The sequence below is a fragment of the Aquarana catesbeiana genome, linkage group LG01 (genome assembly GCF_042186555.1).
Source record: "Aquarana catesbeiana isolate 2022-GZ linkage group LG01, ASM4218655v1, whole genome shotgun sequence".
In the NCBI taxonomy this organism is placed as follows: Eukaryota; Metazoa; Chordata; class Amphibia; order Anura; family Ranidae; genus Aquarana; species Aquarana catesbeiana.
The window spans coordinates 132,300,717-132,372,805 of NC_133324.1; the positions used below are offsets into that span (position 1 = coordinate 132,300,717).

Consider the following 72,089-nt stretch of genomic DNA (forward strand, 5'->3'; position numbering starts at 1 on the left):
ACAGAGTGCAATTTCAAGGGTGCTCTATGCAGAGTTCAGGGGTGCGCTACATACAGAGAGCAGAGTTTAGGGGTGCACTAGGTATGGTTCAGCTCTCTTTCACAGGCTGTCCACGTCTCACTTCCACACCTCCTCCGCTCTGACCTCTGCACTACTCTCTTCATTCCCTGCACACATCTCCCTCCACAGCCCTCATCTCTCCCCAAGCACCCCAAAAACTTCCTCACATCTCACCTGCGCAGCTCTTGTACCTCCCTCCAACTCTTTCATTTTCAGGGAGATCATTGGTCGGCATTTGTGTACCTGGGCACAGATGGAGATTACAGTGCAGCTTACAACATGGGGCCCATCCCACACTGCACCTGCATCTGCATCTCCCTTGTCCCCGCCATGAGTGCAGGGCAGGCAGGGATCTGTGAGAACCACAGAGCGGAAAGCTGTCCTTGTAAACACAGAAGGCTTCTGTGTTTACAAGTGACAGTGGTCAGCGGGTAGTGGAGGGCAAGAGGTAAAAATGGTGGACCCTGGACTTAATCCAATGCTGGCCTTGTAACATTTTTTTTTCTTGGGAGACAGCCTTCGGCACATGTGTTAGTTTTGGAGCCATGAAGCACATGAGTCCTGGTACTACCACACGTTATTCTTATCACATACTTTTTATGTTCAGACGTTTTACAGCAATACAAATGGATGTGTCATGGAACCCTTATGCCGCGTACAGACGATTGGACATTCCAACAACAAAATCCTGGATTTATTTCCAACGGATGTTGGCTCAAACTTGTCTTGCATACACACAGTCACACAAATGTTGTCGGAAATTCCGATCGCCAAGAACGCGGTGACGTACAACACATACGATGAGCCGAGCAGAATGAAGTTCAATAGCCAGTGCGGCTCTTCTGCTTGATTCCGAGCATGCGTGGAATTTTATGCATCGGAATTGTGTACACATGATCAGAATTTATAACAACGGATTTTGTTGTCGGAAAATTTGAGATCCAACTCTCAAATTTTTGTTGTCGGAGATTCCGACAACAAATGTCCAATGAAGCCTACACAGGGTCGAAATTTCAGACAACTCCCATCGAACATATGTTGTCGGAAATTCCGACCGTGTGTATGCGGCATTAGAATACCTACTTGACCCAAAAAAATAAAGCCATATACCTGCTTACATAGTGCTTTTGGTAAAAATGAGACAATTCTACACTTTCTAATAGATATCATTAGACTAAATGTTGTACGTTTATCTCTGAACTGTATTTACTCCTTAATAGGTGTTTTTATCCTTTGTGTTTACTAAACCTCTACAATCTACCATTTAGTTGCTTTAAGGTCTTGAAAACCATTTGACATGTGAAAAAAAGGAAACTGTTATTTAATAGGGATAAAAAGAACAGAAAATACGGCTGTCACAAAATGCAACCAATGTTGTTATCAAAGTTGGATATACAGCAGCCAACAAAGCCCTTCCCTTTATCTGATCAGATATCATTCCAGCTCTGTGCAATTACAGCTTTGGAACTTTATTGTCCTGACTGTAATGGTAAAATGAGATAAAAATAATGAACACTGCTGGGAATAACTATGATGACGATAAGCCTGATGTCTGCATTGATCAGGGGCGCATCTGTATAAAACAGTGAAAATAATTGCCACCATCAGTAGAGGCTTAATGGAAGTTTAGGGCTCTTTGGGAAAAGACAGAGAGGAGCATTGTAGCTAGGATGCTGTAGCTGAGGTAACATTGGTGCAATACATTACAGAGAATAATGAACGATTAAAAGGGAATGAGTAACAGTAAAAGAGAAGGTGTTATAAGTCTGGCAGTGCTGGGTTCAATTACATTTAGAGTGCATCGTTGGCGTATAGAGTCTAGAGCAGCCTCTCTAAAACTTTTAGCTTGGAGGAACCCTAGAAATAATTTTGAGGTAACCTTTGCTAAAAATTATATCTACATTTCATGATATAATAGCACAATCAGTAAATGGTTAAAAGTATTTAAATTTTTTTTTCAGTTCATTAAAAAAATGCTACTAAAATACCGCATGTGCTATTTTATGAAGCAATGCAGAATTTTAGTATTGAAAGCTTGCAGTAATTTAACACCGGCATCCTTAACCAATAACTTTCCTTAACAACCGATGAGTCATCAGCTGTCAGCAGGGTTCCCTTCGAGTCTGGTATGGATTTTAAGGGGAGCCCCACGCCAAAATAAAAAAAAAATAGTGTGCCCCCCCAAAATTCATACCAGACTCATTTCCGAGCATGCATTCTGGCAGGTCAGGAAAGAGGGGGGGGGGGGAATGAGAGAGCACACCATACCAGGCCACATGCATTCAACATGGGGGGTGCTTTGAGGCAGGGGGGAACCCTCCCCCCTGTAACGAAGGTTAGAAATACTGCATTCTTTTTTTTCATTTTATGTTGTTTCATAAAATTGACAATCTCTAACCGAGATGCAGTGTGTAACTAAGTCAACTTATCTGCATAATTTGGTTTGTGCGTTCATGAGTTCCTAAAGGGGTAGAACAGGAGGCTGCCCTCAGTAAGAAGCTCATAAAATACTGTATCCTGCTTGAGGATATTGGCAGACTTCTCCGGAATCGGGAGGTGTGTGGCTGAATTCAAAGTATCATAGAAGGAGGCAGACTGTTCAGAGCTTATTTCAGTGATGGACAGAGGAGCTCATGATGGCAAGTCTCCTTAGGAGATTAGAAAATGCATGGAACTGCTGAGACAGACTTTGCTGAGGCCAGGACACACAGCCCTCCGTGGACCCGCAATGGGCTTGTGAAAGACATCTACCATCTGGACCTCCTTTTCCCCGATCCCTTGCTGTGCCTATTGCTGCCTGTTTCTCATTGTGCCTGGATTGTGGTTCTGGACTCTGCTGTACCAGCTTGTGGCCTGCTGCTCACTGTGCCTGGATCGTTGCCCTGTGACTGTGGACTAATTTCCTGCTGTACCTGATTGCTGCCCTGTGTGCTGGCCTGTGCCCTGGATGTGCCATACCCTGCTGCCCGGAATCCCTGCCCTATGTGCTAAGGACTTTAACCCCTGTTGTGCCAAACTCTGCTCTGTGACTGGACCCGCCAGGTGGTAAGACTGCTGGACAGAGGAGCCACTAAGGCCTACCGAATGATGGATTCCCTAAAGAAACGGGGTCCTATCGGGCCCAGTTCTGGACCACACTCCACCTCCCAGAGACTTTTTTCAAAATGTTCACACACAAACTGTCCTTAGCGTGTCCCTACCCCTTTAGGGACACATGAACTCACAAACCAAATTATGCAGATAAGTTGACTTTGTTAGATAAGGGAGAAAGCAACCTCCCCTGAGGACATTATTAAAGGGATTCTGAAGGAACAGTTCCTTTTCAAGTGTCCCCCCAAACTCCAACACTTGGTGCGGGAACGGAAACCCACCACCCTAGAGGAAGTAGCGGCCTTAGCGGATGAGACCCTCATGATTAATCCTCAATGGAAGAAGCCATCCGCCGTTTCACCCCAATTTGCCAGGATTCCAAGCCCCGCATCTGTGCCCTCTATGCCTCTCTGCTGCTGGATGAGTCCCCAGGCAGTGCCCCCCCCGGCCAATGTTCTCCCACTGTGCTGTTTTGGCTGTGAACAAACCAGTCACCATCAGGCCAGCAGCCTCGCTAAGAAAAATACACTAGGACCTGGCTTTTCCAAGCTGGTACACTATGTGGACATGTACCAAGCTTCTGAGGAAATGCCACTCCAACCCTTGCCGTTTGGGTCACCTTTAGACCGCTCATGCTACAGAAGTGGATAATCTGAGCATCCCCAGGCTAGATGCCCAAGGAACTTCCACCCTCCCCAGACCCAAACCACTTGCCCTAATCCCAGTGTAGCGCTGGAGCCAGGAGGAGAGAGCCTTTAACCATCTGAAAGTGAATGGATGCCTCCAACAACAACCAGGGCCCCTCTAGGAGTCCACAGAGTTCAGCCACTTACCCCAAGCTACCCCGAGATCAGGCAGCAGCATTTACAGGAGGTCTGCATAGATGGAAGAACGCGCTATGGTTGTCCTGGATTATTATTTTGGGGAGAAACTTTGTTCTGTTGGACTACCTGCTGACATTCTGCTAGGGAATAACCTAGGAGAATGCAATTGTCAGTTTCCAGGGAGTGTAACCCAGAGACACTCTCTGGGACCAGAGAAAAAAGCTGGGACAGAATTGATGCAAGACACACATTCATCAAGTTTTTTCCCAGTTTACTATGTACGGGCTCATGTCACCCCTGCAAAAAGCCAAAAGTTTCAGGGAGCCTCCCATGGTTCTCAAAGCAGGTGGAGACATACAAGAAGGGCACACCAGCCCAAATGTTATAGCTGCAGAGAGAGGGGGCACATACGGTCCATCTCCAGCGAGGGGTGGCATAAGTTTGCCGCCCCCCAAAAATATTTTTTCTAGGGTGTAGTGAAGTGATTTGGTTATGAAGTCTCACTTCCCTTGCTTATTTAAGGTTGAATTCCAGGCTTTAAGTAACTAAGCTTAAAACCGCTCCCAACCCCCTCCTAACTAGGGATGAGCCGAACAGTTCGGTTTGCAGCAGAACATGCGTACAGGCAAAAAATTTGTGCGAACACTGTTAAAGTGTATGGGACGCGAATGTGAAAAATCAAAAGTGCTAATTTTAAAGGCTTATAGGCAAGTTATTGCCATAAAAAGTGTTTGGGGACCTGGGTCCTGCCCTAGGACATGTATCAATGCAAAAAAAAGTTTTAAAAACGTCAGTTTTTTTCAGGAGCAGTGATTTTAACCACTTGCCGCCCACCATATAGCAAAATGACATCGGCAAAGTGGTTGTGTTATCCTGACCGGACGTCATGACGTGGTCAGGATAACAAGCCGCTGCGCGCCCCGGGGGCACGCATCGCAGCGATTGTTGTTGCAGCATGTCAGTCTGACACACCGCAACTTCGATCTAGGACTCCAATCATGACTGATCACGTTGTAAACAGGAAGAGCCGTTTATCTGCTTTTCCTCACACGCGTCTGACAGACGCGAGCAGAGGAGAACCGATCGGCTGCTCCTCTGGGGGGGGGGGGTCTGTGCGCAGTCCCCCTTGGATGCCCACTCAAGACCACCAGGGATGCCACCAGGACCACCAGGGATGGCCACCACTGATGACCACCAGGTATGGCATCCCTGGTGGCCTAGGTGGCAATGTGTGCCCATACATGATGCCAATGTGTGCCCACACATGATGCCAATCAGTGCCCACCAGCAATACCTGCCAGTGCCTCCTAATTAGTGATGCCAAACAGTGCCATCTATCAGTGTCAATCAGTGCCACTCACCAGTGTCCATCCATGCCCATCAGTGCCCACCTATCAGTGCCCATCAGTGCCACTTATCAATGCCCATCAGTGCCACCCTTAAGTACCCATCAGTGCAGCCTTTCAGTGCCCATCTGTGCCACCTATGAGTGCCCATCAGTGCTGCATATCAGTGCCACCTATCAGTGCCCATCAGTGCCGCCTATCAGTGCCCATCAGTGCCGCATATCAGTGCCACCACATCAGTGCCACCTCATTGGTGCCACATCATCCGTGCTCATCAGTGCCACCTTTCAGTGCCTGGCAGTGCAGCCTCATCAGTGCCCATCAGTGAAGGAGAAAATTTACTTATTTACAACATTTTATAACAGAAACAAAGAAAAACTGTTTTTTCTTCAAAATTTTCGGTCTTTTTTTATTTGTTTAGCAAAAAATAAAAATCGCAGAGGTGATCAAATACCACCAAAAGAAAGCTCTATTTGTGGGAACAAAATGATAAAAATGTTGTTTGGGTACAGCGTAGCATGACCGTGCAGTTGTCATTTAAACAGTGGTAGCTGAAAGATGAAAATTGGCTTGGGCAGGAAGGGGGGGAAATTGCCCGGTATTGAAGTATTTAATAATGCTTAAAGTGAAACAATAAAAATTAAATATTCCTTTAAATGTGATGCGTGGGGGGTCTCCATAGTCTTCCTGTAAATTAATGCATGTTTATAACAGTACCACAGCAAAATGATTAAAGGAAAAAATGTCATTTAAAATTGCTCGCGGCTGTAATGTATAGTCGGATCTCTGCAATATAGATAAAAATCATTGAAAAAAACGGCGTGGATGCCCCCCCCCCAAATCCATACCAGGCCCTTAAGGTCTGGTATGGATTTTAAGAGGAACCCCGCACCAAAAAAATGGCGTGGGGGTCCCCCGGGCACTATATACTCTGAACAGCAGTATATATACTGTACGGACTGCACTATATACTCTGCAGAAAAATTGGGCCTTAGGCGATGGTGGTGCCAGAACACTGTAACCCCCTCACAGTTACTCTTGTTGAGTGCAGGAACGGGCCCTGCTAAACTATTATTTCAAAAATTGTAATTACATGCCCTTGTTAAACAGGGACAGAAAAATTTGGCCTTGGGTGGTGGTGGTGGTGGTGGTGCCACAACACTGTACCCCTCATAGATACTCTTGTTGGGCGCAGGAATGGGCCCTGCTGTGAAATATAATATCAAAAATTGTAATTGCATGCCCCTGTTAAACAGGGGCTGAAAAATTGGGCTTGTGGTTGTTGGTGGTGCCACAACACTGTAACCCCTCACAGTTACTCTTGTTGGGCGCAGGAACGGAGTCTGCTGTTATATATAAAAAAATTGTAATTACCGTATTTATCTGCGTATAACATGCACCTTCATTTTAAGAGATAAATTTCAAGAAAAAAACGTACATTTTAAATAAAGAAGCAAAATAAGGGTCACAGCCCATCAATGCAACCACACCAGTGCCATCTGCAGCCACTAAATTGCCCAACAATGCAGCCTGCTCAGTGCTCATCTGCAGCCACTAAGCTGCCCAACATTGCAGCCTGCTCAGTGCCCTTCAATGCACCCTGCTCAGTGCCCATCTGCAGCCTCTAAATTGCACATCAATGCACCCTGCTCAGTGCCCATCTGCAGCCACTAAATTGTCCAACAATGCTGCCTGCTCAGTGCCCTTCTGCAGCCTCTACATTGCACATCAATGCACCCTGCCTAGTGCCCATCTGCAGCCTTTAAATTGCACATCAATGCACCCTGCTCAGTGCCCATCTGCAGCCTTTAAATTGAACATCAATGCACCCTGCTCAGTGCCCATCTGCAGCCACTAAATTGCCCAACAATGCAGCCTGTTCAGTGCCCATCTGCAGCCTGGACTTTCCCATCATTGCATAAATACGGTACATGCCCCTGTTAAACAGGGGCAGAAAAAATGGGTCTTGGGTGGTGGTGGTGCCCTAAACCAAAAATATTGTTGGAAGCTAGCATCATCAAGATTCAGGAGAAATAGGATAGGCAGTATAGGCAGTCTTCAAGGGATCCCAGATCCATAGTAAATTCAATCAGTTACATCAGCATCAGGTGCTTGATAGCTGCTGATCCAGGACTGATTCCAGTGGATGCTCTGTTGGAAAGGTCTCCGAGTCTGCTCTTTCCCCTATATATTCCTGTACCATGTAATGCAGACTCTGGAGATGGTTGCTTCAGCCGATCAGACCTTGGCGCTGAGGACTGAAAAATTGCTTAAAGGCATTGGTCAGCCAGCCACCTTCTCCACCGCTCTTTCTCTGACTGAACAAAGCCTCTGCAACATGTTGTCCAGCACCAGGAAATTGTAACCTCCCAGGGTCTGGAAATGCATTACACAAACCTTTCTTCAAGGCCTCCTGTAGATGTTTCATCCTCTGCTCCCTCTGCGAAGGCAGGATAAGTTCTGCAACTTTACCCTTGTAACGTGGATCAAGAGGGTTGCCAGCCAATAAAGATGCCAGGAATCCTAGGGTGCTTTAGCAGGCTTTGCAGAATCGGGGTGGGGGGGGGGGTCATGCAGCGTAAGTTTGCAGAGGCATTAGATTCTGAGTCCTCTGGGTCACTAAGGATCACATTGTCCGTAACTACCTCCTTCCAGCTATGTACAACTCCTTGAGTTTCTGGGGACTGAAAACCATCCCTTGAAGGCCGCTGCTGAGTGTTATCCTCTATATCCATGCTGACAGAATCCTCCTCCTCCTCTTCTTCCTGTGAGTTTGGCGGGCCCACAGGAATGCTATCTGGATAAAGGGGGCCTTGATAGGAAAGGAAGTCCTCCTCTTCCTCCCGCTGGTCTGCCTCAAGTGCCCTGTCCATGATTCCACAAAGTGTGTGCTCCAGCAAGAAGACTAGAGGGACAGTGTCACTGATGCATGCATTGTCGCCGCTCACCATCCTTGTGGCCTCCTCAAATGGTGAGAGGACAGTACATGCATCCTTGATCAGTACAGGGCCGGACTGGCCTACCGGGATACCGGGAAATCCCCCGGTGGGCCGGCTGTCTGGCTGCCCCTGGTGCCGCTGTGAGGGCAGCGGCGCCTGAAAGAAACATGGCTGCGGGGCCGCCAGGCTGACATGCAACTGCGCATGCGCTAGCGCTATTCTCGGAAGTGTGTACGGGCTTTCCCGAGCTAGCCGTGCTCGGGAAAGTCCGTACACACTCGGCAATTCTCGGAAATGCGGGCGCATGCGCAGTGACACGGTGGCGCCGAGCGGCGCCATTTTTAAAAGTGCCGCAGCGGCAGTGAGTACTCGTCTGGTGGCCTCTTCCTCCTACTCCCCCTGCAGCCTCTTCCTCCTACTCCCCCTGCAGCCTCTGACCTCCTGCCCCCACTGCAGCCTCTGACCTCCTGCCCCCACTGCAGCCTCTGACCTCCTGCCCCCCCTGCAGCCTCTGACCTCCTGCCCCCCCTGCAGCCTCTGACCTCCTGCCCCCACTGCAGCCTCTGACCTCCTGCCCCCCCTGCAGCCTCTGACCTCCTGCCCCCACTGCAGCCTCTGACCTCCTGCCCCCCTGCAGCCTCTGACCTCCTGCCCCCCCTGCAGCCTCTGACCTCCTGCCCCCCCCTGCAGCCTCTGACCTCCTGCCCCCCCTGCAGCCTCTGACCTCCTGCCCCCCCTGCAGCCTCTGACCTCCTGCCCCGAATGCAGCCTCTGACCTCCTGCCCCCCCTGCAGCCTCTGACCTCCTGCCCCCCCTGCAGCCTCTGACCTCCTGCCCCCACTGCAGCCTCTGACCTCCTGCCCCCCCCTGCAGCCTCTGACCTCCTGCCCCCCCTGCAGCCTCTGACCTCCTGCCCCCCCCTGCAGCCTCTGACCTCCTGTCCCCCCCTGCAGCCTCTGACCTCCTGCCCCCCCTGCAGCCTCTGACCTCCTGCCCCCGCTGCAGCCTCTGACCTCCTGTCCCCCCCTGCAGCCTCTGACCTCCTGTCCCCCCCGCAGCCTCTGACCTCCTGTCATACCCCCCTGCAGCCTCTGACCTCCTGTCACCCCCCTGCAGCCTCTGACCTCCTGTCACCCCCCTGCAGCCTCTGACCTCCTGCCCCCCCTGCAGCCTCTGACCTCCTGTCCCCCCCTGCAGCCTCTGACCTCCTGTCCCCCCCCTGCAGCCTCTGACCTCCTGTCATACCCCCCTGCAGCCTCTGACCTCCTGTCATACGGTATGACAGGAGGTCAGAGGCTGCAGGGGGGTATGACAGGAGGTCAGAGGCTGCAGGGGGGTATGACTCATACCCCCCTGCAGCCTCTGACCTCCTGTCATACCCCCCTGCAGCCTCTGACCTCCTGTCATACCCCCCTGCAGCCTCTGACCTCCTGTCACCCCCCTGCAGCCTCTGACCTCCTGTCACCCCCCTGCAGCCTCTGACCTCCTGTCACCCCCCTGCAGCCTCTGACCTCCTATCCCCCCCCCTGCAGCCTCTGACCTCCTGTCATCCCCCCTCCGCAGCCTCTGACCTCCCCTGTACCATCGGCAGCCTCTGACCTCCCCTGTACCATCGGCAACCTCTGACCTCCCCTGTACCATCGGCAGCCTCTGACCTCCCCTGTACCATCGTCAGCCTCTGACCTCCCCTGTACCATCGGCAGCCTCTGACCTCCCCTGTACCATCGGCAGCCTCTGACCTCCCCTGTACCATCGGCAGCCTCTGACCTCCCCTGTACCATCGGCAGCCTCTGACCTCCCCTGTACCATCGGCAGCCTCTGACCTCCCCTGTACCATCGGCAGCCTCTGACCTCCCCTGCAACATCGGCAGCCTCTGACCTCCCCTGTACCATCCGCAGCCTCTGACCTCCCCTGTACCATCCGCAGCCTCTGACCTCCCCTGTACCATCCGCAGCCTCTGACCTCCCCTGTACCATCCGCAGCCTCTGACCTCCCCTGTACCATCCGCAGCCTCTGACCTCCCCTGTACCATCCGCAGCCTCTGACCTCCCCTGTACCATCCGCAGCCTCTGACCATCTCCTGTACCATCCGCAGCCTCTGACCTCCCCTGTACCATCCGCAGCCTCTGACCTCTCCTGTACCATCCGCAGCCTCTGACCTCCCCTGTACCATCCGCAGCCTCTGACCTCTCCTGTACCATCCGCAGCCTCTGACCATCTCTTGTCTTTTATCACGTCTGAAGTCTGGAGTGGAGTCAAGAGTGGGATTGCCTCAGGGATGGGGGTCATGGGAGAAGTCAGACATGTATGGACTGTGGAGAGGAAACTACAGGATAAAACCAGAGCCACTGAGCTGGAGCCGACTGACTGAGCCCTGCAAGGTGCACCTGAGAGGAGGTCAGTGACAGCGCCGCCAGGCCTACCTGAGGGGGGGGGGGGTCAATACAATATTGTAAGGGGGCACTGATATAAAGGTTTACCCCTTATATCAGTAAACCCCTTACCTTAGTGTTTTCTTTCTGCGGAAGGTACTCTCTGGTCACCAGAGTCCTCCCCACATCCCCAGAGTTCCCCTTTACATCATAGTCTTACAGTGCAAGGGGGAACTCTGATGTAAAGAGGAATGCAGTGGACTCTGATATAAGTGGGGTCTCTGGTCACCAGTGCCCCCCTTTTATATCAGAGTTCCCGCTTAGATCATGATCTGCAATGTTCCCCTTTATGTCAGAGTTCCCTTGCACTGTAAAGGGGAATCCTCCTGATATATGGGGGAACTCTGTGTTGGGTTATATTAATCTGACTTTCATGTAAATGGAGAAATATGTTTTTTGACTTTTGTTTAACTTAACACATTGCTAATAGCAGTTATAGCTTAAATATTGACATTTGCACTGAAAACTGCCATTTACGGCACCTTTTTTTTGCAGTGTCAATAAAAAATGTGCCAGTAAATGGCATGATTTTTGCCTTGAAAAAAATTGCTGCTGTTTGTAAAAGCCATGTCTCTCTTATCTATATATAATACACTCTTCAAATGTGCTTTTAAAATGTATGGTTTTCCCTTTTGTGAACAAGAAAATAAAGACGTTATGCGGTTGGGCTGGTATAAAAATACTATGGGGCTGGTATGAAATTATTTCCAGGGCTGGTTTTTATTCCCAGTCCGGCCCTGGATCAGTAGCCACTGGTGTGGCGAAAAGAAGCCAAGCTCCCCTGACCCTATCCTGGTGCCATACTCGCCCAGGTACTCATTGATGACCCTCTGCTGTGTGTGCAGCCTCTGCAGCATTGCCAACGTTGAGTTCCACCTGGTGGGCATGTCACAAATGAGGCGGTTGGTGGGCAGGTTGCATTCCTTTTGATTGTCAGCCAGCCGAGCACTGGCATCGTATGACCAGCGGAAATGACCAAAGACTTTTCTGGCCTGCCTCAGGAGATCTTGTAAGCCTGGGTACCTGGTCAAGAACCTCTACACCACCAAATTCAGGAAGTGTGCCAAACATGGAACATGGGTCAAGTATCCCTGTCAGAGGGTGGAGAGAAGGTTGGTGCTATTGTTGCATACAACCATTGCTGGCTGAAGCTGGCGTGGCGTCAACCACCTCTGAGCCTGCCCCTGCAGAGCTGACAGAATCTCTGTCCCAGTGTGGCTCCTGTCCCCTAGGCAGACCAATTCAAGCACAGCATGGCATCTTTTAGCCTGACTGCTTGCATAGCCCCTTGAACACTTATGGAGCACTGCTGGTTCATTGGACAAATCTGCATAAGAGGCCATAGAGGAAGAAGAAGAGGAGGGGTGGAGGAGAGAGCTGTGGCAGAACCACCATTAGCTTTTTGGAGGCGTGGTGGCGGAACAAGCTCCAACAACACTGAACCCTGTCCTGCATCCTTCCCAGCTGCCAGCAGAGTTACCCAGTGCGCCATGAAGGAAAGGTAACGTTCCTGCCTGCTGGACCATGAGTCAGTGGTAATATGAACCTTACTGCTGACCGCCCTGTCCAACGAGGCCAAAACAGTGCCTTCCACATGCCGGTAGAGACCCGGAATGGCCTTCCGTGAAAAGAAATGGCGTTATGGAACCTGCCACTGTGGTACAGCACATTCTACAAATTCATGCCAAGCTAGCATTTAGACGCTGAGCATGTGGGTGGCTGGGACCAAATTTCTTCTTACGGTTCAGCAACTGGGGTAGGGAAATTTTCATGCTAAAATCATTTGGTGGTGTACTGCTATCAGATTGGCTGCAAGTACTTGGGACACCTATTGCTATACATTAATTCCTGCCAGTTTTTGGGAGGACTGGAGGTATAGTAGGTTTGAAGATCCCAGATGAGGAGCAAAGAGAAGTCTGCCTTTTTCTATGATGTGGGTCTTTCAAGTGCTGTTGCCAATGGGCTGTATGGCAGGTCGTCATATGTCTGGTCAAGCATGTGGTGCTCAAGTGGCTGCTGTTCTGGCCACGCTTGATCCGCTTCATACATAGGTTGCAAACAGCAACAGTGCGATCCGCTGCACACATGTCGAAAAAGGCCCACTCCAAGGAACTTTTAAAAGTCAGCGGGTAGTCAGCAGCTGCACCTTTGGAGCTCTGCGGTGTGATGCAATAGGGTGGCTGCCCTTAAGCTGCCCCCTAGAGGACATCCTGCCTCGTTGGAGTTGTGCCTCCTCCTCCTCACTTTCCTCCTCTCTTCTCTCAGGCACCCAAGTACAGTAAGTGACCTCATCATCCCCTCCCTCCTCGTCACTGGAGCAAACTTGGCAGTATGCTGCAGCTGGGGAACATGACTGCCAGTTTCTTATCCTTCTGTGGCACCCCCTCTCTCTACGCTCACGTTACTTCCTTCAACCTGTGAACCAACATCGGAGCCTTCAAATTGCTGCACATCCTCCAGCAGCTTGTATCTGACACTGTGGTCGAATAATTCTGGGGACTCCTCCGTGCATGATGGTCTACGGAAGGAGTGACTGTGGACAAGGAGCCTGTGGAATAAGCTACATTGGAAGGCAAACTACTCTGAGCCTGGATGACGGGGGATGAGGAGGATGAGGATGGCTTCGTTATCCACTCCACCAACTCTTCTGCATGTTGTGGCTCAATAACATGGTCAGCAGCAGAAAAAAAGGACAAGCGTGCCCCACGGCCACCTGCAGAGGATGCACCATGTCCACGACCACCACTGTTGACTGTAGACACAGAGGCTGCTTGCCCTCTTTCTTTTAGTGGCCCGTGAACATCTTCTTCTCCTTGGTGGCCTTTCGGACATGATGTATTTTTTGTTTTGCAACACCACACTACACTGTATTATATACTATGTACACCACCTGAAGTGTATTAGAAACTATACACCACCGAATGCACTGTATATATAGGCTACACTGAATGCAGAGTATATACAGTCTGGTCCATAAATATTGGGACATCGACACAATTCTAATCTTTTTGGCTCTATACACCACCACAATGGATTTGAAATGAAACTAACAAGATGTGCTTTAACTGCAGACTTTCAGCTTTAATTTGAGGGTATTTATATCCAAATCAGGTGAACGGTGTAGGAATTACAACAGTTTGTATATGTGCCTCCCACTTTTTAAGGGACCAAAAGTAATGGGACAATTGGCTGCTCAGCTGTTCCATGGCCAGGTGTGTGTTATTCCCTCATTATCCCATTTACAAGGAGCAGATAAAAGGTCCAGAGTTAATTTCAAGTGTGCTATTTGCATTTGGAATCTGTTGCTGTCAACTCTCAATACGAGATCCAAAGAGCTGTCACTATCAGTGAAGCAAGCCATCATAAGCCTGAAAAAACAAAACAAATCCATCAGAGAGATAGCAAAAACATTAGGTGTGGCCAAATCAACTGTTTGGAACATCCTTAAAAAGAAACAACGCACTGGTGAGCTCAGCAACACCAAAAGACCTGGAAGACCATGGAAAACAACTGTGGTGGATGACCAAAGAATTCTTTCCCTGATGAAGAAAACACCCTTCACAACAGTTGGCCAGATCAAGAACACTCTCCAGGAGGTAGGTGTATGTGTGTCAAAGTCAACAATCAAGATTAGACTTCACCAGAGTGAATACAGAGGGTTCACCACAAGATGTAAACCATTGGTGAGCCTCAAAAACAGGAAGCTAGATTAGAGTTTGCCAAACAACATCTAAAAAAGCCTTCACAGTTCTGGAACAACATCCTATGGACAAATGAGACCAAGATCAACCTGTACCAGAGTGATGGGAAACGGAGAGTATGGAGAAGGAAAAGGAACTGCTCATGATCCAAAGCATACCACCTCATCAGTGAAGCATGGTGGTGGTAGTGTCATGGCGTGGGCATGTATGGCTGCCAATGGAACTGGTTCTCTTGTATTTGTTGATGATGTGACTGCTGACAAAAGCAGCAGGGTGAATTCTGAAGTGTTTCGGGCAATATTATCTGCTCCTATTCAGCAAAATGTTTCAGAACTCATTGGATGGCGCTTCACAGTGCAGATGGACAATGACCCAAAGCATACTGCGAAAGCAACCAAAGAGTTTTTTAAGGGAAAGACGTGGAATGTTATGCAATGGCCAAGTCAATCACCTGACCTGAATCCGATTGAGCATGCATTTCACTTGCTGAAGACAAAACTGAAGGGAAAATGCCTCAAGAACGAGCAGGAACTGAAGACAATTGCAGTAGAGGCCTGGCAGAGCATCACCAGGGATGAAACCCAGCATCTGGGTCTATGTGTTCCAGACTTCAGGCTGTAATTGATTGCAGGATTTGCAACCAAGTATTAAAAAGTGAAAGTTTGATGGATGATTGTTAATCCGTCCCATTACTTTTGGTCCTTTAAAAAGTGGGAGGCACATATACAAACTGTTGAAATTCCTACACCGTTCACCTGATTTGGATGTAAATACCCTCAAATTAAAACTGAAAGTCTGCAGTTAAAGCACATCTTGTTCGTTTCATTTCAAATCCATTGTGGTGGTATATATATATATACAGTATCAGGAGTAGTGCAAGGTCTCTAACATCCACCAGCTCCATGATGTCATCATGGAGGAGGGGAAGAGGACTCCAGTGGCAACCTGTGAAGCTCTGGTGAACTCCATGCCCAAGACGGTTAAGGCAGTGCTGGAAAATAATGGTGGACACACAAAATATTGACACTTTGGGCCCAATTTGGGCATTTTCACTTAGGGGTGCACTCACTTTTGTTGCCAGTGGTTTAGAAATGAATGGCTGTGTGTTGAGGTATTTTGAGGGGACAGCAAATTTACACTGTTATACTAGCTGTACACTCACTACTTTACATTGTAGCAAAGTGTCATTTCTTCAGTGATGTCACATGAAAAGATATAATAAAATATTTACAAAAACGTGAAGGGTGTACTCACTTTTGTGAAATACTTTTGTGAGATACTATACCAAAAATGTTGAAGAAAGTTTTGTGATAAAATTTTGTAAAGCAGTCATTTTTCTCTTTCACTGATGTGCGCTGATAAGACTGCACTGATGGGCACTGATGAGAAGGCACTGAATGACGACACTGATAAGTGGCACAGAAGGGCACTGATAGGCATCATTGATGGGCACAGATAATGGGCACTACAGGCAGCACTGATGGGCACTGACAGGCAGCACTAATGGGCACTGATTGGCAGCAATGATGGGCACTGTTGGGGCTGCACTGATAATCAGGACACTTATGATCAGCGTGTCAATGTGAGGAGAGGATTGCCGATAACTGGCAAATCCTGTTTACACTGTGATCAGCTGTGATTGGACATAGCTGGTCACATGGTAAAGATCACTGCTGATGTGCAGCGCAGGGGGCACACGGGATGCACGATTATGGGGGGACATCAATCATATGATGCCCCCCTGGCAATGTGCGACCACGCTGTAGCCATCATTTGGCTATAGCGTAGTCTTGAAGAGGTTAAAGTAACTAAAATAAAAGCGCCATAAAAGGGTCCCCTGCAAAGAAGATAGCAAATCACCACATAAATACCTTATAATCTAGCACTTGGAGAAGAGTCTGGCCTATACTGTAGGTCCTCTTGCTTGCCCTTCATCAAAACAGGACACAGCCGGCAGATTGAACAAACGAGCTCATTGGGGGACCAGGAAATCATCATTGCCAGTTGCACATTTTTTATGTCCCTATCTTGTTTGCATTTCTATGGGAAAGCCATACCATGAGCGACCATTTGAGGCCCCCCATAAGTACGGATTTCCCATACTAGCACATTGAAGAATCCTGGAGGGTGGCTGTAGGTAGGTATAACACTTTATGGGCAGCATTTAGGAGGTGGGGAGAAAGGAAAAAAAGAAAAATACAAGTTGTCCTTCTTTTCACATGTTTTGCGCTATTGCATTTTTTTCTTTTGTTGTAAAAAAATCTGTTGTTTACCAAGTTCAATATCCCAATCTGAAATGTACATACACCACAATGAATGTATCAGAAGAGTGAATTGTACCTTATCGGAGAAAACCCATAAGGTTTTGGAAATCCTTTGTCATGCATTAAATATTTATCTGTAAACAAAGTTCATAACCCACTATGCTGTGGTTGTGTGCACAGACCATCCAGGAACTAAAGTGGTTGTAAAGTCAGAAGGTTTTTTATCTGAATGCATTCTATGCAGCCCCTCTCAGCCCTCCTAATATTTACCTGAGCCCATCTCGATCCAGTCATGTTGCAGGAGAGTCTTGGCTGCCCGGGACTCTCCTTCCTCATTGGCTGAGACAGCAGCGTGGCGCCATTGGCTCCCCCTGCTGTCAATCAAAGTCAGTGAGCCAAGAAGAAGAGAGAGGGGGCAGGGCTGAAGCACGACTCTGTGTGTGAATGGACACACAGAGCAGCGGCTCAGCTCAGATGCCCCCACAACTTGTTACTTGCTGTGGGAGGGAGGGGCCAGGAGAGCCAGCAAGGGACCTGAGAAGTGGACGATCTGGGCTGCTCTGTGCAAAACGATTACACATAGCAGGTAAGTATAACATGTATACTATCTTTAAAAGAAAAAAACTGAGACTTTAGTATCACTTTAACACTTGTCGACCAGCCGCCGCAGTTATACTGCGGCAGATTGGCTCGGCTGCGCGAATCGCTGTAGGTGTACGTCGGCTTGTACACAGTGAATTGTGGGTGCGCGCGATTGGCCAGCGGGGGGAGACAATCAGCAGTTTTGGTGGACTCGATGTCGCCCGCCATCGTTCTATGCAGAGACAGAACGGGGATCTGCCAAGGTAAATAAAGCAGATCTCTGTTCTGTCAGGGGATGACACAGATATCCTGTCTTTCTGCTATGTAGGAAGACAGATCTGTGTGTTGTCCCAGGCAGCCCATCCCCCAAACAGTTAGTAAACACACCCAGGGAACACATTTAACCCCTTGATCGCCCCTGATGTTAACCCCTTCCCTGCCAGCGCCATTAGTACAATTTCAGTGTATATTTTTAGCACTGATCACTGTAATAATGTCACTGGTTCCCAAAAAAGTGTCAAAAATGTCAGTTAGGTGTCTGATCTGTCTTCCGCAATGTCGCAGTCCTGCTAAAAATCACAGATCACCACCATTACTAGTAAAAAAAAAATAATAACAATAAAAATGCCATAAATCTATCCCCTATTTTGTAGACGCTATAACTTTTGTGCAAACGAATCAATATACGCTTATTGCGATTTTTTTTTTTTATAGCAAAAATATGTAGCAGAATACATATTAAATTTATGAAGAATTGGATTTTTATTTTTATTTTTTTTATTGGGTATGTTTTATAGCAGAAAGTAAAAAATATTGTTTTTTTTTCTTCAGAATTGTCAGTCTTTTTTTGTTTATAGAGAAAAAAATTTAAAAACCGCAGAGGTGATTAAATACCACCAAAAGAAAGCTATTTCTATTTGTGAGGAAAAAAAGGATATCAATTTTATTTGGTTACAGCGTCGCACGACTGCACAATTGTCAGTGTAAGTAACGCAGTGCCGAATCGCAAATAACGACTTGGTCTGGAAGTGGGTAAATCCTTCCGGGGCTGAAGTGGTTAAACATAGCTGAGCTCCACCCTTATATAACCAAATGTTTTAAAAATATTTATATAATTAAAACATCAGTTATAAAACATCAATTTAAAAACATATACATTTTAAAAAATAAAATGCAACTCCCACAAAGCTATTATATGGTAGTCTCCCCTTAAACCATCTTCTGTTTTAAGAATGTATCTTGTAGTGATAAAGGATGGCCCCCACTGGCCTATGTTTACCTGCTGTCCTAGTTTGGTTTCTTCAAGGCCTGCTTATGTGTTTCATACCTGGCACCAATGAGTGCCAAATAACTTCAAATAACTATGTAACCTAGAAAAACTTTAGATTGCATCTGTCCAGTGCTTCTGAATACAGTTAGCCATAGGGCATACATGAATGATTTGCATGGCTTTACCCACTGTCATTGTTCTTTGGATTTGTATTGGAAATGATAACATGTAAATACCTTCTGTATGGCACAATTTTCTTTGCATATTTTTGACTGATTTTTTTATGTTTTGCTTGGAGCTTTCCTTTGAAATGACTAATTCAAAAACATGTTTTATATAATTTAAAAAAAAATGTGTTTGCATAATATAATTGACCTAAGTAAGTTATATTGATCAAATTAGCTGCTAATAGGCAATTATTCCGATTACTGCTGCCCAGTGGTTCTTATTCAATGTTAAAGCTGAAGTTTAGTTAAAAATTAATTTTGCTTCAATAGCTGCAGTCACAGCACTTATCTTTAATTAAGTATGTCCCATGTCTGTCAGGCAGCTGCATCCTGGATCTTCTACGTAGTGGTGGCAGGTCCCCTTCCTACTGCTGATCTTTCAGCTCTGAGGAAGGTAAATCAGAAATCCTGCCCAAAAATATTTTAAAAAATGTCTCCTCCTACCTCCTACTATCTATTCTGCCTAACCTGTTTAAAAAAGATTGGTAAACATACCTTTTTTGAGTCCACTGTGGTCTGGTCACGTGACCCCCTGTGTCGGTGAGCAGCCACTTTATGGGAAAGGAGGCAGCGCTTAACAATGGCTGGGAAATATAGGAGTGGTGACATCACCCATAGGCTCCAATGTTGCAGCCATTGTCAAAGCTCCCTCCTCTCCCCTGAAGCTGCCACTGACTGACACAGGGGAGCCGGAGCTGCCGGTCACGTGACCAGACCAGTGCAGATGGAAAATGGGTAAATGTACACATCCCTTTTTTACACAGGTTAGGCAGGTTAGTGTTAGGCAGGAATTCCACTTTAATAGCTTACACTGTTCTATGAGCAGCAGCAAAACATATCTGATAGGGAGCCATCTTTTCCTCCTTCCTTACTTAAAGTGTTACTAAACCCAGGACCCTGCATTCATTATATATGATCTCCCACAATACACAGAACATGGAAATGCAATAATTTTAGTAACTATAAACTGCTAAATACCCTTTCTCATCAGCAGTCATGTGACTTCTATCAGTGTCCAGCCGTGCACAGGTTAAAGATTGTAGGAGAGGTTTTCATTCTCCCCTAATTGTCCTATGAAACTGCAGGACCCCTGACCCTCTGTCTGGACAGTGCTGATTGACCCTGTGCTGATCACATGCACCCTCTTAAGAAAAAAGAAATTCTCTAGCAATACACACCAAACTGAGTATGTGCAGATTGTCCCCATGGCTCTGTTCTATCAGGAGATATATTGGGGACTTTGGAAGAAGGGGGTGAACAGAGAAGACAGGATCAAACAGCCTTTTTACATAATGCAGAGGATTAACCCCTTAGGTTCCACAGTGAGTATAACATAAGTGCATCCGGAAAGTATTCACAGCGCTTCACTTTTTCCACATTTTGTTGTTACAGCCTTATTCCAAAATTGATTAAATTCATTATTTACCTCAAAATTCTACAAACAATACCCCATAATGACAATGTGAAATTAAACTAAAAAAATCACATGTACATAAGTATTCACAGCATTTGACATTACACTCAAAATTGAGCTCAGGTGCATCTTGTTTCCACTGATCATCCATTAAATGTTTCTACAACTTGATTGGAGTCCATCTGTAGTAAATTCAGTTGATTGGACATGATTTGGAAAGGCACACACCTGTCTATATAAAGGTCCCGCAGTTAACAATACACATTTTTCTACATACGTTTTACATGTATATCTGCTGTCTTCAGCTTGCTATATTCTTATAGAAAGTGCACATCGTGTTAGAGATATTTTCTTCTTGTTCAGCACTGGGAGTGAAGTCTTGGCATACACTGTGTGACAGCTGATTGGAGGAAAGGCGCACACACCCCCCACTTTACATAGGCAAAGGAAGGAGGGAATGTGCAGAGCTGTGCTGTGACTAGACCAACTCTCTGCTAATCTATTTATAGCACCCACCCTGGCACACATTTTAGGCTGGTTTTATCTCAGTTGTCAGAGAACTTGTCAGAAGTTATCATGCTGATAACAGAAGAAGGAAGCAGCAGAAAGACACAGAACTTAGTTTCTGGGGCGAGAGATAAAGTAAACACTACAGATACAGGAGATGTGCTTTGGTCAAATTTCATGAATCAGGTTTACATCCACTTTAAGTCCCTCAGAGCAGAAAGAGGACCTGTCATCACTGCACAGAAAATTTCTACAGGATCCAGCTAACGTGGGACATACATCATTGTACGGTAGGTAAGTTATATGACTGCAGTTTTATTTTTTTACTAAACTTCAGCTTTTATGGTGCATTCAATTTTCTTTTCTTAGTATTTGCTGTCAGTGGGCTGATGAAACTCAGTATCCAATCAGATTCTGCCTTTGGGAATGAAAATAGACAGTCTAACTATTATAGAAGAATTTAATTTTACTACAATGTTCTGTCCCACAGGGGACAAAATATATGTACTACTTTGTACACTCGTCTCACATGCTGTGGAAGGCTAGCTCTTTGGTCAGAAAGGACACCCCCTCCCCCACCCCCACATACATTTGACAATGCACCCAGCAAGTAGACAGCTACATTGATAGTTTGTGCTTAACTCTGACTTCAAGCACTTTCTCAAGACAAGCGCCGGCAAGAGGAATGCAGAGAGGGCATGTCAGCCTCTTGCCCCTCTGCATTCCATTTGCTGATGCTTGTCTTGGAACAGTGCTGGAAGTCGGACATTAGCGGCAACTATCAATGCAGCCGTCTCCTTGGTAGGTGCATTAAGGGATGCCAGTATGGAAAGGGGGAGTGGCATCTTGTCCGACCTTCCAAAATAGCCTTCCAGATGTAGGAAGATGCGATAAATATCTGTATTGTGTTCCTTGGAAAGAGAACACTGTATAAAAAAAAAAAAAAAGACAGACTTCTTCTTTAACAGACATGAGACAATTCTATTACCGTATTTATCGGCGTATTACACGCACAGGCGTATAACACGCACATTCATTTTAGGAGGGAAGTTTCAGGAAAAAACTTAAATTTTAAATAAGGAATGCCCATCTGCAGCCTCATCAGTCCACATCAATGCAGCAGCCTCACCATTGCCATCAATGCAGCCTAATTGATGCCCATCTGCAGCCTAGAGGGGACAGGGAGGGGGGCGGGACGAGCGCCCACAGATTACATACAGTGACAATCTCCTATGATAGACAGAACAGACAGAACAGTGGTCCAATGGCGTCCCAGGAGACGGGACTGCCAAGTAAACAGGAGATTCTCACTGTATTTAATCTGATGGCGCTCATCCCGACCCCTCCCTGTCCCCTCCGAGGCAGCTAAAATTTAACTATTGGCGTATAACACGCACGCACTATTTGCACCCAATTTTCATGGTGAAAAAGTGAGTGTTATATGCCAATAAATACAGTAATTAAATCAACCCTGATACTAGATTAAAAAGTAAAATAAAAAGGCTTCCCTGCAAAAAAGTAGAGTCCACACTTACCTGTCCCACCTCCTTTACTCACATGAAGAGCTACCATGGATTAGGAATCTTCACTATCTGACATACATCCAGGTGTGTTGGTTGATGATTTCCTGCTATACTCTGTGGTTTTATCCGATGGCCCCAAGTGACTAAGAAACACAATACTGTCATATAGGGTGGTGGATGAAACCACAGAGCACAGTGGGGGGAGAAGGTGCACTCATTTGACTCCCCTGGAAGTGTGTTAGATATTTAAGATTCTTCAGCCACTATAACTCTTTGAGAGAAAATATTAATGGCACTAGTAGCTGGAACAGTAAGTAATAATTTTTTTTTTCCAGGGAGACCATTTTTTTAAACTTTTTATAATTTAGTGACAGAGTCATTTTACATAAGTTTATTGACATAATAAATGATTATTTGATTTCAGCAATTATCATATTATCTTGTGATGTTTACATCTGTTTGTAAATTTCTAACAAAAATTTTCAAAGATCTGAGCGCCATCTTGCATTAGAATCAAGAAGCAGGGAGTAGTCTATTAAAATAACATAGAAAATGTCATAGCTGATTTTAACTCCTGCTTGTTGAGCAGTTAAAAAAAACAGTAAATTGTTGCAAATGAATAATTATGATTCTGTTTATTTGAAAATAATGCTTTGGAATTAGGGAAAAAAATGCAAGATCAATCAATTGGAGAGCAGACCTCTTCTACGCTATTTCCCTGCTGTCTTTCCAGTTGTCTGTCCAGCTGTATGTACTCAAATGTCACCCGGTTAATATATTGGCCACTTGAAACCATTCGTAGCACGCTGTTGTCACATCCAATCTTCATTTGGGCTATGAACAAAAGCACATCTTAGTAAATCAACAATAGACATAAAAATGTAAAACCATAGAACACATGTCAAACATGCCAAGGTTTCAATGATTTGCAGACACACTGATTGTGTTATAGACTTACTTAGGCTAAATATGTTTATCAAGTCCAACCAACGTTGCTGGGGTCCTCTGTGCATCTTATTAAAAAAGAAATTTGGGAATCCAAAAAAAAGAAAACAATCTTACTCACCTAGTTGGCTGCAGCACCAATCCCAGCTGCAGCTGTCCCCAGCCACCTCTACACCGAGAACCGATTGATCAAAGATCATTGATCGCTCAGTTATCGGTATGCAGTCTGAAGAGAGCTGGTGACTGACACTGGAGCACTGGGCGGTGCATGGGGCAGGAGTAGCTGGCTCAGTCTCCCAGTGGCTTGTTAAGAAGCTGAGCTAGTCAAGGCAGCTGGATAGATCCCAACTATAAAGTCAGAATCAATCCAGAGCCTGGACCAGTGGAGTGACTTCGGCCGACAGCATGCTTTAGTCCGCTGTCGGCTGAAAATGGGTCATAGGAGTGCAGAGCTATGTGCACTCCTGTGACACATAGAAGAAGTTTAGCCAAAAGAGCTTTGGCAATACTTCTCTTTTTTACAGTTCTGCAATATAATTTTTGTGAGCTGGTATTCAAAACTGAATAATTAATGCTTTGTATGTGGGGTGAGATTATGTCTCTTTTTTTTTAGTTTATACGTATTTTAATACAGGAAAGCATCTTGCTCATGCTAGAAGCTGCAGGTTAACATTGCATCCTGTTATTGTGACGAATTTTATTTATTTCCCCAAGAGAACAAGTGCATGTTGTACTTTGTCCTGTTCTGATTCTATGCCCCATTATTTCCTAAACATACCTCTTCTTAACCGCTTGCCTCCCAAGCCAATTCTGACACTTCTCTCCTACGTGTAGAAAACATCATTTTTTTTGGTAGAACTAGAGCTTAGGGAATAAAACTTTTTATGTCACACTGTGTTTGCGCAGCAACATTTCAAACACGTTTTTCTTTTCTTTTTTTTTTTTTGAACAAAAAAAAAACACTTTCGTGAATTAAAGCGGAACTTCAGTAATTTTTTTCATCCTTCCATCTAATAAATCCTCTGCCCTTGTTGTTTAAACTTTGGATAGTAAAACATTTTTTTTCTGCCAGTAAATACCTTATACAGCCCACTTCCTGTTTCTTGTCTGATAAAAAGCCTAGGCTTATGACATCATGCACAGCTCTCTCTCACTCTTGTGAGAGTTTGCCAGGAAGGGAGGGGGGATGAGTCATAAGAGGGCCAATGAGAGCTGGAGGTGTGCCTCTGTGTGTCTGTGTAAATCCAGGAAGTGAACAGGGAGTCGTTTCAGCTGCCCACAGTTCCACTGAGTCTGGCTGGATGCAGCCAGACTCAGTGGAGGAAGATTTCTGCAGCATATTTGGCAAGTACAGAATCACAGTATATATAAAATAATATGTAAAGTGGTTGGAGGGAAGCTCCAGAATGGCAAAGATGTTTTTATTACAAATTATGTGAGTAGACTTCAGTTCCTCTTTAAATATATAACAATACACAATATTTACCCCAGTTTTTTTGTATAATGTCAAAGATGATGTTACGCCGAGTAAATAGATGCCTAACATGTCATGCTTTAAAATTGCGCACACTCGTGGAATGGCACCAAAGTTCGGTACCTAAAAATCTCCATAGACTACACTTTAAAAATGTTTACAGGTTACCAGTTTAGAGCTAGAGGAGATCTGGTGCTAGAACTATTGCTCTCACTCTAACGTTTGCGGCGATACCTCACAGGTGTGGTTTGAATGTCATTTACATATGCGGGAGCGACCTACGTATGCGTTCACTTCTGTTTGCGATCACGCGGGGATGGGGGCGCTTTCATTTTTTTTTTATTGTTTATTTTATTTTAATTGCATTTATTTATTTATTTATTTATTTTACACTTTCCCTTTATTTTTTTGTTTTGATCACTTTTATTTATATTATAAAGAATGCAAACATCCATTATAATAGGAATAGGGCATGCCAGGTCCTCTTTATTGGGATATCTGGAGTCTATAAGTCCCCAGATCTCTCCTCTATGCTGGAAAGCCTGAGATTAAAAAAAAAAAAAAAAATCTCAGGCTTTCCAACAAAAAAAATCAGTGTTTACATCTGACGGCTCCGGAACGTTGCTTCTGGCCTCCGAGGTTCATAGAGATGGCCAGGGACCAGCTGCAGGCATCATTCAGATATCGCCATTTCAAGTTCCCGGCGTCAAATGACGGCTACCAGGGGGATGTGGTTAAAGCTGGCTATAGTTCCGCCCTATTGTGAAGCCCAAATTATTGGCATTCCTGTGGGGGTAGGTACACCCAGCACAGAGCCTCTGTTCCCTCTCTAAGCTGCGTTATCTGTCACTATTATGAATAACCAGCCCTAATTGTTCAATAGTAATAGTAAAAGATTACTCAGAGCTGCAGCTCTATGTTATGTATCTGCCAGTGCCCTGTGTGTGTACAAGCAACCACAGACAGATCACTCAGAACTGCAGCACTAAGTGATCTATTAATATTATGAATGAACAGGCAGTGCTGAATGCTCATTCATAATAGTGACAGATCACTCAGCGCTGAAGGACTATGTGTTTATCTGCCAGCTGCTTGCAAACAGACACAGCCCTGCCCATTGGATAATACAGCACCGTAGCACTGTGTAAAATAATAGTGAAAGATCACTTAGCACTGTGGGTTGTTAGATTCATTGGCTGGGCCACATTAGCCACATTAGAAATCTGTGAAGCACTATGTCAAATGCTGTAGCAAAATCCAAATACACTATACATGTAGCCACTAAGTTGGCTAACTTTGGGCTTACTTCCTTTAAAGGAGAATACATTTGTCAGACAAAATTTGTCTCTTGTGTAGCACTAACTCACAGTGGAGCTGCTGGTTTAAGCGGGTCTGTTACCTTCACTTTGCTTCCCTCTGTTTCACCAGCACCGGGTCTAGGGGTTCCGTTGAGTTTACTTCTGGACGGCACACGCACCAACACTGAAATATGTTTTCAATGCTTTATTGAACAGACAAACTTTAGGAAGTAGCAGGAAAGAGGCGTAAAAGGAAACTTTCAGGAGAAACTCAAATATCTTCTTGCAAAAATCTTAGCGACAAATGTCCCGGTAGAATTCAGATAATTATGTGGAATGTGTTCCCCTCATGGGACACACTCTTTGCTCGTCTGGATAGGCCTCTCCCACCGGTCTAGCAGCCAGTACTCAGTACGAATCAAAAGTCTCTGCCACAGACTTATTTGGGGGAATAAATCCATACGATCCTCTGCCACAGGATGTATCAGATTTTCTGCAGTGAAAGTCAGTCACAGTGCCTGAACCTTTAAGCTGAACTGGCAACACTATGCTGTATAATTACTTCTTTTGGATACGTCCTCCAACTGAGTCACCAGGCCCCTCTATAGACCAGCATGCTGCGTGATCTCTCCAAGACGGGTCCTCCCCCTGGGATCTTCTTGGTTGTCCAACTTCGTCACACAGGACCGACAGCTCAGGACTATTCCTTGGCCGCGGTGGTAGGCTCCAGACAAGCCTCTGGACCCACCCCTGCGCCGCAGCATCGTGGGCCTCCCGATCGGAGGACCACGAGGTAGCTCCTTAATGCATACCTCTCGGCCAGGAGGGCCAGCAGGTGGCTGTAAAACGACCCTAGAACATGGCGTCTGTCCCATAAATACCCTCTTCCCAGAATGCAACTCGGAGGACCACCTACACCAAGCTTGTCTCGGAGACAGAGGAGCATCTATACACTTCGACACGTTGCCTTTCCAACACTGACCAGTGGCAACAGCGACACCCACCGGTCAGCACGGAAGCACACACAACGTCAGCCAAGCTGGAACAGAGGCAAACTTTTAACCTTCCTAACACACAATTTACTAAATTTACCTAATCTGCGGTAGATTGTAAATCTACCAGCGCTACACTTGTTTTACCAGTGTATTGTTAGGGTTCTGTAATGAGGTAAGAGAAGATTTTTTTTCTTTAGCAGTCTCTAGGAGGTAGCATAAACTAATTTCTTCCCTTTGCTGTCTCTTATTTTCTCTGCTTTCTGATAAGGATATTTATATGCCCCAGTTGAAGACCTTTAGTGTTGAAATGTGTCGGGCTAGCATTTACTGCACCCCACATTGCTTTTTATACACCTTTTACATTTTGTGATCACTTTTATACCTTGTCATTTTTGACATATTTCAATAAACCTATCAGTTTGACCTGCACTATTTGGAGCCCTCCTTCTTTTTCCATATGTTTTGTCCATTGGAGTCTACAAGGAGTTGTCCTGAGGCACATCTAGCTTGATTATACAGTGTTTGTGGAGTTCGCTGCCGGGAAACAGGGGACCCTGCACCTGATCCATCCTACCACCTTCCGTATACAACACAGGATTCAGATCCTTTAGGATCACAAACTCTTCTGACTTTGTTAGAGTGTTAACAGCTTTTTGCACATTTTCATTTAGATTTCAGTGCGGTGTTTCCCCCCGCTTTACAAGGATATTCATAGCAGAGAATGATAGTAAATTATAAGGTTAACTCTAGAGATGAGCAAATCTGCCTGGGTACAATTTGCGGTGGGTTTGTCGAATCCTGTGTGAAATCCACACAACCCAAACTTAGTTTCAAACTCAAATGAAGTCTATAGGTGGAAAATCTAAATTCTGGCCAGTTTCAAGGCAAATTAGCAAGCTATTGTCTAAAGGGCATTGGGGAGCTGAGCATTGCCATGGAGGACATTTAACAAAGCAAAGCAAATTCTATTTACAGTGCCTTGCAAAAGTATTCACCCCCCTTGGCTTTTTACCTATTTTGTTACATTACAGCCTTCAGTTCAATGTTTTTTTTAATCTGAATTATATGTGATGGATCAGAACACAATAGTCTAAGTTGGTGAAGTAAAATTAGAAAAATATATACATAAAACTATTTTTCAGAAACAAAACTTATAATTGGCATGTGCGTATGTATTCACCCCCTTTGTTATGAAGCCCATAAAAAGCTCCGGTGCAACCAATTACCTTCAGAAGTCACATAATTAGTGAAATGATGTCCACCTGTGTGCAATCTAAGTGTCACATGATCTGTCATTACATATACACACCTTTTGAAAAGGCCCCAGAGGCTGCAACACCTAAGCAAGAGGCACCACTAACCAAACACTGCCACGAAGACCAAGGAACTCTCCAAACAAGTAAGGGACAATGTTGTTGAGAAGTACAAGTCAGGGTTAGGTTATAAAAAAATATCCAAATCTTTGATGATCCCTAGAGCGCCATCAAATCTATCATAACCAAATGGAAAGAATATAACACAACAGCAAACCTGCCAAGAGATGGCCGCACACCAAAACCGGGCAAGGAGCACATTAATCAGAGAGGTAACATAGAGACCTAAGGTAACCCTGGAGGAGCTGCAGAGTTCCACAGCAGAGACTGGAGTATCTGTACAAAGGATGACAATAAGCCGTACGCTCCATAGAGTTGGGCTTTATTGCAGAGTGGCCAGAAGAAAGCCATTACTTTCAGCAAAAAACAAAATGGCACTTTTTGAGTTTGTGGAAAGGCATGTGGGAGACTCCCAAAATGTATAGAGGAAGGTGCTCTGGTCTGATGAAACTAAAATTGAACTTTTTGGCCATCAAAGAATACGCTATGTCTGGCGCAAACCCAACATATCAACAAGAACACCATCCCCACAGTGAAACATGGTGGTGGCAGCATCATGCTGTGGGGATGTTTTTCAGCAGTCGGGACTGGGAAACTGGTATGGGTTGAGGGAAAGACGGATGATGCTAAATACAGGGATATTCATGAGTAAAATGGAGGACGGAGGTTCACCTTCCAGCAGGACAATGACCCCAAACACACTGCTAAAGCAACACTTGAGTGGTTTAAGGGGAAACATGTAAATATGTTGGAATGGCCTAGTCAAATCCCAGACCTCAATCCAATAGAAAATCTGTGGTTAGACTTAGATTGCTGTTCACAAGCGCAAACTATCCAACTTGAAGGAGCTGGAGCAGTTTTGCAAGGAGGAATGGGCAAAAATCCCAGTGGTAAGATGTGGTAAGCTCATAGAGACTTATCCAAAGTGACTTGGAGTTGCGATAGCCGCGAAAGGTGGCTCTACAAAGTATTGACTTTAGGGGGGTGAATAGTTATGCACATTGACTTTTTCTGTTATTTTGTCCTATTTGTTGTTTGCTTCACAATAAAAAAAAATCTTCAAAGTTTTGGGCATGCTCTGTAAATTAAATGATGCAAATCCTCAAACAATCCATGTTAATTCCAGGTTGTGAGGCAACAAAACACTAAAAATGCCAAGGGGGGGGGGGGGGGGTGAATACGTTTGCAAGGCACTGTAAATACTGTACAGTGAGGGTTAATACAACTTTGAGGATGCCACAAGGAAAACATCAATCATATAAATTACATGTTTGTAGATGCCTTTAAGCTGTGATGTTACAGAACAGTATGATTTTTACAGAAAGCATCAGCAACGCCGTCTTCTGGCAGCACATATTTTGGATGTATAGTTGATTTTTTAACGTCCACATTTAGCTTGGATTAAATACAGCAGCAGCACCCCAATTAAAGGGACCAGCTGCGGGCATCATTCAGATATCACCACTTGAACTTCCCGACGTCAAATGACAGTGACCTGTTTACTGGCTGAACAGTATAGAAGCAGCTTGGTTAGGTAGTAATAAAACAGGGAGAGATGAGGCAGGTTTTATCTTGAAATGAACATTAGCGTTTATTATCTGTAAGACAATAGCCACAAATATTTTTGAATGCCGGAGCAAAGGATGCAAACTTCAAGGTTCAATGCAGGATTTACCCGGCAGAAAACATTAGACATTTGGCAGCTGAGTTCCAACATTGTGTGGCACCTCTACAGTGCCAGAGAAACAGAAGAGGCCAGGAGGGGTGGCAGGAGCTGGTAATGGTAGCAGGAATAATTTTCATCATGGGGGAGGGTGGAAGAGAACACATTAGCAGCAGTTGCAGAAACCAGCTGCTCTGCGTCTTATAGGAAGAAGAAGAAGGCTTTGTCATTCTCTAATCTATCTCGTGCACATGCGTTTCATGTGCATGCACGTTTTCAAGGGGTCGGCCTAAGGCTGATCCCTTGAGAACGTGCATGACGCATCGGGAGGGGCCTACACACTGACCTCACCGCTGTCGTGTCATTATTCTGGGAGTAGCGGCCATCTTTTTCTCCCTGCTGAATACTACTCTGAATGGGATGTCACCCGGTTCTAGGATATTAACACAAAGCCCGTAGCAATTTGATATCTGGTGAGTGCATAGAATGGTGAAGTGAAACCAGAAGTAAGCAGCACTGAGCAATACTTGGATTTTCAAGGTTAGGATTATATGCTGTTTCACATTTTCTTTCTGGTGAGTGTTTTGGCACACCACACTGTCACGATTGATCTTTTGGAACCTATTAAGGACCTTCTACCTAATAGGATTGATTGCACATGGGACTATAATTATTTAATATATGGACATTCACTATATTTTATGTAGCACTGCATATTTTTGTTATTTTGGTAATTACCCATAAAAAAACGTTGCCACTTTAGTCCTTCTATTTTCTACTTTGCAACTGACCACCTCTATGACAAAATCACCCCCCTGTCCTGCCCTGACCTGGCCACTTCTGCCTACAACAGTTCACTCTCATCCACACTGGACTCACTTGCTCCTTTCACTATGCCCCAACCAAGAAAAACCTTGGCAGACTGACAACACCAAAAATCCTAAAAGACATAGCTGTGCACTGGAGCGATTGTGGCGTAAAACCAAGTACCACCAGGCATTTACCCTATATAAATTTGAATTCTTAAAATACAGTTCCTCTCTCCATGCTGCCAAACAAGCCTACTTTGTCACTCATTAGTACTCTATCATCCAGTCCTCATCTCTTCTATACTTTTAACTCAATACTTTCTCCACCACTACCTCCACCCAAACATTTGCTCACTGCTCACGAGATTGCAAATCACATGATAAACAAGATTGATGCAATTCATGGGGCCATTTCCACCGTGCAGATATCTATACCACTTAACATACCCTGTACAAAACCACCCTCAGCACTTTCCTCTTTTGACCTTGCTACTACTACTTTAGGTTGCTAAAGTTTTCTCAGAAGCCCGCCTTACCACTTGTCTGATGAACCCTGATCCCTCTCAAGGGATACAAAATAGGGTAATACTGAGTATTACCAGGAAGGCGGACTTTTTAGGCTAAGAAACAATGGAGAAGAAATAGCAGTATAAAAATATATAAATGTATTGAAAATTACAAATATATAAAAAAAATTAAGAATGACAATTGTAACATATATGCATCTTTGATTATTGTGCAGTGAGCCCTTGTATGTCTACGTGTTTCGCTGTTAGGCTTTCTCAGGACACGGCCAAGGTTCACAGACGAGAACCTTCTCTCTAGCATCTCCCTACCTTCCGGAATTGGAGCTGATGCAACAATAATTACACTGAGCTTTTCATAAGCTATACATTTTCTATACAGCGGCGTCATTATGCATGCCTGTTTTGGGCACTGGTAGCCTGTCTATTATCAGACATATTCAGGGTCTACGCATCTACAGATGTAGGAGTTACTACAATGCCCATAATGCACTTGGTATATTCGAGTAGAGCCGGCGCATGTGCGAGGTTCTCTTCGCTTGTACGATGCATCCGCTTGGCTCTCCCCTTACATAAGCATGTCTCTCCCTCGGTATACTCCTCTGCAGATGCGCAGAGAGCACTACAACCAATGGCCTACAATTCCCATAATCACTGGCTAATCCAACCTGTCATCTCGGTATCACATGATGCCCTGCTTCATGATCAGCTGTGACTGAACTAGGATATAAATACCTCTCAGCTGTTGGGAGCCCTGTGTGCAGCGGATTGCTGTCTCCCAGGGGCACGCTGTGTTATTTATATCCTCAATGTAAGTACATTGCTATAAGCTATATGTTATCATTTGGCCCTTGCTATACCAAACTTTCTATATGTTATTACTATTTCTATATTTAGTTGAATGTATTATTGTATGTTCATAGATACAGTGGTGGGCTTTTGGGCTGCATTTAGCCATCAGCAATGCTGAGATTAAACCTTGGATTTAATGTGGTACATCCGTTGATAGCCCTCTTCCCTTTGATGGCCGCTCTCATAATCGGGAATACTGTTTACATGCCCCTGCTCATACATTCAGTTATACCCAATATAGTAAGTTTTACTCTTTAAAAAATCTACATTTTTTTCACCTGAATACATACTCTCTGTGTTGACACTGGTTGCATTTGCTCCAATTCCAGCTTTCTATCTTCTGATTGAACTCTCCTAGCCTACCGTGACTTACATGATTCTGCATAATAAGGTACTGGCTTGATGTTCGTTTCTATGCTCGCAATTGCTTAGCGCATGATTTTTATCGTGAACAGCCTGTTTATGTGTTAGTTGTATGTGTTTACTGACATTATATCTCATTTTAGATAGAGAGACATACTCTCTTCTCTGTCTCGTCTGTGAACCTTGGCCGTAGGCCTGAGGAAGCCTAACGGCGAAACGCGTAGACATACAGGGGCTCACTGCACAATAATCATAAATGCATATATGTTACAATTGTCATTCTTAATATTTTTTTATATATTTGTAATTTTCAATAAATGTATATACTTTTATACTGCTATATCTTCTCCATTGTTTCTTAGCCTAAAAAGTCTGCCTTCCTGGTAATACTCAGTATTACCCTATTTTGTATCCCCAATGATTTATGGACGTGGCTTATTTTTGATGCACTCTCTTTTTTGTCTGATCTACTACGCACTACTATGTTCACCCATCACCCATACCCTCTTCTTCTATCCTTTGTTCCCTCACTCACATCTTCAATCTCTCCCTCTCTACTGGCACCTTTCCATTCCCTCTAAAACATGCACTGATCACCCTAATACCTAAAAAGCCCTCACTGGACCCCACATGCCTGAACAACTTAAGACCCATCTCCTTGCTCCCGTTTACCTCTAAACTTTTAGAAAGCTTAGTCTACAACCGTCTGAGATCCTACCTCACTGACAACAACCTTCTTGACCCCTTACAGTCTGGCTTTTGCTTACTACACTCCACTGAAACTGCCCTACTAAAACTCACTAATGATTTACTAACTGCTAAAACCAATTTCCACTACTCCATACTCAAACTACTAGACCTTTCTATGACTTTTGATACTTGATACTGACCATCCCCTCCTCCCCAAAAAACTCCACTCTCTTGGCCTTCAGGACTCTGCTCTCTCATGGTTATTCTCCTACCTATCACAGTGCTTCTTCAGTGTTACTTATAAATACCATACTGGTGACCCCACAATAGGGATAAAACTTTTTCGCGGAAGGGAGTTTAACAAGACACGTGGCCACTGATTAAAATGAGAAGAAAAGAGGTTATAACCATAAATTAGGTAAAGGGTTCTTTACTGTAAGAGTGGCAAAGATGTGAAAAAAAAAGTTAGCCAGGTGAAATTCACCATAAATGTGCTGGGACCTCAACCCAAGAACATGCAAGATTCACTTTGGACCCATTGTAGTGCCAAATCAGGTCTAATTCTATATCCCTAATACCAACAATGATATGAGGATGTAGTGATAGGAGGAGCTGTTTTGTAATATTTATAGCCTTTAACCACTTACTGCATCCAAGCAAAGTTTTTTATGGGATAAATATAGCCTTTCTAATTGGTTATCTTGAAAACATACTGTAGATAGGACCCATACACAGTAGAATAACATTAGCCATATTAAGTAACTATATAATGTTGCATTTATTGTCAAAAATAATACCATTCAGCGGCGGCCTGTCCATACGAGCACAGGGCCGCCCCCCCCCCCCCCCCCCCAATCCATGCACCGGCCCTAATTTACATTCAGGGTGCCGAACGCATGTATTCCAATGGGAGTTTTTTTTTTTTTTTATAAGCACACGATTGGCTTCAAAAAAGGGTCGGCTTGGGACGCAGAGCTCTGCTTCTCCTCCTGGCCAATCCCGGCTCAAGAAGCAGGTCCTGAGACCCAATTGGCCGAGAGGAGAAGCGATCCTATTGGCCACAGAGTAGGAAGAGGGAGGGGACTCAGGGGAAGCCGCTATGCTGTGAAGCCAAAAAAGGAGGAAACGCAGAGGTCTGCCACCCGGAGGAAGCCCACGACCTAGATGGGGTAAGTGCGGGGATCCATTGACCAACCGCCGGGGAAGGGGGGTGGGGGAGTTGGCTGTGGATGGATTGACGCCCCCGCCCCCAAAATTATACCACCAGCCGTCACTGATACCATTACTTACCAGATCCATGAAATGAATGACAGAGGTCAGCTAATGGAAACATATTTGATGGATCTAATCCAGTACCACCCAGGAGTTCCACAAAGTCTCCAGCTCCCCCGCATCCTCTTGGTGGTGGCTTCTGCAAAAAAATCATGTCTAATTACATGTTACTGAGCAAATTCATTGACATTGTTTAACCTTTAATCTGCATATAGAAGACAGAACTAAAACTACACTAAAAAAGTACAAAATAAGTTGAATGAACTGCATTATCTGTAAATTACTATTTTAGCTTTTAAGATAAGACAGATTTTTTTTTTTTTTAGTTATGAAGATTTTAGTTATGAAGATTTAACATGATAGAGTTCCTCCTCCCCATGTTTCTCATTTTGTCTGAGCATTTTGGAGCAACATGTTGGCCATATTGACTTTGGTAGGAAATCTTTTGGCACACTAACTAGCACAACATAGGGAGTACTCAGCGAAACAAATGAATGGAGGAAATCTACAGGTCAGAATATTCAATGAATAGCTATGGACTGGCAGTAAGTTAAAGTATAACTAAGGGCAAAACTTTTTTATATTTGGACAGAGTCGAGATGGATTAGAACCCCTGACAGTTTTTATTGCTGTCTGGGCCCTCGTTAGGGAGATTCATAGTTACATAGTAGTTACATAGTAGTTACATAGTAGTTGGTAAGGTTGAAAAAAGACTCAAATCCAAGTCCAAGCTGTGAGTGTGCACTTTTATGTCAATATTACATTGTATATCCTGTATGTTATGGTCATTTAGGTGCATATCTAATAGTTTTTTTTAATTATCTATGCTCCCTGCTGAAACCACATTCTTACCACTCTATTTGTCATGTTTACCATTATCATTGAAAGTGAAATTAATGAAAATCCCTCATTTTGGTTTGTCCCCAGAGAAGTATTCGAGGGTAAATCTTCCAATGGGACACTAGTTCTGGTAACCTGGGGGTCCCCAAGGAATTCAATAAAATAACAAATATGACCCTTTCTGCCCACATTTACCCTGTTATTTGTCATTGTTATATTTCCCTTTTTTGTTACATTTTTGGCTGTTGAGAGACTGTTTTCTTGTATTTGCCCTAAAGACTATTCTTGGTTTGTTTTATTTGGAACGATACATGTTCATTGAAAGAGCTGGTCTCTGTTCCATGTGCTCCTATGTAGGCGCCGGACTGTTTGGGTGGCTAGCTGATAATTGGCTTCCTGCTAATTACATCACTGTTAGCTGTTGGCTGTTCCTTAGATGTGCTAATTATATTACTGTTTATATTCTTTAGGATAATGTGATCAAGCTCTTACCCATCTTGTGTGCTGTATATTCTGAATGAATTTACAGTAAAGTCAGCTGCTGTTTGCATCTAAGCGAGTGTTGTCTGGTTCTTGGGTGCAATGTTCAGCTACAATGCCCTGTTCCTAGTTCCAGAGTGGAGGAAGGGGTATCTTGGCGTAAGCACCCAGGTAGGTCCTAGTGACGTCGCTGGGGGGGGGGGGGGCGGGGGTGACACCCGTGGGCAGAGGGGTGACACCTGTGGGCAGTGGCACCACTAACGCCGCATGGTCCTCATCCGTCCCCTACACTGATCTCTAGCATCTCACCGGCTGTTTCACACAGTGGAGCGAACTGAAGCCGCCTCCCCCTCCTCTCTGTTTACATCTACAGGAGGGGGAGGCGGCTTCGGTCCATTCCACTGTGTGAGAGGGAGTCCAAGGGACACACCACTGTATCCCGCACTGTTCTGAGGACTGTAAAGTTTAATGTAATGCAAATTGATATGTGCTGGGGGGGCGCTATGGGAGGGGAAAGAGGGGTCTGCACTGAGGGGGTCTGTACTGAAGGAGGGAGGTCTGCCCTGATGGGGTCAGCACTGTTGTACAGGGGTCTGCACTGCATGGATCTGCACTGATGGAAGGGGGGTCTGCACTGAGGGGGGTCTGCATTGATGGAGGGGGTCAGCACTGATGGAGGGGGGTCTGCACTGAGCGGGGTCAGCACTGATGGAGGGGGGTCTTCACTGATGGAGGGGGGTCTGCACTGAGGGTGGTCAGCACTGATGGAGGGGGGGTCTGCACTGAGGGGGTCTATACTGATGGAGGGGGTCTGTAATTAGTGAGGGGGATCTGTACTGAGGGAGGGGATCTATGCTGCGGGAGGGGGGTCTGTACTGAGGGAGGGGGATCTATACTGCGGGTGGGGGGTCTGTACTTAGTGACACCCACCAGAGGGGTGACACCTGTGGGCAACGGCACCGCTAATGCCGCACGGTTCTATTCCGTCCCCTACACTGATCTCTCGCATCTCCCCAGCTGTTTCACACAGCGGAGCGGACCGAAGCCACCTCCCCCTCCTCTTTGTTCATATCTACAGGAGGGGGAGGCGACTTCGGTCTGCTCCGCTGTGTGAGAGGGAGGAGGGAGTCTAAGGGACACGCCACTGTATCCTGCACTGTTCTGAGGTCTGTAAAGCTTAATGTAATGCAAATTGACATGTGCTGGGGGGGGCGCTATGGGAGGGGGGTCTGCACTGAGGGCGTCTGCACTGATTGAGGGGGGTCTGCACTGATGAAGGGGGGGTCAGCACTGATAGAGGGGGGGATCTGCACTGAAGGGGGTCTTCACTGATGGAGGGGGTCTTCACTGATGGAGGGGGGTCTTCACTGATGGAGGGGGTCTGCACTGATGGAGGGGGGTCTGCACTGAGGGGGGTCTCCACTGATGGAGGGGGGTCTGCACTGATGGAGGGGTGTCTGCACTATCGGGTGGTGGTCTATACTGATGGAGGGGGGGTCTGCACTGATGAAGAGGGGTCTGTACTTGGTGAGGGGGGTCTATACTGAGGGAGGGGGTCTGTACTTGGTGAGGGGGGTCTGTACTGCGGGAGGGGGGTCTGTACTTAATGGAGGGGAGTCTGTAGTTAGTGGAAGGGGGTCTGTAGTTAGTGGAGGGGTGACCATAATTGGTTGAGGACTATAGTTGGTGGAGGGGGGGTGACACCAATTTTTTCTGCACCGGGTGACACCAACCCTAGTGACGCAACTGGACGGTCCATCACACACATCTTCTAATATCTACTTCCTTTGCAGCTCTTGGCACTTGTTTACACAAGATCGGAGTTGCAAAGAATGTTGGGGCTCAAATATTCCCCCCATCAGACGCTGTAATCACTGGTCTAAACGGGGAGCAGGTATACTTAGAGCGATTGTAAACTCTAGATTTTTTTAAAATATAAAATAACAAACATGTTATACTTACCTGCTCTGTGCAATGGTTTTGCACAGAGCAGTCCCGAACCTCCTCTTTTGGTTACCTCTTCTGAGATCACCCACTTTTGCTCCAGGCTCCTCCTCTTCTCTGAGTGTGTGGCCCCATACAGAGCCCCATACACACAGCAGGGGCCACCTGCTCTTCTGTAGGTGGCTCCTAAACATATCACAGGACATGAGGAGACTTAGAGCTGAAAGTAGAACTATAGTCAAATGTTGTGCAGCTGTATAAGTGTTGTCCCCAGGTTCTTTGTTTTCTCTTACCTCCCCTGCAAACTCTTCAACTTAAACAATGATCTTTACTAGGTGCAGATTTTTCTACTTTTCTGTGTTGAGTCGAAAAAACTACCCGACCTCTTCTGATATTGTGGCAATATTGTAACCACTGATAGATAAACTTTTATCTAAGTCCCAACACTATAAAGCCCACTGAAGTACCCCATAATTTGCATAAAGTCAAGAGCTCATGGGGGGTTGTGATCAGTTCAGTAGACTACACATCATAAACGTACAGGCGCTGAATAGACCTTCTCACTGCCAAGTTCTACAGAGGGAAAGCCACCACTAGACATTGGAAAGCTAAGTTGTAGCACATCCTGAGGGGCAAGTGAGCCCTATGGCTTTGGAAATTAAATAAGCATTACATTTGACAATAGCTTGGCAAATCTTAGGCTATGACTAAAGAAGTACTTTAACTGATCATACATGCAGCACATTTCCTATACACACAAGAGATAGTAATGAATGCAGCTTATCTCATTTTCAGTACATGCCCCATCCAATTTATAAAAGACAACTTTTGCATTACATGAATGCCTGGCCACTGAAAACAGGAGTGTGCTGTGTTCATACCTTTAACTGTAGCTCATTAAAGTGACCCAGGGTCAGGTCAGATATTTTCATCACAACTGGGTATATAATAGAAAAACTGCAGTTTCTGTGTTGATGGGGGATGATCATGGTAAATTTTCCACTTGGTGACTGGGAGATTACATTGCATGCTAAAGAACAAAGAATACAATATGTTACTGTTATTGTGCTTGAATAATAAGAATTTAAAGAGAAATTCCATCAAAAAAAGTCCAAAGTATTTTCATGCACCTACACAGTCATCATCACATTGTACTAGAGCTGCGCGATTAATCGTTAAGAATTAAAATCTCGATTCTACTACCCTCGCAGAAAGTTCTCTGCTCACTTCTGACAGCTGACAAAAAAAAATCCAGGCAGTCTGACAAGTTTATCTCAACATCGCTGATAACTATAAAAAAAGTAACATTTCGTTCTTAGATCAAAGGGATGAACTTCGGTCTGCAAATGAGGTCAGTTTAACCACTTATAGACTAAACCTTTTTCTGACACTTGCTTACAAGTTAAAATCAGTATTTTTTTTTTGCTAGAAAATTACTTAGAACCCCCAAACATTATATAAGTATATATTTTTTAGCAGAGACCCTAGAGAATAGAATAGCGGTTGTTGCAATATTTTATGTCACACTGTATTTGCGCAGCGGTCTTTCAAACGCAATTTTTTTGAAAAAAAAAAAACACTTTAATGAATTAAAAAATAATTAAAAAAACAGTAAAGTTAGCCCAATTTTTTTGTATAATATGAATGATGATGTTATGCCGCGAGAATCGTGATCTTTATTCTAAGCTAAAAAATTGCGATTCTCATTTTAGTCAGAATCGTGCAGCTCTACTCTGAGCTTGTCATTTTTGTCATTCATTTTATAATGCCCCATATGATTCATCTATGAACTTTAACCCCAGATGAGAAGCACCTCTCTTATTATTACAGCCAGTGTTGGTAGTCCCACTGGCTGATCTAAAAAATCTGGAACAAGGAAATCTAAAGCAAATGGAACTCTTGCCCAGAGCAAGCAACCAAGCTACTTTCTATACTTCCCAATAAATAAAACCTGAATCCTAATCAGTGGAAATGTACAACTGTTCTGCTTTTCTGTAATAGTGGTAGTATTAGCACTGTAGTATGTAAATTGCATTTATATGCCAATTTGCACAAAAATGACTTCTAGGTGTGTATGACATGTTGGTGTTACCATGATGTTCTTAGATGCTGAATTATAGTACAGTTTTCCAAGTCTAATTTTTCCAGTAGCTATTATGATAGTACTTTGGTACAGAAAAAGGCCCTCCACCTCGTGCCCTACCATATAGTGCAAAAGACTCTGCTGCTGAGCCTCCCATTAGATTTCTGATTGGGATGACCTGGGTCTAATCAAGTAATTCTTGTGAACACAGGTAAATAAGTAAAGTAAATCTAAAGGGAAATTAAAAAAAAAAAAAACATTTTTAGATAGAAAGGTGGAAGATTAGCACCCCTGCCCATTTATTGCAGTATGTCTGCTAGAGACATTTTATTTGTCCAGCTGACTATTGTCAATAAGTTAACCGGTAACTGGGTATCATGTGATTGGTATGATTGGTCATCGCAATTGCATAATACAAATGTAAACAACCTGTCATGAACAGATTGCTTACTGTTGTAATCTGTGATTGGCTCAAAGGAATCACATGGTACCTGGCTACCTGTATCGTGTGATTAGCTTAGCCAGTCACAGATCACAATCAAAAGCAAGCTGCTCCCAAATGGGAAACCCATTCATGACAGCTAAGGCTATTGCTTATACACTGATCATCACTGCATAAGCAATAACAGTGTAAAAAATAATCCCTGATCACCCCCCCCCCCCCCCCCCCCCCCAGAGTAGTACAGTGTCACTATAGTGACAATTAACTACTCTGATGACAGGATGTAAAAGAACGATTTTAAAAAAATAAGAAAATTGTTTAAAAAATTGAATACATTTTTTTTTTTTATCACAAAAAACTACAACTTCAAAAAACTTGCCATGCCTCTTCCAAAATGCCTCAGAATGTCTACTTTCAAAAAAAAGGGGTCATTTTGGTGGTAATTGTATTGTCCTGGTGGTTTAGGGCCTCGAGAAATGAGATGAGGCTGTCAGTAGATCAATTTTCAAATATATATTTATTCCATAATTTGTAGACACTATAACTTTACCACACCACAAACCATATATATACATATATATTTATTTAGATTTTTTTTTTTTTATCAAAGACATGTAGCACAATACATTTTGGCCTAAATCTATTAAGAAATTTGACTTAATTGGATATATTTTATAACAAAGTAGAAAATATTTTTTTCAACATTTCTTGAAGACTCCCTGCACCACCCAGCGCTGCTTCTGGGTTGAATGACGTCCAGTTTCATTCAACTCACTTCCTGTAAGCCCAGGCTGTTATTTTTGATGACACCCTCAGTCATCTTGACTGTCAGAACTGTTATGGAAAGAAATATACATATTTTATAATTTATTTTTTTTTTGGACTAGATTTATTACCAGGCCAAAGACATTGTCCTATTAACATTTAACCCGATTGCAAACAGGTCAAAGGACAGTGTCCGTTTAAAGCCTAGTACACACTAGCATTTTTTTTGGCGGTGCTATTGTGTTCTGACAAGGGGACGCCAGTGCCCATTTACATTACAGTGCGGAGGACTGACTCAATTAATATCCCGTCCCCCTTCCCCGGTCCGTGGAAAAATGAGATGCTCTAAAATGCCTGGGCTTATTTTTTGTCCTAGTCTGGGCCTGGTTTTCTGGTATCCCTACAACACCTAAAACCCTGAAAGACAAACTGACCAATATTTAAAAGGATTTCAAGGTCCCATCAATGTGGAGTGTGAAGACACCTCTTATGTGTGACCAGATGGACCAGAAAAAGAAATCCTTGTCTAGGGAGAAGTCCACTGCATTGTATTACTTGTGGTCCAAACAGTTAACATCCTGGTTATCCAGTGACTCACCATTGTCTCAGCTTTGAGAAAGACAAACACCGGACGAGACCCCTCTCACAGAAATAAACTGTAACAACCTTACTAGCTCAAATATTATATTTATATAAGTCAGTTCATAGACTCTATATTGAAAGTCAATTGTTAAGCCCTTATGACACTGCGTAATATATACTGTATGTATATATACAGTTGTGCTCATAAGTTTACATACAGTGGCAGAATTTATGATTTCTTGGCCATTTTTCAGAGAATATGAATGATAACCAGTGGTGGCTGGTGCTCAATTCTTTTTTTTTTGGGGGGGGGGGGGGGCGCAAACAAAGTGAAACATTTTGAAAAAAAACATCAATTGCAGCCTCACTGTGCCCATCAATTGCAGCCACTGTGCCCATCAATTGCAGCCACTGTGCCATCAAATGCAGCCACTGTGCCATCAAATGCAGCCACTGTGCCCCATCAAATGCAGCCACTATGCCCCATCAAATGCAGCCACTGTGCCATCAAATGCAGCCACTGTGCCCCATCAAATGCAGCCACTGTGCCCCATCAAATGCAGCCACTGTGCCCATCAAACGCAGCCACTGTGCCCATCAAACGCAGCCACTGTACCCATCAATTGCAGCCACTGTGCCTTCAATTGCAGTCACTGTGCCATCAAACACAGCCAGTGTGCCATCAAGCGCAGCCACTGTGCCCATCAATTGCAGCCACCGTGCCCATCAATTGCAGCCACTGTGCTTCATCAAATGCTGCCACTGTGCCCATAGTAAAATGTATGCATTTTAGGAGGGGAGGAGACGCATGGAGGACACAGATGAGGAGTACAAAGACAAGTGTGTCTTGCCTACTGTCAAGCATGGTGGTGGGAGTGTTTTGTTGCCAGCGGTTTAGACATTAATGGCTGTGTGTTGAGTTATTTTGAGGGGACAGCAAATTTACACTGTTATACAAGCTGTACACTCACTACTTTACATCGTAGCAAAGTGTAATTTCTTCAGTGTTGTCACATGAAAAGATATAATAAAATATTTTTAAAAATGTGAGGGGTTATATTGCTATTTATGCCTTCTTGCAAGCCAATGGGTTATACATTTTTTTTCCCGGACAAAATCACTAAGTATCATAGACATGTTTATAAGTATATGATTTTAAAATGTAACACAATGTTCCAGGGTATCTACAGTATGTTGATTGGATATAATTTAATTGCTGCTACTACCAGACTCTCCAAGGCATTCTACATATTTCAGAAAAACTGACATAATTGTAATCGAAGATTTCACATGTACTGGAGATGTACTATAGATAGCAATATGACAAAAAGCAAATAATCATAACTATGGCTGCCAGACCTTTGAAATAGTGTATGCTTTCTAGAATAAAATAACATTTAATTAGCATCCTATACCTGATCATTATATAAGATCCATTTCCAATTAAACTCAGGATGCTATCTGGTGGCCAAGTGAGTTAGTACATAAGCAAGCACAGGTTTGATAATTAAACAAAGCCACCAATGGGAACAAGGTTACACCTTCTGGGTGTGTATTATTTACAACTAGATAAAACAGCAAGGGCGGTAGACAGAGAATAATATAAGAAAAACTGTGCTATTACCTAAAGTTACCTAAGCTGCAACTCAAAATGTTATACAACACCAAACCAGAAATACAAAAGGGGGGGAGCTGCACTAAATTGATTGATATATGAGCCAATATTCCATACACTCAAAATGTAAACGGATATTATACCACAACAGGTGAAATTGTGATTAATAAAAATTAAAATAAAAAATTCTCTTAGTATGGGTACAAAGCACCAGTGTACCAATGGAAAACCTTCAGTGAAAAAAGACAGCAACATCTAAAGAATATAATAACACTATAAATGAAATAAATATTGACACCTAAATTATTTGTGACAGTGAAAAAATGCTGAACTACATCAAAAACTAAACAGCTAATTGTTGCTGAATGACAGAGCCAAGTGTGATAATAGTGACCATAAAAAATCCATCATATATCTAAATTTGAATCCAAAAATAATGTGAACATAGTCCGTGCAAGATAACTGGTGACTCTTCTATGGTGACATGAAATGGGACATCCCAAGGAAACGTGAAAGATAGGAAATGCCTCCACCACAGCAAATACTGCCGCATACCAGATCACGGTGGTCCCTTATTACAGGGGCCACACTGAGCAGATGGCTATTACCCCAGCCTGGGATCTCTGTGGCATACTCTGAACTCCTCAGCCTCAGGAGTGATGGTCCTCACACAGGTCAGATCAGGCACAATAATTGGATCCCCATAGAACAACAAAGGCTCACATAGTGTAAAACCTTCACATTTATTTCAAATAACATAAGACAAATGGACACTTACAGTTAAGCCGATAGGATATAGCATTAAAAAAATCGAGCCGGCCTCGAATAAAGCCTGTTGCTTCCGGGACTAAGCGTATTGCGGTGATGTCAGTGCGTCGCTCCTCCTTCCTACGCGTTTCATCATACAACAGGACGTCGTCACGGGGCACGGGCCGCGTCCTGACGCACCGCATTATATACACAAAAATAAATGACCAAGCCTCGTTCTGAGTCCCGGAAAATGCCGACGGGTGCCATCTTGGTTCAGGGAAAACACAACCAATGTGCATATTAAAATATCTACATGATAAGGGCAGATAAGAAATATACCCGTATACCACCAAGCAAACATAGAAGGCTAGGCATCCACATACTGCTAACGGGCACAAAAATGCATAAGAGCTACCTGCCAAAAAGCTATGCAGATAATTATGAGGGTATTAATGCAATCAACCTCAGATATAGTAATGCACTGCCGCACCAAGCTATGTCAGTGCTGCAAGCAATACCAATCATAGGCCACTGCAATGCAAACACCTGACAGACCTACACATAGGCTGCAAACAGTGCCAAAATCGCACCATTGGCCACAATCTGCACTTAAGCCGACATGAAACCCGTCAGCAACCTAAGTGTACAGACATACACAGTATGTGAACAAAAGTCTAAAAATCGGTCAAAGAGAGGTGGAAAATTCAATTTCCATTCCCCCTTAACCAAATTCTACTCCACGGCTACCCGGGACTCAGATCGAATGCACAAAAGTATATACACATATCAAAAATTACTATTAAATGAATTAACAAATAATTATACATATTGAAAAACATGCATAATACTAAAAATAATATAATAAAAATAAAAATATAAAAATGTTTGAGTTAATAAAAAACTTCTCTTACTATAATAATTGTCACTAAGAGTTATCAATAAAAGAACTGACATCAACATCTATATTTAAACCAAAAGGGATGTAGCATTTGATCTTATGCACCCATGACATCTCTAACCTAGAGATGCTTCTTACTAGGCAGCTACCCCTCCAATGGGGCCTTTATTTGTCGATGCTGAAAAAAATGGTGTTAGATGGATCCCTGTTATGTACAGTGAGATAGTGTTTCGACACTGAATGTTTCCTGAAGCCCTTGCGTATGTTGTTTATATACTCATTTAAGCGTACCTGTAATGGTCGCTTGGTCCGGCCTACATATTGCAGGCCGCACGGACATTGAAGCATATACACGACTCCAACAGTGGAGCAAATGATGAATGGCTCAATGGCAAAGCTCCTAGAAGTACAGGTTGAAGTAAAACCCCTGGTCCTTCTAGATCTACATCCATTTAATGAACAGACCTGACACTTTCTACATTGATAATAGCCAGTAAGTTCAGAAAAGAAAGTGGGTCTTATAATTAGATGGTTCAAAATATTGGGAGCCAATTTATCCTTCAAAGAAGGAGCGCCCCTAAATACCACCTGAGGTTTATCAGGCAAAATAAACTAAAGTACCCTATCGTTTTTAAGGATATGCCAGTGTTTATTCATTATGTGCTTAACACTAGAGTGTTGACAAGAAAAATTAGTAATTAATGGACTACGAAAGGTGTCATTCTCATGACCACCAGTTTTTTCCTTCAACAGATCATTTCTATCAACATTTTTAACCTGATCTTGAGTATTCATAAGAAACTCAAGGGCATATCCTTTAGCGACAAATCTTTGGGTAAGAACCTGTGCCTGAGTCAAAAAATCACTCTGTTCAGTGCAATTGTGTTTTAATCTCAAATATTGGCTCTTAGGCACAGATTTAAGCCAAGAGGCATGATGGCAACTATCATTCGGAATAAACTAATTTCTGTCAGTGGGTTTAAAATATGTGGATGTAACAAAACTATCTCCACTGACAGAAATCATAAGATCCAGAAAATGAATTTTTTTCTAGGCTGGCCTCATAATCAAGATGAATGCCCCTATTGTTGGTGTTAAGGGAGTGCATGAAATCTGAATGATCAGATTCACTGCCATCCCAAAGGAGGAGGATGTCGTCTATGTAACGGACCCACAAGGTGACCTCAGACCTTGGCTGGACATAGACGACATCCTCCTCCCATTTGGCCATGAATAGGTTTGCCAGAATGGGGGCATATTTAGCCCCCATAGCGACACCCCTATCTTGGCGATAGAAATGGCCATCAAACCAAAAAAAGTTGTGGGTAGCTGTGTACTCCAACAACAACATAATAAAATCAATCTGTTCCCTGAGGTAAATTGGAAGCCTTATTTAAGTAAAACGATACAGCATTTAAACCCTGTCCCGGCAGACAGAGAGGACACTCATGATCTGAATCACCTCATCTGGGCACTCACACATCATCTGAGGCACGGCCATCACCTGACACTTTACTGAATGTAGGACACACAGCGCCAGCCTAGCTAGTCGCCATTTTGGGAAAGATCAACTCTACTCATTAATTGTCTGGCAGCGACCATTTTAAGCAAATAGCCATTTTAAAAGGCTAACTATATTGTCCACACTTATTATTGTTTTTTTTTTGTGTGTGCAAGTATTTTATTCTAGTTGATTTGCTACCTCACCCGATATTCTAACACCTGGAAATTTGGTCATTTTATATGGTCGTATTGGCATAACTTTAGATGGACTTCAACCGGGAATCTGACTGCAGTGGTTTCATGGGTCAAGTTAGTGAGATTATTATCTGCCAAATTTTCTACATACAAGCTAGGAGATCTTTATTTGGGGAAATTAAATATTTTGACTTTTTAATTATAATCAAATTGTACTATCTCTGTCATCCTATTAATCAAACTGTTAGTGTGTTTGTATGTGACTTCTTGTAATAAATATTAATTTATTTTTGATAATCTGCAGTCTCTACTTACATCAATATTGTTGTGTACTTTTTTTAAAAAAGAATCCTGCTTGGCAAAATGAACTCAAAATAATTAATTGAGTTAAATTATTTATATAAATTATTTTTCTCTTGGAGGCACTGTGGTTCATCGATCGTTTAAAATGATCAATTTAGCTGAATACATTAATCGTTTAGGCATCCCCTGACATAACATGACACTTTACACTAAAGTGTGTTGGCATTCACAACTATATGGATTATTTTCAGCACCAGTACTGGCTCGTGGTTATTCTCCTGCTCTTGGCTTTGGCACCCAGCGTAATACATGCAGTTATTACTAGCAATAATTATTTAGGGAGTGTTGTGCTTCCTATCTGTCATAAAACTGTACTTCAGTATTTATTAGTAGTAAATATATGTTTTATTCACTTCTGTACAACAAGTAAAAATCAATAGTCATTACCGGCTGGGCATTTATCATATTGCCCTAACATTCCCTCATTACTTCATCCTCCCCAGGAGATGTATGATCATGTCGGCAGTTCAGTGAAGTTCTGCTGAGAAGAAATGAAGTGACTTACGGAACAGATTAGGAGTCTTGCGTATTGTCAGTGTGAAGCCATGGCCTGGCTTGTGAACTCTGAAGAAAATCATTGCCACATTCTGAGATGACCTTGTGATACTTTGCATGTTCCCATCTTCGCATATATCAATGTAGCGCTCACTGGTGGAGAGGGGGTGGTCCAATGAACTAGGAAACTTCTCTCCTTTAATGATCCAGCCATCAAAAACCTGACAGTATTATTCAGAAAGTATTATTATGGAGCAGAATCAGAATGGTATAAAAAAAAACAAGCAGACAAGAAAACTTTACCTAAAAATGTATATTTATTCAAGTTTCAATGTCTCACGATGTTTTAATTGATTTCAACATGAAAAAAAGAAATTTTAAGTATTTGGGCTGCAATGCCTAATATTTTTTAATAAAGAGGAAATAGGCCTGAACAGTGGAAGTTAGAGCCACATCAGTTATAAAAGCTAAATAAAAGTTTACTCTTAAAAAATAACTCTTAAAAAATAAGTTTAAATAAACTGACCACTGGCAAAACAGCTGAAAATAATATAGATTGTGAGGTATACCTGCAAGGTTATCTTTTTGATATTGCTATACAATCTTAATGTAAAGTCATTGATGTCAGTTTACTTGGCTTGTGATGTGAACTGAATCACCACACCATTGCTAAAAGGTCCAGTAAGGGTCAGGGGGATGATCAAGAAAACAGCAAATGTGTTTTGGGGGTCTAAAATCACCAGGGCCCAAGATAAAAAACAATGTATACAGACTAGATGTTTACTGGACCATTAATTGCATTTTTTCCAGTGTGGATGTCTGCACAGATCTCATCAGCAGCTGGTATGGAACTTTTTTCTCAGTACCACACTGCATTGTCTTAAAAGTGTCAAGTCAAACAAGTCAAAATAGAGTGCACAAAGAACTTCAAAACCACAAGCTTACATCCCCAGAACTTCTTCCCATCTCCATATCCCTAATAATTTCCCAAATATAGACTTCAGGTACATGTTAAATCTCTGCTTACGTACTTACATACAATAGGTAAACAGATTGGTTAGGCTGCAATATAAGAGGGAGAGACAAGGCAGATTTTATCCTGAAACAAACGTTAGAGTATATTATCTAAGAGATAATAGCCAAAAATATTGTTCAGTGGCTGAACAATCTGCAAACAGTTTGGTTAGCCCACCATATAATAGGGAGGGAGAATGGTGATTTTATCTTGAAATAGAAATTACATTATATTATGTGTGAGACAGTAGCCACATGAGGCAAGTTTTATCTCAAAATAAAAATAATAATGTATTTATAGAGACACAAATCTTTTTCAGTGGCTGGACAGTATGTGAGCAGCTTTGTTAGGCTGCAATATAACAGGTATATAAGAGGAGACAATTCAGATTTTATCTTGAACTAAACATTAAAGCTGAACTCCAGGCAAAAACTTTCCTTGTTGCTGATTTCCTACCTCACTGACAAAAACAAAGAAATTGTATTTTCAGAGAACACAGATTTGGTGTCCCAGAAAACCTTTGAACCAACCCACAAGCTGAGTAAAAGTGTAGTAAAAGCAGTTATAAAACCACAGAAGTATGACAATATCTGCAACATTGGATACGTCTACAAACAGAATAGGAAAAAAAAATCAACCTAAAAATATTTCAAAAGGTACTATTTATATTGCAAGCCCCTAAAGTCACTGATTTTTTATTCATAAACACTACCTAAGGGAACATCTATGATTTAGTGGTTATGAGGCTCCTTCATGCATCTTGTTCCTTATAAAGTTCTGATATGCTTTTAATGCTTCATCTGGCTGAACTATGACCTGCAGCTGAATGAGGCCCTGTAATTATTCAGTTATTCATGGCCTTTGTGGAAACTAGAGAGACAATGGCAGAAGATTTTTTTAATCAGCATAATCATTTTTATAAAGTATACTTTTATATTAAATATGCTTTTCTGCACCAAAAATATAGATTTACCACTAAGTAAGTCTACCTGAAAGGAGAACTTGATTAAAATTGGAAGGCAGGACTTAGAAACCAACAGAAATAATGCTCTGCTCAGGAGTATTGTATAAGATAACATAAAAAGAGCAGGGGTCAGGAGTATGTAACATACAGCATGCATAAGTCAGGAGTATGAAATGAACAGAGTTTAGTGCTCAGGAGTATTTAAGCACGGTGTAGGGGTCAGGAGTAACTAATGTACAGCAAGCAGGAGGCAGGAATATGTAACATGCAGAGTGTAGAGGTCAGGCGTATGTAATGTACAGAATGCAGGAATCAGGAATATGTGACACACAGAGTACAGGGATTGTAATGTACAAAGTACAGCGGTCAGAAGTATGAAACATATAAAGCACATACATATCAGCATACAGAGTACAGATGTCTGGAGTATGTAATATATAGAGTGCAGCAACCACAATTATGCAACATTCAGCACAGTGTACAGAGTATGGTAGTTATGGGTATGTAACATTGAGCTCAGCATACAAAACAAGGGGGTCAGGAGAAAGTAACTTACGCTGTATATTATATATTCCTGACCATTGGTGCTCAGTGGTTCCTCCCGTCAACCCCTACATCACTAGAGGGGTAGCAGGAGTAGAAATGTCTGTATCTGAAGAAACGTAAAGTGTTACTAAACCCAGGACCCTGCATTCACTATATCTGGTCTCCCACAGTACACAGAACATGGAAATTCAATTATTTTAGTAAATATAAACTGCTAAATACCTTTTCTCATCAGCAGTTTATAGCAGTCTCGTAACTTCTATCAGTGTCCAGCCGAGCACGGGTTAAAGCTTGTAGAAGGAGTTTTCATTCTCCTCAGATTGTCCTATGAGGCTGCATTACCCTTGACTTTCTGTCTGAAAGTGCTGATTAGCCCTGTGCTGATCACATGCACCCTCCCCCCCAAAAAAAAGAAAAAATCTCTAGCAATACACACCAAACTGAACATGTGCAGAGTGCCTCCAAGGCTCTGTACTATCAGAGGATGGATTGGGGACAGTAAAGGAAGGGGGTGATCAGAGAAGACAGGATCAAACATGCTTTTTACACAATGCGCAGGGTTAACCCCTTAGGTTCCACAGTAAGTATGACAAGCATGCTTTACTGCATATACAGACTGATTTTACTGTTGTGGGTTCAGTAACACTTTAAGCCACCGATTCCTCTTTAGAGAAGCTGTGTGGATGCCAGGAGGGGTGGTTATTCACTTTGTTCTTTATAGGGAGTAAATATAGTTGGTTTTAGTTGGGCGAGCACCAGGCATCAAGCTACAGACACCTGAGTGCTCATGCTGTATGTAATCAGCCATAATTGAAATAAATGGGGTTGTGGATGTTGAGAGTTTTGGAGCATTGAGCTACAAAACGCTCAGATGGGAATGGGGTCTAACACTTACAGAATAAGAGCACATTGAAAGTTCAAGGAGTATCAAAAAAGCATAGAGCACATTTTCCACCAGTTCTAAACACATTTTCCACCAATTCAGAAGGCAAGGATAAAAGAGGTACGGAGAAATTATCTACACCTTTAAGCCACCAACAAGAGGTTATTTTTTTGGGTGGTTAAACCCCTCCACATTATATCAATCTCTTACAATAGTACAAAAGTTTTAAATATATAAAATAAGCACACAACATAACAAAAATACTTTAGCAATAAAGCTGTATTAGGCATATACATACAATTTAAACAATATGTACAAATATCCAAGTATGTCATATCACATCAAGGATAATACAGCATAAGTATTTGCTCGACTGTTAATTCCAACCAACAAAAATATATGCATGTGCAGTATAAAGGTTCAATGAGCACCACTTAAGTCATATAGCAGTTGATGTTTAGAAATACACACACAAATTGAGTACCCAAAATGGAATAATGGGAAGGATAGCTGAGCCAGACCCTGGTGAAAAGAAAGGAAAAGGAGAAAACCACAACTTTTCCATGGTATAAGAACCCCCTTTCTCAAACACCTCATGCCTAAAAACTGACCTGGAAACCATCAACTCTGTTCATAGCAATACACCATTCCAATGACCTGTACACACGATAGGATTTTCTGACAACAAAACCGTGGATTTTCTTCCGATGGATGTTGGCTCAAACTTGTCTTGCATACACACGGTCACACAATTTTGTCTGAAATTCCGAACGTTAAGAACGCGGTGACGTACAACACGTACGACAAGCCGAGAAAAATGAAGTTCAATAGCCAGTGCGACTCTTCTGCTTGAATCCGAGCATGCGTGGACTTTTGTGCGTCGCAATTGTGTAATTGTGGAAATTGTGGAATTTCGGGAAAATTTGAAAACCTGCTCTCAAACATTTGTTGGCGGAAATTCCGACAACAAATGTTCTATGGAGCATACACACGGTCGGACTTTCCGACAACAAGCTCACATCTAACATTTGTTGTCGGAAAATCCTATTGTGCGTACAGGGCATTAGACTAAATACTGACATATTGCTCATGTGGGAGAAATAACATATCAGTAGTATTTCTACTAATATCCTATTGAGATAAAGGCTGGAAGATGCTGCTCTATTGAACTGGCAGCTAACGTGTGAGCATTGCTGAGGGGATTAGTAGCTAAAGTAAGTAAAATGTATGGAAGGAGTTATTCTGCAACACATTAGATAAATGATAATCTCTTTCAATACATACACATGCCCCAAGCTTCTTCTATAAGAGTATACCATATAAATGCCTGATCTCCACAAATGCTCTTTTCAGTTTACACATGAAACTGGCATAGCAGCACAAACCAAATATTCCCTTAAAGTTTTTCTCATAAGTTAGCATCTGTCTAGTGCCAGGCTGTGATAAACTTCCATCACTGGATTTCAAGGTAAGCAGTAACTTTATTGTATTGTGTTAACAAAACAGAAATGTATAGGAGTGAGTGAATCTTTTACATGTTCACCATCCACCAGTACTGAAGGATCTCCCTTGATCTCTGGCAGAGGCAGCAGTGATGGTCGTAGTGATCATGATAAGACATATGCGATCCATGCATTGGGGTTGATTTACTAATGGAGTAGATCACATTCACTTTGCAAAATCATTCTTTAATTTCCTCAGTAAATATGGTAAGGCCATGTTTACTTTGAATACCCAACCGTGTGCAAGGAAAAAAAAAATATTTTTGCTTGCAGATGAACAGATGGCATAAGTGAAACAGCTTTACCTTACTCATTAGCTAAGTGAATACTGTCTATTCTCTAATAAAACATCTGTTTGTCTCTGCTCAAGATCTCCTGTACCCCTCCTGCAGCTGGCTGGTAGTTAAACCCCAGTCCACCTTTTTATTTTGCTGCTTCAGCTTGAGCAATGTTTCTTTTTTTAAATAAAAAAGATGGAGTTGGGCTTTAAATTACACAATTCACTTACAAAACCACCTGCTGGTGAAACCTGGTACTGTGTCACAAGTTTTTAGATTCAGTAGTCTTCAGTGAGAACAACTGAAACATTTATTGAACTACAGTTCAGTACAATAAGATAAAAGTTTCCTGGCAAACTGGATTCCCTACTATGCCTATTTAATCAAAAATACTGCATGAATAGGCATTGAAAATCAATCAAAATATGTATCCAAGTTAAGACATTTTAACAAATAGTACCCTGTAGGTGCATATATTTTACTGTTTTGTATCTCTCCTTTCAGAATTTAAGTTACAGCAATAAATGTTATGCCTTGTTCAAACAGTATAGCCTAGCCATTTTGATTGACACAGAGTACCTAAATCTGTGTTAATCTAAGCACAAACTGTAGAATTGAAAGCGATAATAGACAATAACCATCTTACCTTTAGTATGTCTCCCCCAAGGCAATCTATATTTACAAAATTGTATTCAATGGTGATAAACTCCTCTGGGTCCCCAATGAGAAACAGAGCACAGTGCAACTGAGGTTGTTCTGCTTTAAATGTGAACTGTCCATCTATACTTAACATGTCAATGCACCCTGGTGGGAAGGAAAGATAGATACTATTATTTTTAATAGCAACACCCTAACACCATGTACAGTTCAACAAATGTTAATCACTTATTGTGCCTTATATGTTTCATAAAATTACACATGGTACAGATTCTTAGATCTTTTATATACAGATCATTTTTTTGTAAAACTGCTGTATTTAACTCATCAAAGCTCTAGGCATTGCACTGATGTACATAGGCAATAACTCATTTCAATTTAAAGGTGAAGATATAAAAATAAATAGAAAAAAGGGAGGAATAAGAGTAATTCAAGAAGGAGAAAACATGGGAAGATAGAAAGAGAAAAAGAAAGAAAAGAAAGAGCAAGAAAGAAAGTAGAGAGAGAAAGAAAGAGAGAGCGAGAAAGAGATTGAGAGAGAGAAAAACGAAAGAGAGAGAGAAGGAGAGAAAGGAGAGAGAGAGAAAGAAAGAGAGAAAGAGAGAAAGGAGAGAGAGAGAGAGAGAGAGAGAGAGAAAGAGAGAGAAAGAGACAGCGAGAAAGAGAGATAAAGAGAAAAGAAAGAGAAAGAAAAAGAAAGAAAGAAAGAAAGAAAGAAAGAAAGAAAGAAAGAAAGAAAGAAGAGAGCGAGGAAAAGAAAAGAGAGATAAGGAAAAAAGAAAGAAATCCAGTTTGATAACAATTCATAATAGTTATCTATAACATTTGCTGTTTTCTTCTTCTTATTTTTGGTAATGAAGTTCCAATGTATTACTAGTTAAATTACAGTTTAAATAACTGTAAATTCTGCTCATTGTGCTCAGATGTCATAATCTTCTGATTTGCAATTCATATTTTTGCTGAACGATTTGCATTAGATGTTTTTGTCATCTGTGCAACAGGACAAAAATTTGTGATTTTTTTTTTAAATACAATGGTAAAAATACAGAATAACAAAAAATTATACTGTAAAACTGAGCAATGCACATCAGCACTGTCCTGTGATATCCAAATATATACTTACTGAGTGACCTTCTATAAATCTGTTCTTGAGATAATTCCCTTTTAAAATCTGTGTTCAAAACAACCAGGGCATCTTCTGTCGCATCTCTTACCTATAATAGAAAAAAAAAACTATTAAATACAAATTAATCAATACTTTACAAGATTTTTGTTCCAGATATACTTATTGGATTTGTAGTGCATTACAAAGTTTTCTCTAGGAAATCCCAGCACTACGTCAGCAGACAGGTGCAAGGGATAAAGGGAGGATGAGCTCACCTGTATGTACCTGCACTGTCCCCGGAGGCTTGCTAGGAAGAGCAGCAGAACATGCCAGTGAATCCTATGAGCCAGAGACATGCTGCACATCCACTCTTGCTCTCCTGCTCTTTGTGTATGCTTCAATCCCTTCTTGTCTGTGTTGATATTAGGAGGAGCTAAAGGGGTTTCTTTGGCAGACCCCTTTATATAGAAAATTGAAGGGGAAGGAACCTGGTCCTCTGACTGATAGCAGCACAGTAGCCATGGGATACCTTGTCGGAAAAAAAAAAAATGATTTTATGTATTTGGCAACGGGCAAGAACACCAAATCCTACCAAAATCACGTATTATAATTGAGAACCACAATTTAAAAACCTGATGTTTCTGGAAATGTCATGTTAAGAAAATATCACCTGCCTTAGATGCATCTAAATGACAATACCAAAAATACTTTTTTTTTTTTTAAATAAAACCATGCAAGCTGCATTAACCCCTATGAAAAAGTAGGAATCATTATAGAACAATGATGTGACCTATCTGTGCCTGCATAAAGCCTGACAAAGATGATATGGAAGAAGTTTCATACTGTATTGTGCTAGGGAAATATGCTCCAAATACATTACATCAGTTGTTGTAGACCTGATAAGTCAAATGGATGTGAAAATAAAAATAAAAATGCATTTGCATGTAAGTTACTGACATACTCCTTAAAGGAAACCTGTCATGAAAGAAATGTGGGAACTGCGATTGCTGACCTTAAAAAAAAAAAAAAAAAATTGTCTGCCTGACACACTGACCCTGTGACATTAATACATTTTGATTCATGACCCGGAACACCATTACAGTCCTCAATTGACTTCACCTGCTGCTAGCGTTATAACCTGAGATGGTAATTAGCATTTTAGAAGGAGGTGAATTTGGGAGAGGAGAATTTAGAGCCTATGCATTTCTTTTATGACAGGTGCCCTTCAATATATTATATTATGAAAATACATCATTTACCGTACTTTTTTTACGTTTATTTTTTTAAAATGCACTAAAGTTTGGTAAAGCATGTCTAATCCCAGAAACAATGAGGCAAGATAATTGCTGCTTCCAATTCCTTAGATGTGGCGGCTGTGTTCAGTTTCTTTTCTCAGGTTTTTTGCTTTATTTTTATTGGGTGATTTTGCCAGTAACATACTTCCTGTCCTAGGGTGACTACACTTACTCAATGTACTATATTCAGTGGCGGCCGGTCCACAAGGGGCGCAGGGGCGCCGCCCCCCCAGCCCGCAGCACTGGCCCAAAGCTTGCACCATCTGTGTGACCGTGCACTGTGTGGGGCATCGGACCAATAGGTTTCTACCAGGTCTGTCACACATTCTCAGTACCAGGCCGCTGTGAGCGGCTGGGGTATCATGTGATTGCTATGACCAAGCATAGCGATCATGATTACATGTAAGCAAAGTAAGGTGGAGGAGGTCCTCCGAGTTGCATTGTGGGAGAGGGTATTTATGGGACAGACGCCATGTTTTAGGGTTCGTTTCGTTCCACCTGCTGGCCCTCCCGGCCGACAGGTATGTGCTAGGAGTACTACCTCGTGGTCCTCCGTCCGGGAGGCCCACGTAGCTGCAGCGTGTGGGTGGGCCCAGAAGCCTGTCTGGGGCCTACCACAGCAGCAGAGGAATGGTGGAATGGTCCTGGGCTGTCTGTCCTAGAGGGAAGAAGCTGGACAACTGAGAAGATCCCAGGGGAGGACCCGTCATGGAAGGATCATGCAGAGTGCTGGTCTGGAGAGGGGCCTGGTGACTCATTTGGTGGACGCATCGTAAAGTAATCTTACCGCATAGTACTGCCGGGTCGGCTTAAAGGTCCTAGTGCTGTGTTTGCGGTTCTTCTTATACCATTATATCCTGTGGCAGAGGATCGTACGGGTATTGTTCCAATCAAGTCTGTGGCAGAGACTTTTGTTCGTGCTGCGTACTGGCTGCTAGGTTAGTGAGAGAAACCTATCCAGGTGGGCAAAGATTCAACTCTAAAGAGATAGTACATTCATCTACAAGTTCTAAATTCCTAATGCTACACCAAGAAAAGGTATTTGAACTTCCCTGCAACTCTCCTTCTGCTTCTTTCCTGCTACTTCCTTCAACTTATGTTTATTAAAGCATTGGAAAAGATACCCAAGTGTCTGATGCCTACATCGTATGGTGATAAACTCCATAGCCTAGACCTGATTCTGGTGAAATAGGGGTAGCGAAGGTGATGGTAACAGCCCGCAATAAACCAGCAGCTCCACCGAGAGTTAATGCTACACATGTAACCGTAAATATTACTGTTATAAGCAACAACAGTGTAAAAACAATTTTAAAAATCCCTAATCAACACCCCGGAGTAGTATAGTGTCACTAAACTACTCTGATGAGAGCATGTAAAAAAAAAAAAAAAAAAATCTCAAAAAAAGTTTAAAAAATGTATTGAGAATTATTTAAACATTTTTTTAACATACTGTCACCAGTCTGTATCCCTGATCACCGCCACACCAATCATATGATGACGCTGTACTGCACTGGTGACAGTATGTAAAAAAAACATTTTGTGAAAAAAAAAAAAAGAATTTTATTTAATTTCTCCATTTAAAAAGGGGGAGAGGGTAAAATCTTCTGGAGGTCAAGTGGTTAATTTTTGTTTTTAGATTTAGGTACACTTTAAAATTATTGTTAGGAAGTGGTGTCTTATACTCTGTCCACAGTGCTGATCCTGCATAAGATTAAACTTTAAAAGTTATTTTTAGAATTTTTTTTTTAGAATTGTATACATTTGCAAAGATCTCCCAAGTCTGCATTTGGAGCTGATTATTACAGATACAGGTGGTCCCCGAATTACATACATCGGACTTACGTACGACTGATACTTACAAACGGAGGGAGACAACAGGAAGTGAGAGGAAATCTACCCCTAGGAAGGGAAATTCACTCCTGTAAGAGTTATTATGGGAGAAAGGTGTCTCCACTGAAGCTTTTTTACCAATCCTTGTTTCCACGACAACCCAAAAATCTTCAAAATCCAATTGTCACAGGGACAGAAAGTGAGGTGAAATCTTCTGAACGGGGCACGGACAGCAAAACAAATGTTATAGGGGTGTTAACCCGTCCCTATGCTATCCAAAAAACGTAAAAAATTTTTGTTGGCTGGAGTTACACTTAAAAAATGTACCTGGTCTAACTTGCATACAAATTCAACTTAAGAACAATCTACAGAAATCTTGTTTGTAACCCGTGGACTGCCTGTAATCAATAAATGAAAGGGTTTGCTGGATCCTTGGAAATTCCTTAGTTTGGACTGGCTAATGAGTTCATTTATTCTATAGTATGTTTTGAGGACTAAGTTAAATTATAATGCATTCTATCTAAATTGGTAAACTTCAACTTGAACAAATTATTTCATTAGCCTAGCATGGCAACTGAACTTCAGGAATCTCCTAGGATTCCACATTAATGTTAATTCACTGATTATTTATATTATACTCCATGTGTGCTTTAGAGGCCCTGTTCTTCTGATACTCCATGTACCACCAGGCACCCCTTTCAATAACTTCAGAACAGGCTTGGAACTGTTAAAGATGCTTTACTAAACAAACTCATAATACAAGAATCACAGTCCCATAAATAACATTCACAAATTCTTCCTGACTAATCTTGGGATGCGCAGCCATACCTTTAAAGGTAGAAGCTCATATTTGACAAAGTCCTTGTAGGTGGGTTCTTTTAGGGTGGTAGTCAAGGATGGCTTCTGGCTACATCTTCCTCTGGACTAGACCATCTTCAGATCCCATGTGGTCCCACACATTTGCTCCCTGAGCCCAGCCTTCCCCCTGATCTTTAGACAGCACAGGGTGGAGGGCAGAACCCAAAAAGCCCTAGGAAACCAGCAGACCCAGGATTAACCCTTCTCTACCTATTTGGCCCAGAAACTAATTAAAACAGAAGCACACCAGGTAGGGACCTGCCTACATGCTGCTCCCCATGCTATCCATGCTGTTCACTGAAACAAACACCAGGGCACTGGGAGCTCTCTGTTGGTGGAGGCAAAAAGGGGTAACCATGTTGGAATGGAGGTGGAGGGTCTATTACTCCACTTTCACTTTCACTTTGGAGCATAAGTTCTCCTGGCTCCTGCATTGTAAACAATATTGTACATTATACTCTTATCCCCTGCACTGCATCCATTATATTGTACAATATACTCCTGGCCCCTTCACTGCATTCATTATTGTCATACATTATACTTCTGATCTCTGCACTGCATTCATTGTGTTGTACAATATACTCCTGACCTCTGCAATGCATTCATTATTGTCATACATTATACTTCTGATCTCTGCGCTGAATTCACTATGTTGTACATTATACTTCTGACCTCTGCACTGCATTCATGGGGCACTCCTGACCTCTGTGCCCCATGTTGTACATAATATTAAAGTATAACTAAAGGCAAAACTTTTTTTTCATTAGGGAGATTCACTCTCTCTATCTGTTTACCGTTATCATTGAAAGTAAAAGAGAATCCCAAATTTTGGGTTGTCCCCAGAAAAGTAATAGAGGTGAAATCTTCCAATGGGGACACTAGTTTCAGCCACCTGTGGGTCCCCAAAGGATTTCCTTAATTTGTAGGGATCTCCTCTCACTTACTGTTTTGGCTATTGGACAGGAGTGGGAAGGGAAATTTCCCCAATGGGCACAGATTGCAAAAAAAAAAAAAAAAAAAAAACTGACGAGGGTTACAACCCTCCTTTACTCTATTCAAAATGAAAAAAAAAAGTTTTGCCTATAGTTCTACTTTAAGCTAGGCGACAGAGTCTTGATTAATTTTATTACACTGTTTTTTTCCACTAATAAGAATTTCAACCCATCAGCAGCTGGTGTCACAGTAATCAGCTGAAAGGTCACTGTCAAATTATGTTTTTGAAATAATTTTGCCAATTGTGTCTACACTTTAATTAGTGTTTATCTCTGTATTCTCTGCAAGAAGTATTGGTTTGCTGCACTTTAAACAGGCTACAGGCTAAATGTTGGAGCTAGCTAAACAAATACATAAATAATTGTACTAATGACCGATACATCCTTATCTTTGTCCTTATTATTATTATTATTATTATTATACCGGATTTATATAGCGCCAACAGTTTATGCTAAAGCTTCCTGATTATACAGTATTCTAAAATTAAATTGTAATTTAGGTTAACAATATATCTCTTGTAGAACCTCCCCCATTTTAAATGAATGCCTTGCCCCATATCAAGTTCATTCTCCGCCATAATAGCTTGATACATAGCAGAAGAAGCTTGACATTTTTTTTACATGTTGGCAGCCAAGCCAAGAGAAAGACCTCTTTACTAGCACACAGAAGTCAAAACCTACTTGCTTTCTCCTAGGAATAGGAGCAGCCCTCCAGCAAAATTGATAGCAGCCCATACAGTGCCTTGAAAAAGTATTCATACCCCTTGCAATTTTCCCCTTTTTGTCATGTTACAACCAAAAACTTAAATGTATTTTATTGGGATTTTATGTAATAGACCAACACAAAGTGGCACATAATTGTGAAATGGAAGGAAAATGATAAATGGTTTTTAATTCCTTTACTCTGATACCCCTAACTAAAATCTAGTGGAAAAATTGCTTTCAGTAGTCACCTGATTAGTAAATAGGGTCCACCTGTGTGTATATTAACCACTTCAGCCCCGGAAGAATTTACCCCCTTCCTGACCAGAGCACTTTTTTGCGATTCGGCACTGCGTCGCTTTAACTGACAATTGCATGGTCGTGCAACGTTGTACCCAAACAAAATTTACGTCCTTTTTTTTCCCCACAAATAGAGCTTTCTTTTGGTGGTATTTGATCGCCTCTGTGGTTTTTATTTTTTGCGCTATAAACAAAAAAAGAGCAACAATTTTGAAAAAAGCACATTATTTTTTACTTTTTGCTATAATAAATATCCCCCAAAAATATATTAATAAAAAACTATTTTTTTTACCTCAGTTTAGGCCGATATGTATTCTTCTACATATTTTTGGTAAAAAAAAAATCGCAATAAGCGTATATTGATTGGTTTGCGCAAAAGTTATAGCGTCTATAAAATAGGGGATAGATTTATAGCATTTTTATTATTATTATTTTTACTAGTAATGGCTGCGATCTGCGATTTTTATCGTGACTGCGACATTATGGCGGACACATCGGACAATTTTGACATCAGCATCAGTACGATTAAAAATGCATTGATTACTGTAAAAATGTCACTGGCAGTGAAGGGGTTAACACTAGGGGCGGTGAAGGGGTTAACTGTGTTCCCTGGGAGGTGATTCTAACTTACTAACTACAGTAAGTGACAGATCATGGTTCCTAGCTAATAGGAACAGTGGTATAGTGGTTAGCACTCTCGCCTAGCAGTAAAAAGGGTCGCTGGTTCGAATCTCAACCACAACACTACCTGCCTGGAGTTTGCATGTTCTCCCTGTGCTTGCGTGGGTTTCCTCTGGGTACTCCGGTTTCCTCCCACACTCCAAAGACATGCTGGCAGGTTAATTGGCTTCTGTCCAAAATTGACCCTAGTATATGAATGTGAGTTGGGAACCTTGGATTGTGGGCTCCTTGAGGGTAGGGACCAATGTGAGTGTGCGATGTATGTGTAAAGCACTACGTAAATTGACAGCGCTATATGGGTAGTACCTTAAAATAAAAATAGGGATAATTGTAGACACACACACCCACACTTACTAACTATGAACACACGATCTGTCTCTCCTGTCAGAACAGGGAAGTGTGTGTTTACACACACTCGTCCCTGTTCTCTGTCTCCTGGTCATGATCGCTTGTGGCTGGTGGTCATTGTGACCGTTGGCCACGAGAATCCGCACCCCCGCTGTGCAGTGGGCGCGCACACCTGCTATCCGGACCCTGCGAGATCACGTACAGTAACGTAGTTTTGCGAAAGGGGAGCCAACCTGCTGCAGTAAAACTGCGATGGCTGGTCCGGAAGTGGTTAATCTCAGTATAAATACAGTTGTTCTGTGAAACCCTCAAAGGTTTGTTAGAGAACCTTTGTGAACAAACAGCACCATGAAGGCCAAGGCCAAGGAATGCACCAGACAGGCCAGGGCTAAAGCTGTAGAGAAGTTTAAAGCAGGGTTAGGTTATAAAAAAAAAAATATCCCAAAGATCTCACGGAGTACTGTTCAACCCATCATCTGAAAATGCAAAGAGTATGGCACAACTGCAAACCTACCAAGACATGGCATCCACCTAAACTGACAGGCCGGGCAAGGAGAGCATTAACCAGAGAAGCAGCCAAGAGGCCCATGGTAACTCTGGAGGAGCTGCAGAGATCCACAGCTCAGGTGGGAGAATCTGTCAACAGGACAACTATTAGTCGTACACTCCACAAATCTGGCCTTTATGGAAGAGTGGCAAGAAGAAAGCCATTCTTGAAAGAGAGCCATAAGAAGTCCCCATTTGCAGTTTGCAAGAAACCATGTGGGGACACAGCAAACGTGGAAGAAGGTGCTCTTGTCAAATGAGACCAAAATTGAACTTTTTGGCCTAAAAGCAAAAAAAAAAAGCTATGTGTGGCGGAAAACTAACACTGCACATTACCCTAAACACACCATCCCCACCGTGAAACATGGTGGTGGCATCATGTTGATGGGATGCTTTTCTTTAGCAGGGAAGCTGGATAGAGTTGATGGGAAGATTGATGATTTGAGCCAAATACAGGGCAATCTTAGAAGAAAAGTTAGAGTCTGCAAAAGTCTTGAGACTGGAGCGGAGGTTCACGTTTCAGCTGCAACGACACTAAACATACAACATGGATTGGGGGGGGAGACCCGGTGCTGTTTTTTTTCTGACTTTTCTATTTTAGGCATTCTTTTGTTTACATTTCAGCTCTGATAAATCATCAGTTGTTAAGGATGCGGCAGCCGGATTCTCCTTCTTCACACAGAATTCGAATCAGTCGATAAGTTTTCGACCGATCCGAATCACTCTGAAAATTTGGAATTCATTAGAAAATGTATAGACTAAACAAAATTAAATTAAACAAAACAAATTCTTAAACGAATCAACAAAACTAAATTAGTAACATAATGAATCTATCAAAATCGAAACAAAACAAATTTTTCTGTTCTGGACATATCTACCGGCTGCTGCGGGGCACAGGGGATTGTTTCAGGTTGGAGAGCAGAGCCCCCCTTGCTTTTCTGATTGAACACAGTGATTGATTAGTACCAAACACTAGCTGTGCTAATCCATAACGATGCATAGTTAACATTGTTTACAATGCGTAAGTTTGTGAATGAACAGGAAGCCTCTGTACAGAGTGTATCCTGTTCATTCATCTGCAGTGCAAAATATTTTTTTTTAAATTGTAAAAAAAAAAAATTAAGGGCTCATTCACATGAGTTCTCTGGCCCATACAGTGTGGATGAGTGCAGCTGTATGAACTCAGCCGCTGTCACGTACCTGGTTCATGAGGCTGATGTGTAGAGGAGAGCCTCTTGTACCACACCGACTTGTGGGTCACCAAAGGTGAGACAGCAACCACAGAAGCACAGTGACGTAGGGGTGCCTGTGATCAATCCAGTAGTCAGTATAGCTGGTTGTCCGTGGTCGGATGTGCAGCAGGCTGGCTGGTGACGGTTAGGCAAACCAGAGTCGTGGCAGACTGGAATTGCAGCAGCATCAGGAACCGTATGTGATTTGGCAGTACTGAGCCATGGCAGGCTGGATGAGCAGGAGCAGGGTCAGGCAGGCCAGGTCAGTAGCGTTCAGGCAGATAAGCAGAGCAGCAGGCAGAAGAGATGTCCAACACAAGCCGGGTTCAGGGTATCAAGCATACAGCATTAGTGGGAACAAGCCGGATCAAAATCAGAGGTCAGCACAGGTAACAGGTGAGAACACACAGAAGCTGCAGACCAAACAGCAAAGAGTCCTTGGTGCATTCAGTTTAAATAACCCTCTTCACTGGGTGGCTATGAAAAAACGCACAAATCAAGTCCGCTGCGTGCACACTACTACTAGGTTCCCAAGAATTATCCTCCGGTCCATAATCTCTCCATTTACCGTATTTATCGGCGTATAACACACACTTTTTTCCCCTGAAAATCAGGGGAAAATCGTGGGTGCGCGTTATACGCCGATCCCCCGCCGATTGTAAGCTTTTCGGCCGCTCTCAGCGGCTTTTAGCTTTTCTCGACGGCTTTGAAAATGGCGCCGCCGTTTTAGGCCGCTTTCGGCCATTCTCGGCGACTCTCGCCCGCCTTCGGCCATTCTCGGCGGCTCTCGGGCGCTTTCGGCAATTCTCGGTGGCTCTTGGCCATTCTCGACGGCTTTCGGCCGCTTTCGGCCATTCTCGGCGCCTCTCGCAGTCCCGTGGGAGCCGCCGAAAGCCGAGTGCGTCCGAGAGCGGCCGAGAGCCGCCGAGAATGGCCGAAAGCGGCCGAGAGCCGCCGAGAATGGCCGAAAGCGGCCGAGAACGGCGGCGCCATTTTCAAAGATGCAGAGACTACAGATGGACATTAACAAGGCTGCAATGGGGACAAGGCTGCAATGGGGGACAAGGCTGCAATGGGGACAAGGCTGCAATGGGGACAAGGCTACAATGGGGACAAGGCTGCAATGGGGGACAAGGCTGCAATGGGGACAAGGCTGCAATGGGGGACAAGGCTGCAATCAGGGACAACACTACAGATGGACACTGACAAGGTTGCAGATGGACACTGATGAGGCTGCATTGATGGGCATTTAAATGTAAGTTTTTTTCCTTAAACTTTCCTCCTAAAAGTTTTTTTTCCTTAAAATTCCCTCCTAAACTTGGGGTGCGTGTTATACGCCGGCGCGTGTTATACGCCGATAAATACGGTAATTAAATACTATATTTGCCCCCTTCTCTTCCTGCAGTCTATGATGGCCTCGACTTCAAATTCCTCATCCCCAATAATGGTAATAAGTGCAGGGGGTCCCGAACTACGATCGGGAAATGCATCTGGTACTGCCGGTTTCAACAGGGATACGTGGAACACTGGATGCACTTTGAGGGACACTGGTAATGTTAATTCATAAGATACATCATTAGTTTTTCTCCTTACCAGAAATGGTCCTATGAATTTTAGGGCCAGCTTCTTTGATGGGCAAGTCATTCTCAAGTTTGTCATGGCGAGCCATACCTGGTCCCCTGGTTGTAGCAACAGTTCCCCTCTTCTCTTCCTGTCAAACATTCTTTTGTTGTCCTCCTGAGCCTTCATGACCGCCTCCTGTAACAACAAGTTATTAGTGGAAAAGAAATCCAGAATACTCTGGACAGCAGGGACAGCAGTTTCAGGAATCAGATCAGGTAGGAAGGTTGGGTGAAATCGATAATTTGCAAAAAATGGAGATTGTTTGGTGGCAGAATGACTGGCGTTATTATAAGCAAACTCTGCTAGTGGCAAAACAGATACCCAGTCATCCTGGGCAAAGGACATGAAACATTAGATGTATTGCTCCAGGGTTTGATTAGTCCGTTCTGTCTGCCTGTTGGTCTGCGGATGGTAAGCTGAGGAAAGATAGAGTTCAATCTTTAAAGACCCACATAATGCCTTCCAAAATTTTGAAATAAATTGAACTCCACGGTCTGACACAATGTTCATCGGAATGCCATGAAGTCTGACAACCTCCTTGATAAAGACCCGAGCAGTCTCAGCAGCGGACAGGGTACCCTTCAGGGGTAGGAAGTACACCATTTTTGATAAGCGGTCCACCACCACAAAATAGCAGAACAATCATCAGATGGTAGAAGCTCGACAACAAAGTCCATAGCAATCATATTTCAAGGCTTATCAGGTATAGGTAAGTAAACTCCAAGCTTTATTTAGGGTATTCTTGCTCCGAATGCAAATAGTGCATGCGTTAACATAAGCCTTGCAATCCTTCTCCATCCCAGGCCACCAGAATGTACGTAGTACCAACTCTATGGTCTTGTCGATTCCGAAATGGCAGAACCCTAAGACAGCCACTCGGGCAGTTTCTGGCACAAAGATTTGCTCCCCTTTTCATAGTAGGCCATTCTTTGCCTGAAATGCGACCCCTGGAGGACTGGATATACCTGCTGAGGCTTGCTGCAATTGTAGTAGTAGGCCTGACTGTTATAGAAGGAAGCTTCCGGCTGGTAAGATGGTACCTGGTGAAGGTATGTCTTTTGGATCCTCAAACATGTATGATAATGCGTTAGGTCTGGTGTTCTTTGATCCGGGTCTGTCAGTGATATGAAAAGTGACGTTGAGAAAAAGAGCACCCAGCGGGCCTGTTGTGGTCTAAGATGTTTTGCAGTTCGTAAATACTCAAGATTGTTATGGTCTGTGAAGATTGGTATTGCATAAGTGGCTCCTTCCAGCAAATGCCTCCATTCCTCTAATGCTGCTTTGATCGCCAGAAGCTCCCGATCTCCCACGTTGTAATAACTTACTGGTTGGGTAAGCTTTCTGGAAAAGAACGCGACTGGGTGGATCTCATCTTTGGGGCCCTGTCACTGCGACAAGACTGCTCCAACTGCGCTTTCCAATGCATCCACTTCTAAGATGTAAGACAGAGCAGAACCAGCATGACTTAGAACAGAAGCGGTGGTAAATTGTTCCTTCAAGGTCTCAAAGGCGGCCTGTGCCTCAGTAGTCCAATAGAAACAAATGGCTTGTTTGGTAAGCTGAGTGATAGGGATAATGGCTGAGAAATTCCTGATGAATTTACGATAGAAATTGGCGAAGCCTACAAAACGTTGGATTACTTTTTTGTCGGTGGGAGCTGGCCAGTCCAGGATTGCAGATACCTTTTGGGGATCCATTTTGATTACATCAGTGGAAATAATTAATCCAAGAAACTGGATGCTCTGCTGTTCAAAGTCACACTTCTCCACCTTGGCGTAAAGCCCGTGCTGGTGGAGTCGGAGGAGTACACTCTTGACGTGTCTCCGGTGTATCTCCAACAAAATGGAAAATATCAGAATGTCATCCAGGTAGACAATGACAAAGATATCTAGGAAGTCTCTGAAAATTCATTGACGAAATGTTGAAAAGTGGCTGGTGTGTTGCATAGGCCAAATGGCATGACCAGATACTCATAGTGACCGAAGATGGTAAGGAAGGCGGTCTTCCGCTCATCGCCCTCCCTAATCCGGACTAAGTTATAGGCTACTCGTAAATCAAGTTTGGTAAACACACTTCCAGACTTGAGTCTTTGAAAGAGTTCAGGAACTAAGGGTAGGGGGTAGCGGTTCTTGACTGTGATTTTATTTATGTCACGGTAGTCTACACATGGCCTTAGTGACTTGACTTTTTTCTCCACGAAAAAGATACCTGCACTGGCTGGTGAAGTTGAGGGGCGAATGAACCCTTTCTGTAGGTTCTCGTCATAGTCCTTCAGAACCTCTAGCTCTCGCTCAGACAGGGGAAAGATACGTCCGAAGGGAATTTCTGCCCCTGGAAGAAGTTCAATGGGACAGTCATATGGTCTGTGCGGAGGATGGTATCTGCACCCCGTTTACTAAATACATCCGGTATTCATGGTAGCATTTGGGGGCTACCTGACACAGTTCGGCATGTGATTCCAAGCAGAGTAAAGAAGCAGGCGGTTGAGGTGGTGCTGGACAGCATTGTTTCTGGCAGTAAGGTGATAGAAACTCTATTCTTCCAGATTCCCAGTCAATATGTGGGTTGTGAGCCTGCAACCAAGGGAGACCCAGGATAACAGGGAAAATTGGTGATGAAATCGCATCTAAGCGTAATAGTTCCTGGTGGTTAGTAGCAGTGATGATGAGAAGGGGAGGGGTCTCCTTGGTCACAAGTCCTGATTTAATGCATGATCCATCAGCCAGGAACACAGTGAGCCCTTGGTTCTTAGGTTGTAGTGGAATGTGCTGCAGGGCTGCGAAGGACAGATCAATGAAGCAACTGCAAGCTCCTGAATCAATGATTGCGGTCACTGGCACAGTTCTTCCCGGAAGATGGAATGAGATGGACAGGACTATGTGAGCTGAAATGGCAGATATGTTGGGTTGATTAACTGAAGAAAGCGAAAGGCACTTACGTAGCTTAGCAGCTCAGGTACGTACGTAGTGACCGGACTCCCCACGTTGGCGTTCCTCCGGGGTTAGAGACGGGTGGATCAGGCCCAACTGCATCGGTTCAGGTGCCTCTGGAGCAGGTGGGGCAGGGTTTACAAACAGGGGGTCAGAAGGCATGGGTGCCTTGGGCAGCATCCATACTGGTTTGAACTGCTGTGAAGATCTCTCAGACCTGTGTTCACGTAAACGTCAATCAATCTATAGATAATGTGATCAGAGCCTCCAGTGTGTTTGGTACGCCTGCCTGGGCAAGTTCATATTTAAGACTTTCTGAGAGGTCCAAATGAAACTGGTGACGCAGGGCTGCGTCATTCCAGGCAGTATCTACACTCCAACATCGGAAATCCATGTTCGACCGTCTACGGCCTTGTTGAAGGGCATGCAGGCCGTCTCGGCAGTAATGGTTCGTTGCGGGTCATCTTACAGTTGCGACATGGCCGTAAAGAATAATTGCAAGGTATTTAGCTGTGCATTGTCTTCCTCCAGTAGACGATGGGCCCAGGACTGTGGTTCTCCTTGGAGCAGGGATATGGTAAATCCCACTTTGGTAGCTTCTAGAGAAAATGTCCTTGGCTGTGCAAAATAGAGCTGACAGGCATTGCAGAAGGCTCTAAACTTGCTCCGATCACCGGAAAACCTCTCGGGGGCTGGTACTCGAGGCTTGGGAAGTAACATCATTATTGAAGAACTTGCAGAGGCCCCAGTGGATGTAGCAGGTGCAGATGCGGTAGAAGTCGCAGCAGGTGTGGCCAATGCCTGGCGCGACCCTCCAGCCAAGTATAGCCTTCTTGTAGGGATGCGACGGCGAATGAGGCAAGGTGCTGGCAGATCTCCTCTAATGGAGAGGGTCCTCTTGCAGGCTCAGTCATGGCTGTTTGGTACTATCATGTACCTGGTTCATGAGCTTGAATTGTAGAGGAGAGCCTCTCGTACCACACCGGCTTGTGGGTCACTGGAGGTGAGACGGCAACCACAGAAGCACGGTGACGTAGGAGTGCCTGGGATCAGTCCAGTAGTCAGTACAGCTGGTTGTCCGTGGCCGGATGTGCAGTAGGCTGGCTGGTAACGTTAGGCAAACCAGAGTCGTGGCAGACTGGAATCGCAGCAGGAGCAGGCACCATATGCGATTTGGCAGAGCTGAGTGGTGGCAGGCTGGATGAGCAGGTGCAGAGTCAGGCAGGCCGTGTCGGTAACGTTCAGGCAGATAAGCAGAGCAGCAGGCAGAAGAGAGGTCGAAAACAAGCCGGGGTCAGGGGTCAGCGGCACGTATACGTGCACGAGTGCAGTGAGCGTGTGCATCTGTCGTGCAATTCCTGCTGCACGGACATCCCTTTCCTGACAGCCGCAGGTTCCAATTTCACATGTATGCAGATGTGGGTGAGTGGCTGCAAATGCACGCTGCCTGTGTCCGGGGCCATAGGTCTGCACCAACACGCCTGTCAAATTAGGACCTGTGGCTGTGTTCGTACAGCCACTGTGATCCCTTAGCATAACATAGGCTGCCTGCACACAGCTCCAAGAACATATATAAAATAGCTGATTCACACTGTACAGTGCCCATCTGAATGGGCCCCAAGACCTCATTCCTACACAGAGCTTTATTTATTAACTCACCAGTTTTATCTTTTAGATTTAGCAGGAATTTTGTAAATTGTGTTGTGTCTGCTAATAATTGTGTTGTGTCTGCTAATAATGATTTTAGTGTATTTTTACTAAAATATTTTTTTGATATTTCTCGGGGGGAGGCTTTGGCCCTGTCAGGTAGACTATACAGGGCCTTGTGATTCCTAACAGAAGTCCTGGGAATGGTGGTGGGCAGTATGTGCAGGAGAGGCGACCAATTACAGTGATCACATATGTGAACAGTACTACTGGTGGAATCCACAACCATTACATACTGTATGTTTTGCGCTGCACGTGCCACTACTAGCTCTGCCCCTAGCTCTGCCTGGGGGGCACAGTATGCCATCTTCGCCTTGGGTGGTGGATGACCTTGTCCTGGCACTGCCTTGATCAGAAATCTCCCTAAAAGAATTACACATTTTTTGGCTGGTATAACAATTCCTACATACAGTATGACCTTCAGATAGCTGTTTTCTATTTAATTTTTCTTACTATCTCTGTATATAAACTGATGAGAGAAACTACACTTTGCTTGAATATGATTGTCTCTTTATTAGGGATGTAAATACAACAACCCAGTGAATGCAAGCTTACACTCAGACACTTTTCCTCTCACAGTTAAAAAATAAAAGTTTTGCAAACCTGATATAATGAAGGTTTAGGAACAATTTTATCTTGGTAGACATTTTCCTTTAGGCAGCTCTGGAGTTTAGGAAATTCTTTTTTTTTTTTCATTTAAGAACAGGTTAGAAGACAAAGATCTTCCTTTACATGCTGGTGTTGAGTTATTAAAAATTGGAGGAAAGGAAAAGTTGTGTTTTCATCTATCTATATTTCTGTATCATTATTAAAGGAAATAGAACAGACTCCTTCTCACACTTTGTATTAGCACCAGCCTTTCTTTGATGAATTAAAGGGTCCATCCAATGCTGAATTTATAAGGAGACAAAAGGGGCAATTGCTCCGGGGCCCGCTGCCAGAGAGGACCCCAGACTTCTTTTATAAAAAATGTAATTATAAAATTAGTTCTAATATTTTTTAAAAAATACAAAGTTTGTGTGGGTGTCAGGATACAGAACAGAGGCAAACAAAGAGATGAGGACTTCTGGCAGATGTTTTACATTTCAACTTCTATTATTTTACTATTCGAGAAGTTAGTTTTAGCATGACTGTGTCACAGAAATTATTGCCTTGTTTATGAGAGACAGTGTACCTGTTTAATGTGTATTAAATATAAAAGTGAAGTACCAATGCGCTACTTAGAAGTGTAAACGATGAGAGTAATAAAGTGCTTATGCAAGAGATACATATAAAGCTGCTGAACTTCTATAGTGTTGCCAGCACCAATGAATAATTGTAAACTGTAGTGAAGCAGCACTAAATAACTCAAAAGCAATCCTTAAGTATAAGGTGCTAATAGTAAAGTGCTAGTAATGTTCGTAGGATAACCTAAACCAATCCTTAGGCATAAAGTGCTAATAATAGAGTGCTAATAATGTTCTCACTTACTAATGTGCAAAACAGTGCAATACAATGACATCAGAAAAATAATAAATCAAAAATTCAATATGAGGATAAGTGAACCAAAGTGTATCCAAAGTATCTAGAGATACTGTGCAATAGTCTCTTTAGGAAATAAACAAATGTGCAAACAAGTGAAACAAAAGGGGAGAGGGAAAGGAAACAGAGTCCAATTGCAGGTATAATGACAACTTGTAGACATCCTTCTCCAATCCACACCCTGTGTGTGCTGGCCTCTCACATTAAAAATAGACCCCAAATGGGTCTAGTCGTGCATCAACAGACGTATAACATCGGTGTGTTCTTATCATCCTCCGCGGGTATGTCCTGAACAGATGATCACTGTAGTATCAAGGCTGTTTCTTCACCCGCAAGTGACTTCACCCGCCTCCTTTTTCAAGGGTATTACAGTCAATAAAATTGAAAAAAAGTGTCTTCTTCGGAACCTAACATTTTTTTTTTAGAACAAATGCGGTTTATCATTTATTTCAGTTCACTTTTTTACTTTTCTATGTTAAGGGGCCCCGGAACTTGAAGTGCCCAGGACCCCCCAAGGTCTAAATCCAGCACTGGGTGCATCGTTCTTGCAGTATTCTACCTTCTTATTGTGAAGGGGGGGGGGGGGGGGGTGGAAAAAAGTTTAATAAAGGACCTGCTTACCACCAGCTATTTAAAGAGTCAATCAGAATGGGTAAGGGGTTTGAAGGGTAGCTGACACTTATTTTTTGTAATGTAGTAGTGGGGTCTGAAGTACCTTTTTACAAGATCACTTCATGATCATAGGGCCGGACTGCATTTAGTTATTTATTTACTTGTGAATATGTCAGATCCAGATCATATACTGGTTCATATGAACTGATTTGCTTATCTCTTCTATTATAAACCAAACATGTTTACATTAGCCACATTATTCCATCCCTTTAGGCAAATGTTTGGTAGGGTTCAATGGCCAGACAAGGAAAGAATTAAAAATGTAACACCAGTGGCGGCTGGTGGTCAAAATTTTGTGTGTGTGTGTGTGTGTGTGGGGGGGGGGCAGCTCTCGTTCGATCACAGCAGCGATCCTCTCGCACTAAAGCCACCCCCCCTCCCCGCACGATCAGTGGCCTTGCCTTATACTGCAGTAGGCTGCTGCCAGGGCCGATGTTTCTCCTCCTGGCCGAACAGGAGGTGGATCCTGAGACCCATCCTAAGACTCCCGGCCACATGGCTCTCAGGAG

The 72,089-nt window shown here is 43.2% G+C and overlaps 1 protein-coding gene across 1 annotated transcript; it reads right to left on the minus strand.

Annotated features, from left to right (window-relative positions):
* Window positions 1–22,800: 22,800 nt before the first annotated feature.
* Window positions 22,801–54,800, minus strand: CRHBP (corticotropin releasing hormone binding protein). The gene is made up of 7 exons (XM_073623974.1): window positions 54,619–54,800; window positions 54,362–54,452; window positions 53,228–53,385; window positions 47,404–47,614; window positions 38,584–38,732; window positions 34,457–34,577; window positions 22,801–23,014 (listed from the first exon to the last, which is right to left on the minus strand). Exons 1-7 carry the CDS (start codon window positions 54,706–54,708, stop codon window positions 22,860–22,862), a joined length of 975 nt encoding a protein of 324 aa, XP_073480075.1. The 5' UTR covers window positions 54,709–54,800; the 3' UTR covers window positions 22,801–22,859.
* Window positions 54,801–72,089: the final 17,289 nt, after the last annotated feature.

Excerpts from the sequence above, each read along its gene's own strand:
- CRHBP (XM_073623974.1), bottom strand. The coding sequence starts at position 54,708 with ATGTGCAGCATGTCTCTGGCTCATAGGATTCACTGGCATGTTCTGCTG. Across the intron at positions 34,578-38,583 it reads TTAATGAGCTACAGTTAAAG|AAGCCACCACCAAGAGGATG; the intron begins GTATGAACACAG and ends ATTTTTTTGCAG. Across the intron at positions 23,015-34,456 it reads TCATTCATTTCATGGATCTG|CCCAAATGAAGATTGGATGT; the intron begins GTAAGTAATGGT and ends TTTTGTTCATAG.